The 68630-nt window shown below is 59.4% G+C and overlaps 2 protein-coding genes and 1 long non-coding RNA gene across 3 annotated transcripts; 2 read left to right on the plus strand and 1 right to left on the minus strand.

Moving 5' to 3' along the window:
* Positions 1 to 1634: 1634 nt before the first annotated feature.
* Positions 1635 to 20412, plus strand: ATP8B3 (ATPase phospholipid transporting 8B3). The gene is made up of 26 exons (XM_032466076.1): positions 1635 to 1764; positions 3132 to 3190; positions 3684 to 3775; positions 4194 to 4310; positions 5411 to 5509; positions 5767 to 5828; positions 6340 to 6412; positions 6512 to 6582; positions 7002 to 7084; positions 7665 to 7823; positions 8208 to 8296; positions 8981 to 9171; positions 9297 to 9505; positions 10353 to 10378; positions 10468 to 10624; positions 11043 to 11231; positions 11313 to 11425; positions 12966 to 13130; positions 13231 to 13342; positions 14160 to 14235; positions 14428 to 14548; positions 14796 to 15180; positions 15290 to 15513; positions 17058 to 17526; positions 18086 to 18213; positions 19355 to 20412. Exons 2-26 carry the CDS (start codon positions 3142 to 3144, stop codon positions 19940 to 19942), a joined length of 4047 nt encoding a protein of 1348 aa, XP_032321967.1. The 5' UTR covers positions 1635 to 1764; positions 3132 to 3141; the 3' UTR covers positions 19943 to 20412.
* Positions 20413 to 24968: 4556 nt separating this feature from the next.
* ONECUT3 (one cut homeobox 3) lies at positions 24969 to 42298 on the minus strand. Its single transcript, XM_032466079.1, has 2 exons — positions 41101 to 42298; positions 24969 to 25357 (listed from the first exon to the last, which is right to left on the minus strand). Exons 1-2 carry the CDS (start codon positions 42296 to 42298, stop codon positions 25065 to 25067), a joined length of 1491 nt encoding a protein of 496 aa, XP_032321970.1. The 3' UTR covers positions 24969 to 25064.
* On the plus strand, positions 25150 to 31755 carry LOC116659074. The gene is made up of 4 exons (XR_004314377.1): positions 25150 to 25280; positions 26772 to 26851; positions 29853 to 29973; positions 30070 to 31755. It is a non-coding gene; the product is annotated as an uncharacterized LOC116659074 (long non-coding RNA).
* Positions 42299 to 68630: the final 26332 nt, after the last annotated feature.

The raw sequence follows: 68630 nt of genomic DNA on the forward strand, positions 1-68630 counted from the left end.
CCCTTCTGTAAGTTGGGAGTGGCTTTCTAAATAAAGGGTGCAGGCAGCATCCTGGAAGCCCTGTTTGTGTGTGGTGTCTTTCCCCCTCCCCAGAGCATGAGTCCTCTCCCCTCGGTCACCATGGGGTGGGGGACGGGGTTCCCTGACCCCACTCCTGACAGCCACCTCCGGGGAAGCTACCTCCTGAAGACTGTTAGGGCAGTCTGTCCCAGCCCCTCTCCACCGGGGTCTTCCTCGGTCAGGGCTGAGGAGGGCTGGGTGGACGTTTCTTGGGTGACTGAAGAAAATGAGAGGTTTCCTTGGCACCCCCAGCAGCTGCCGGGTGCGCAGGACTTCCCAGGAAACGTGGGGAGGGGGCTGCTGCTCTGCTGTGGGAGGTCAGCTGCTGTGTCTTTGGTCACTGATTCACTCAGCATCATCAGCTCAGAGGTGATGCCTGGGCCCCTGGCAGGGCAAGAGGACTGGGGCACAGAGTCAGACAGGCACCCTGGTCTGGGGTCAGGGCTGGGCCAGTGGGAGGCACTGACCTCAAGGCTGGGGGGAAAGGACAGTGGAGTTGCCCAGCAAGTATCTTCCCAATTTCCGTGCTTCAGGGGATTCTAAAAAGAATATGAAAACCAGCTTAATCCTTCCCTGTTCCCCGCCAGTTTGCCCCTCCTAGGGGGACCCTCCCATACAGCCACCCACCCTGGCTCAGGTCCCCCATTTCCAGCCTGGATGCTGTCCCAGCCTCATGGCTGACTTCCACCCCTGTCACCTCCTTTAGGAAGACCCCCAGAGCCTCGGTCCTGCACTGGGTGGGCACACACTGGGCCAGAACCCTGGCAGGCTTCTTCCACGCACAATGATGTCGGTGGTTTTAACAGCCTCCCCAGCCTGGCGCCCAACAGTGCACCTGCGCATAGGAGATGCCCACTGAACGGGTATGGGATGAACAAGAACCCAGAAAGCCAGCTCAGACTCACGCCCCGCCTACCTGCGATTACCTGCATGTCCTTCCTCCGCCCCTAGTCACGAACCATTGGCCCTGCCCAGGCTCAGCCAGATCCAACCCACCCCACCTAGTGCATGCTTCACAAGGTTCCGCCCCTAAATGACTGGCTCCTTAATACCTTGGCCCTTTCTTTTCACTCTGCTCTCCAAGTTCCCGCCCACTGACCCAGCAGGTCCATGCCCTGACACACCTCATCCTCTGCAAGGCCCCAACCCTGGGTCTTGGCCGCAGGTAGACAGGCACCAGTCGGCTCCGCCCACAAACCCCACCCTGCCCCACCCCTCCTCTGGCCCTCTCTGCAAGGCCTGGCGTAACCTAGTCCTGCTCCCTGAGGCCCCACCCATCTCTGCAAGGCCCCGCCTCCTGCCCTGCACCCTCCGGCCCGTTTCCTCCAGGCCTCCCTTGCTCGGCCCCGCCTTCCGCCCCCAACCCCGCCCCCATCTGGCCTTGTTCTCCACGGCCTCCCAAGCTCGGCCCCACCTTATACCCTGACCGCCCCCCTAGGCCCCGCCTTCTGCCTGGAGCCCCGCCTTCGGTCTTGGCCCCGCCTCCTGGGGTCCCGCCCCGCCCCATCTCTACCCTGGCCTCGCCCTCGACCCCGGTATTCTGCCCGGCCCCGCCCCTAGGCCCCGCCCTTCCGCCCCGCCCAGCGCCCGCGCCGCCCGTTTCAGGCCCGTTGGCCCCGGGCTAACAGCCCCACCACGTCCGTCGCCCTGGACACCCGCGGACTGCCCCAGGCAGCCCGGCCCCACCTGCCCCGGGCCGCGCAGGTGAGCGGCGGCGATCCCGCAGCTGTACGTCCCCGGGCGCCCGTGCACTCTGAGCTGTACCCGGCCAAGGGGCCGGAGGTCGCGGAGGCGGCGGAGAGGGAGCCCTCTAGAGGTTCGCGCCGGGCAGGGTCCGGACTGGCGCCGGAGTGCCCGGTGTCCTGTGGACCTGAATCTCCCGTCCAGGGAGGCCCCCGGGACTAGGCATCGAACCCTGCGCAGCTTCGCTGCGGGAGTGCTCGGGGTTTCCCTGGGGTTAGTGGGCGTTCTGGTGAGCTGAGAGTGGGAGTGGGGGGAAGCAAGCCCGGAGGCGGGGAGGTGTGTCGGCGTGTCCTGCCCTCAGGTGAACTTTGTGTAGATCCTGGCCATCTCAGCATCCCTCCAACTCCATCTGTACCCCACTCTGGGCTCCCGCCACTACAGGTCGCACTGGCTGAGCCTCATTCACCCTGAGCCTCACTTTACCTCATCTGGTGAATGGGCGCTGGCCTTGCTCAGGCTCCCAGGAGCTTCAGAGCTGGTCCTGAGCCAGGCCCTACCCCCGGGCCCCAGGGACACCAATGACTTAGACGCCAGCAGTCCATGCCTGGGGAGGTTCCAGTTTCAGCCGGCAGCCCAGACAGCTGAAAGCAGAGGAGAGTGGGTGGTCAGAACTGAGATGGGGGACAACCCAGGCAGAGAGGGAGCCCAGAGGAGGAGGCGCCAGAAGCCTGGACGGTCTGAGAAGTATGAGCTGAGAGCAGAAGGGTGAGGAGGTTCTGGCCAGGCGTGCAGGACGGGTGCTCCTGGCAGAGGGAACAGCAGGGCAAAGGCATGGAGAGAGGGGCTGCTGAGCGCTGGGGTGGGGTCATCTGGGGAGCTGCCGAGGGCATTGAAGGACTAGGAGTGACCGTGAACCAGCAGTGGGAAGGTTCCGGGTTCTGTGTAAGTCGGGTGTCACCATCTCCTCCATCTCAGTTAGCTCCCCAAGATCACACTCAGACCTCCCAGAGCCCTTTAGCCATACACACACTTGGAGATGTGGCGTAGAAACCCCAGGGCCCCACTTAGTCGGTCAACAAACACTGATTGAGCACCTGACCAGGCTGGACATTGTGTCCCGAGTGGGGCAGGAAGGGGAGCAGGGAGGCTTAGGAGGACCTGGGTGCAGTCATCCCAGGGGAGGAGATGGAGGCCTGGACTGTGAGTGGCCATGGGGGTGGGGAGCAGTGGCCAGGTGACTGTAATGGGGAAGGACACACAGCCGGCGACTGGACCTTCAGAGCCTGGTGAGGGGACAGCAGATAGATGTGGGAAGTGACATCTCAAAGAGGGCAGAGTAAAGAGCTCTTTCCAGCAAGGGTGTGACCTCAGGCTCCTCTTCCCGACAGCCCCACCAACATGGGCAGTCTCGAGGACCGAGAAGACCTTGAGGAGGAGACGAACTCAGGTGCACCTCCGGGCTGAGCTCAGACACGGGCAGGGGCTGGGGGAGGGGGCCTGCAGTGGACCAAGCCAAGGGATGTTCAAGTGTAGCGGCTGAAGTGGGGAGACAGAAGGCCCAGCGTGGAGTTCTTGGCGGGTTACAAATAGTTCAAAACCCTATGACTGAAAGGTGGGCTCGGAACTGGGGCTACTATGTGGGCTGGACATGGAAACTCGGACACCTCGCAGCCCGTCGGGGGACCGCATTTACCTCTCTGTAGAAGAAGTGGGAGTGAATGGGTCTCCCAGGCCTAGGGACCAGCGCAGGGTGGCTGGTGGGCGAGGGGCTGCTCCTCAGATCCACCTGGGCTCCTCCAGCGCCTACTGTTGGGCCCTCTCATCTGTTTATCGGCTCCCACAGCCCTGGGTCCCCCAGGCCCCATTAGCCCTCCTCTGGGGTGTCGTTAGCCCATGTTTGTCCCCTGGCCCTGAGCGGTGCCCGCCCTCTCCGGCTGCAGCATTCACCTGGGAGGTGCAGGCCAACAACCGGGCCTACAACCGCCAGTTCAAGGAGAAGGTCTTCCTGTGCTGGCAGAGGAGGAAGTACAAGGTGCGCAGGCCCGGCCGTGCCCCCGCACCCCTGCCCTGCCGGCCTGTTGGGGTCTCCCCGCAGGGTTAGTTTGGTGGCCACCCGAGCTCCGCCTCCGCCTGCACCTGCTTCGTGTTTGTCCTCATGGAATCGCTGGTTTGGTACTGGAGTTTCGAGGGTCTACTCTGCCCCACCCTAGTTCAGGTTCAAATACGTTAACAGGAAGCTTTTGAAACTTTCATGGTGCAGTGTGTCCCTCAGGCTCTACCTAAACCTCCCGCATACGGCTCGCTCTGGGAAGTCCTGGGGTCGCGCGCTGGGAGTCTGCACCTAGTAGGGGCTTGGTTGATGCTGGTCGAGGCCGGAGGGCGGGGTCGGACAGGGTGGGCGGTGGGGCCCCCTGGCCTGGGCAGCACCCCCACGCTGGCTCTTGTTCCAGAGGAATGTCATCCACACAGCCAAGTACAACATCTTCTCCTTCCTGCCGTTGAACCTGTACGAGCAGTTCCACCGCGCGTCCAACCTCTACTTCCTTCTTATCATCATCCTCCAGGTGGTGCTGGTGGGGGCAGCCCCAGGGGGTCAGTGCCTGTGCCCACGCCGCTCCTTCCCCCTGCTCAGGCCGCCTCCCCCAGGAAGCTCTCCCTTCCCACCCTCCTGCGTGGCTCTGCAGACAGACCCAGGTGGTTTTGCTGCATGATCGTCTGTGTATTTTCTGGGTCAACGTCCGGCTCCACACACACTGGGAGTGCCCTCGGGGCCAGTTCCCCGCGGCCTGGTGCCTGCTGCCCGGCCCAGGGCCTGGCACACAGGAGGCGCTCAATGTATGTTGAATGATGAGGGCGCAGGGGTGGCTCCTACCGATCTGAGGAGGAGGCCACATGACCCCTTTGGCCCCAGCAGGCGGAGCTGACCGCAGAGGGCGAGGAGGAAAGACCAGGTTCTTGGGACCCGCCGGGTCATTTCCTGGCATCGGGCTGGTCATGGGTGAAGAGGGTGAGGTGGAGGGTGGAGGTGGGCCCTGTGTGGGGTGGGACTGTTCCCAGAACACTCCAGCCCCCACCTAGTGTCTCATTCAGTTCTGAGTAAAGTGAGACACTCCGCTTTTATCCATCGATCCGATAAATATTTATTGAGCACCTACTGAAGGCAGGTCCTGTTCTGGGCACTGGGGGCCTGGTGGTGGCCCTCACGCCTGTCTTCGGGTGGCTCAGGGACTGGTGAGGTTGACTGTCATCAAACCACGTGGTAGGGACCAGTGATGGGGACGGGAACCCCTGCCCAGACCGGTCTGGGGGCCACTTAGAGCTCAGATCCGAGGGTTACAAGGAGGGGAGACAGTGAGAGCTAGGTCCCCAAGGAGGGAACCAGCTTGGGGCTGGGAGGGCTTCCTGGAGGAGAAGACATGGGAGCTGGGCATGGAAGAGAGAGGAGGCAGCCCTGGAGAGAAGTTCCAGGCAGGGGGCAGGTCTGGAGCGCAGTTGCCCTGAGCTTTGCAGGGGGAGGTGGCCGGGCTTGGGCCCTGGCAGTCAGCAGGGGGCACACAGGTGGGACACAGGATGCCAGGCTGTGGGGCCGGATGCGCTGGGCAGGAGGGCGGCGGGCAGTTGCGGGTGCCCTGGTTGAGGGGCCAGCGTGACCCACCCTCCATGCCAGGGCGTCCCCGAGATCTCCACGCTGCCCTGGTTCACTCTCTTCGCCCCGCTTGTCTGTCTCCTCATCATCCGGGCCACCCGAGACCTGGTGGACGACATTGTGAGTGGGGCAGGGAGGGGCGGGGGGGCACAGAGGACAGGTAGGGGCCTCAGGACCGTGAGCTTGCTGGGGAGATGGCGGGTCATGCACAGTCAGCTCGGGCGGCAAGTAGAACCTGCCCTCCCGCGGCTGCTCCCTGAGGGCAGGGTCGCTGGACAGATAGCAGGGTGAGGGCTAGCCAGCAGGCACCTGTGTCTGCACCCTCCCCTGGGCTGCACGGGGGGAGTGTCATCCTCTGACTGCCCCCGTTGGCCCAGGGGCGACACATGAGCGACAGGATCATTAACAACAGGCCGTGCCAGGTGCTGATGGGGAAAAGGTGAGGCTCTGCCGCTGGCTACGGGGTGTTGGGTGCTGGGTGCTGGGTGCCAGGTGCAGGCCGTTCTGGGGCAAGCCAGGGCCCCCAGCACAGCCGAGGTCGGGCACCACAGGGAGGGTGCCCCGAAGATCATCCAGCACCTCCCACGCTCCCTGACATCCTGGCTGCGTCTGACAGTGGGGGTACCCAGGCCAGCACGTATGAGGCACCTGCTGTCTACCAGGCCTGGGATGGGCCCTGTGATGAGGCAGAGTTGAGTTCAGCCGAAGGGGAAGGCAGGAAGGTCTGGACTTGGAATGTGGGAGGAGGGGGCGGGCAGGGAATAATGGGCCTGCAGCCCTGCCCTGTGGGCTGAGGCCCCCGGGTGGGGGCAGCAGGAGCAGAGGCTGGGTGTTGGCACCCCCCCTTGCTCCTCCAGCTCCACCAGGGCAGGCCGGTGGGTGGAGGGTGGGACTTCCAAGGCTGGGAAGGGGCCCCCACACCTGCTGCCCCCTGCTTCCGCCCCGCGCAGCTTCCTGTGGAGGAAATGGAAGAACCTGTGTGTGGGAGACGTGGTCTGTCTGCACAAGGACAGCATCGTGCCGGTGAGCTGGTGGGCTGGAGGGCAGGGCCGCCGCCCACTCAACTCCCTACGCCCATGCAATGCCCTCTCCTCCCACCCCCGCCGCTGCCTCCCCCCGCAGGCTGACTTGGTCCTGCTGGCCAGCACGGAGCCCAGCAGCCTGTGCTACGTGGAGACAGCTGACATTGACGGGTGAGGCCGGTGATCACTGGGCCTTGGGGGTGAGGCCTTCCCCAGTGGCCAGAGAGCTGCTTGCCAAGCCCACTGGGAGGCTGTGGTCCTGGGAGCCTGGATGAGGCGCTCGTGAACCAGCAGGGGCAATAAGATGAAACCACAGGAAGGGGACACCCCTTCCTTGTACATTTCTGGAAGCTCCACAGTGTGCCAGGGGCCACTGCCCTCAGAGCACAGAGGCCTAGGGTCTGGCCTCGGCCCTTTCGCAAATGCCCTGTGTGACCTGGGGCAAGGTACTCTCCCTCTCTGGGCCTCAGCCTCCTGCTTGGCAGCCAGCGCACCCGTAGGTGCTCAGGGAAGATGTCGGGGGGGCCAGGGACACCTTGCTTGGGCGCTGTCTGCCCCAGCTTTCGCCTGGCTCCCCTTCTGGTCACCAGGGAAACCAATCTGAAGTTCAGGCAGGCCCTGCCGATCACCCACCACGAGCTGACCAGCATAAAGAAGATGGCAGCCTTCCAAGGTGAGAGCCGACCCACCCATCTCCCCACTCCGGGTCCCCATGGCGGCCCCCTGTGTGGTGGGTGCAAAGGCTCCCCAGCTTACTGGGTTGGAGGTGGTAGTGGGGTGTGCTGGGGGTTGAGGAGGCTTCCAGTTGTCTCCCATTGTCATCGGTGTTGTTTATTCCTAGGCCCTTGGGGCTGGGATAGCTTTTAATGGGCGGGCTTATTCCAGGCCTATAGCATATCCCTCAGATCAACGTGACAGTGGAGGCAGTGTCCAGCCTTATTACAAAACAACCATGAGGAAGGGGTTCGGTGGGGGGCACCTGATCTGGCAGGAGGACCAAGGAGGGCTTCCCTGAGGAGGTGTAAGTGTGGGAACAGGGAACAGCACACACAAAGGCCCTGAGGCCAGAAAGGGCCAGCTTTGGAGCCTCCAGGAGGAGGCTGTGCGTGGGAGTGGAGGTGCCAATGGGGCTGGTTTGGGGCCATGCAGGGCCCTGACTGGGGGTGATGGGAATATGCCCTGAGTCCCCCACTGGGGAGGGATGTCTGGGCCCAGCCGTGCCCTTGGCTCCCTGACCGCCAGGTTGCCCACAGGCAAAGTGGTGTGTGAAGAACCCAACAGCCGGATGCACCACTTCGTGGGCTGCCTAGAGTGGAAGGGCAAGAAGCACCCCCTGGACAGTGGCAACATCCTCCTGCGGGGCTGCAGGGTCCGCAACACGGACACCTGCTATGGACTGGTCATCTATGCCGGTACAGCCACTTTGGGCCCGCCCCTGTGGTGTCCTGCGTGGCCCCGGGTCGGGGGTGGGTGGTGAGAACCCTGCAGTCATCGGCAAGAATTCACAAGGCCAGGCCGCTGTGTGATGAGGGGCTCCTGGCGTGGTTTCTCTGGACCCTCAGTTCCGAAACTGTGCAAATGGACATGTTGAGCCAGGACCTTTATTTTGACTGGAAAAAACGGGGTGCTTGTATGTAGATGGAAGGATGGGTGGCAGGTGGATGGATGGGTTGGGTGACAGAGGGGTGGAGAATGGGGGGATGGATGGGGTGGATGGATGGGTGGGTGGATGGACTGATGGAGGGAGGGAGGGAGGGATGGATGGATGGACAGACGGATGGATGAAAACCCTGCAGGTTTTGATACAAAGATCATGAAGAACTGCGGCAAGATCCATCTGAAGAGAACCAAGCTAGACTTTCTGATGAACAGACTGGTGGTCCTGGTGAGCTCCCCCAAGCCCCTGCCCTGGGAGGGGGGGCACAGAGGAGGGGAGGAAAAGGGCCCCACCCTGTAGACAGATGCCCTGGCCGTCCTCTTCCCAGCCTCGGTTTTCCTGCTCTGCAGAATATGCAGCCTGATCCTAAGGACAAGTTTGTGGGCCAGATAATGTTTTTTGAAAATGGCAATTTAAAAAAATGTTTTCATAAAACAGAATTTGATTCAGATGTCTTCCGAACCCACAGGAGATAAAGTGCTCACATGTCCTCCTCTACTGACATTTAACAATCCTTAACTTTTTGCCTAATCAACCTTATCTTTCGAAGAGTTTTTGAAATAGCGGGGGGCGGGGTACGCTCAGCGGTAGAGCGCGTGGTTAGCATGCACAAGGTCCTGGGTTCAATCTCCAGTACCTCCATTAAAAAAAATTTTTTAAGAAATTTTAAAAGTTATTAAAATAATAATAATAAAAAAAAAGCAGCCACGAAGCCCAGCAAAACCGCAGCCCCCCCCCACTGCCCCTCCCCCCCGTCCCGCCGCCTGTCTGGATGCGGAGTTGGGGGCACCCCATCGCTGGGCTCGTCCTTCCACGCTGAGCGCAGGAGTCCCGGGTGGCGCGTCCCTGGGGGGTCTTGGTGCCTCCCAGGCGCTCCCTTCACGCTGTGCCCCATTCCCATCCACTGTGCAGATCTTTCTGTCCCTCGTGCTGATCTCTGGGGCCCTGACATTGGGCTTCTGGTTCAAGGTGAGGGAGTTCAAGGCCAAGCATCACTATGTGTCTGCCAAGCACGTGCGTAGTGTGGCCACGGAGACTTTCTTCAACTTCTGGGGCTTCCTCATCCTGCTCAGCGTCATGGTGCCCATGGCCATGTTTATCATGTGAGCCCCCGGGGCCTCCGACCCGCCCCTCCGCAGCCCTCTGCTAGGGAGGGAGGGAGGAGCCGGAGAGCCTGCCCGCTGGCCAGGCTGGGGCGTGACCCCCGGCGTGCCTTGTGCGTCGGCAGGGCTGAGTTCATCTACCTGGGGAACAGCATCTTCATCAACTGGGACGTGCATATGTACTACGAGCCCCAGGACATGCCCGCCAAAGCGCGAAGCACCAGCCTCAACGACCAGCTGGGCCAGGTGGAGTACGTCTTCTCCGACAAGACTGGCACGCTCACCCAGAATGTCATGGCCTTCAGGAAGTGCTGCATCAGTGGCGTTGTCTACGGTGAGGCCCCAGCCCGGCACCCCTTCCCCACCGGGGCCGCCCGGCCCGGCCCCTTCCAGCTCGCCCGCGGCAAGGACCGCCCCGCCCCGCCCCGGGGGCCGCCGCGACTGCCCTGGGGCCTCAGTGGGCCTCACTGACGTCCTCTGGCCTGCCGAGCACGCGGCCCCACCCCCAGAATCCCACCCAGATTTGTGCCACAGAACTGTCCCCAAACAGCATCCTCTCATTTGGGGATCGGCAAACTCCTCCTGTAAAGGACCCACAAGTCAGAATTTCTAGCCGCTCAGGCTGCCCAGTCTTTGTTGAGAACGCAGTGCGCCAACCCCTGGCCTAGTTTATCACTAGTGGATGTGGTCTAGATGAGGAGACGACAGAGGACCCAACTGAGTAGTAACTGGGCGTGGTGGGCAGCCACCAGTGTGAGAGGCAGGCCTGGCCTCGGGGTGATGTGGGGCAGTGGGGTCTGTGTTGAGCGGCATCAGCCCCCAGCCAGGTCCTCTGATGTGTACAGAAGGGCTCTGGAGCCCGGTTTTTATGTGAAGTCACGTAGTGTTTCAAAGCAGGTGGCTGAGTCCAGATTTTAAAAAGCCCACGAGGAGATGCAACCAACATGTTCCGCGGGGCTGAGCCCCACTGCGGGCCACCCTCCCGGGTCCGCAGGGACACGTCTGCCTCTTACTCCTCCTCCGAGCAGAAAGTGAAGCTGGGGCTGGGGGCTGGGGCCCAGGCCCGCCGGCCCCGCTGCCTCCGGTGGCCCCAGGCGGCCTGACCTGGGTTGCGGAGGTGTGGGCTGTAGGGCTCCCAGCGAGTCCTGGGATCTGAGGCCTGAAACAAGGTCTTTCCCTAGGCCCGGAGAAGGAGGCCCCATGCAAGGTGAGCCCTGGCTGCCTTGGAGCACTGGATGGTCGAGGGCGCGGACAGTGACCCACTCAAAGCTGGCCTGTCCCCCCACCGTCCCCCAGGAGGACCCCTACCTCTGGAACAAGTTTGCTGACAGGAAGTTTCTCTTCCGCAACGCCGAGCTCCTGCAGGCCGTGCAGGCCAATGAGGACCAGAGGGTGCGCGAGTTCTGGCGCCTGCTGGCCATTTGCCACACGGTGATGGTGCAGGAGAAGAACAGTGAGCCTGCTTAGAGGGTGCTCGGGCCCTGGGCTCTAGAGACGCTCGCCAGGCCTTAGAGGTTGTCCCGCCCAGCTCCCAGGGCTACTCTCATCCCGTTCAGAGGGTACTCAGGCCCAGGTCCCAAGCCCCAGCCTCTTCCAGACACAGAGGCCATCCAGGTCTGTCATCACACCAGGAGGGGGAAGTCATGCAGACTGAGACCCAAATGCCCACCTTCCTTTATTGGACTTAGAGGTTGTGCGGCCCCAAGAGACTGGCCATAACTATGCAAATACCTGTGGGCACCTACTGTGTCCCTTTCTTCCCTGTGCTAAGGAGATGGAAGCCGGCCCTTCTGCAAGTGGGTGACGGATCCCCGACAAGGGCAGGCTCTCAGACCCTGCCCCCTCCTCCACCCTTGTCCCCTCCCGGCCAGACCAGCTGTTGTACCAGGCAGCTTCCCCGGACGAGGAGGCACTGGTCACTGCGGCCCGAAACTTTGGCTACGTTTTCCTGGCACGCACACAGGACAGTATCACTGTGATGGAGCTGGGAGAGGTGCGGGTGTACCAGGTCCTGGCCATGATGGACTTCAACAGCGTGCGCAAGCGGATGTCAGTGCTGGGTGAGCGCCTGCAGCCCCGGGTTGGGGTGGGGCAGGTGGGCAGGGGAGCGTGTGTGGGTAGCCAGGCCTGTTCCTCTGCAGTCCGCACCCCCGAAGGCTCCATCCACCTCTACACCAAAGGTGCCGACACAGTCATCTATGAACGCCTGGGCAAGAAAGGCATGACAGAGTGGACCACAGAGGCGGCCTTGGCCGTGAGTCTCTGTGGGAAGGGAGGGTGGAGGGGCAGGGTCAAGGGCACAGGAGAAGGGCAGGGGAGGCCAGTGTGCAGAGAAATTGGCTCAAGTACCCAAAGTGGCCATGTACAGTTGGTCAGGTTGTGCACTGTTCTGCCCAACACACACACACACACACACACACACCCCTGCCCAGAGGGGACATCTTTTTCTGAGTCACACAAGAACATCCTGTGGTTGAACTTCTGCCCTGGATGCTACCCCTCCTCCCAACCAGGCCTAGGTTCCAGGACCTGCTCAGCTCTCTCTGCCCTAAAACTTTCATCTCCCAGGGTGAAGCCCAGATGCCTTGGTCCAACTTCCCAGGCTGTGTCTTTCTGTCTCCTGTTGACCTCTCTAGCTTGGTCTCTCCTTGCCCTGGTTAGGTTGCCCGAAACCCCTGTTTCTAGCTTTCAGTTTCCTCCATGCTCAGGTGTTGCCTCAGGACCTTTGCACATGCTATCTCCTCTGCTTGGGATGCCTTCCTCCACTCTGGTGCTCAGGATCCTTTGGTCCTCAAGGTTCAGCCATAGATCCCCACCGCCAGGGAGCTGTTCCTGTCCTGACCCTAACATGGGGCTGTCCTGTCATGCCAGCCGAGCCCTGACCCTGTGGGTCCCCAGTGTCCCCCAGCACCTCAGGGGATGTTTGTGGAAAGACTCTCCTGTGTCCCTCCACTTGGAGCCTCCCAGAATGTCCTGCTCTGTGGGAAGAGAGGAGTAGGGGGCTGGCGTCTGGTTTCGGACCCAGAACAGAGGAGGTGCAGTCAGAATAATGACCTGGAGCCCAGGAGCCTGGCAGGATGGCTTATGTAATGGACAAATAAACTGAGGCACAAGAGTTGCAAAGGCCTGTCGGGAGCTCCTGATGACCAGGGAGCCCCTGCCACGTCCAAGCTCAACCTCTCAAGTCCATTCCAGTCAGGAATGGAAGCGAGACCGGGGGCCACTTGTTGGGGCAGGGCTGGGGGGTGAGTGGATGTAAGGAGCCATGATGGGTACTTTTCTCAGGGCCATCCGGCCCCCAGAGCACCCCTGGGTCCTCCCTGGGGTCTGGAGACATAGTCTCACCAGATCTTTCCTGTCCCCCAACCCCAGAGGCCTCACTCAGACCCTTGAAAAACGAGGCGCAGTGTGGGGTGCAGACGTTTTTGAGCTGAGGGGTCAGAGGGAGGGGTCCAGGGCTGGGGGAGCCCTGACTGGGGAGGGGTCCGGCAGGGCTGCACCCAGGGTCTTGAGGAATCGTTAGCATCTACCACCCAAAGTGTAGGGAGGGTGTTTCTGGCAGGGGGCAGTAGCAGAGGCAAGGTCTGGAGGCAAAACAGAGCAGGGCATCTGGAGGCTGAGGCAGAGCAGGTGTGTGCAGAGTGCCCGTGATCCCTGCCTTCTCTGGGGAGGACGGACTGTGGGTAGGGGGCAGGTTGGGTGAGCGCAGGCAGAGGGAGAGGGGCCGAGGGGTGCCTGGGGAGTCCGGTGGTGCTGAGAGGGTGCCGGCGCCCTCCTGCCTGCCTGGTGCCCAGTCCTTTGCTGAGCAGACCCTGCGGACGCTGTGCCTGGCCTACAAGGAGGTGGACAAGGACGTGTACGAGGCATGGCACCAGCGGCACCAGGAGGCCAGCATCCTGCTGCAGAACCGGGCCCACGCCCTGCACCAGGTGTATGAGGAGATGGAGCAGAACCTCCAGGTGGGTGGTGCACCGGGGGGAGGGGTGCCATCACCCGGCTCCAGCTCCCTGGCCCTGCCAGGGAGCCAGGTCCCTGCTCAGTCTGTCCCTGTTCCCCTAGCTGCTGGGAGCCACGGCCATCGAGGACAGGCTCCAGGACGGTGTCTGCGACACCATCCGTTGTCTCAAGCAGGGGAACATCAAAGTGTGGGTACTCACAGGGGACAAGCAAGGTGGGTCCTGGAGCGGCTGCCCCAGCACCAGGAGAAGGGACGCGGGCAGGAGAGCTCGTCCCTGCCCAGGCGCCATCGCCAGCCCGTTCCCCTTGTCTGGCTTCAGCATTGCCTTCCACCTTGTCCCTGGGAAGAGAGGACTGGGAGCAACAGAAAATGCTGGGGTCCCCTGGGCACCTCCCTCGGTTGGGCTGGGGCTGTTCTAAGCACCACCGAGAGGTGCAGCCCTCATCACCCTTGTGTGATGGTGGCCCATAGTGCTCAGAGAGCTCGGGCACCTACGAAGTTTGCCCAGCCACCGAGGGCCCAAGATAGCCTGGAATCTCAGGAACCCTGACTCCCCCACCCCTCGAGGCTTCCCTAGGACCGGGGGCATGGGCACCAGCAGGGCTGCCTTAGGACTTCTGTGGGCAGGAGGCACGTACACACCAAATGTTTACAGCAGTACTGGTATAAAGACCAATATCCAGGCTGGGTTCTTAGGTTCAGTTTTTTCCTCTTTTTTTTTTTTTTTTTTTTTTTTAAAGAAATTTAGTCATTTTTCTGAGTTCCTTAGAGTGCCCTGGGACCCTAGGCATGATGTGATGGTCCTTTGGCCCTCGCCCTGGACTCATCTCCCTCAGACAGGCCATCAGGGCCCCCTGTGCCCCAAGCTGCAACCAAAGTCACAGAGCTGGCTCTTACTGGCTGACCTTGCCACATGCCCGCCTTGGAACCAGTTGCTGTGGCTAGGGGGAGGGGCACAGTGCTGTGATGGGCAGGGTGGGCGTGGCCCCCAGGCAGGCGCTGTGGAGGGGCTGAGTGTGCTGGTTTGCAGAGACAGCGGTGAACATCGGCTTTGCCTGCCAGCTGCTCTCAGAGAACATGATCATTCTGGAAGAGAAGGAGATAATGTAAGAAGTGGGGGTTAGGAAGATGTACCCGAGTTGGGGGGGTCGGTGGGGGCGGGGCAACCACTGCCCCTGCGTGGCCCTGGGGTCTCTGCCTGGCTGAACTCCCAGAGTGGGAAACCAAGGCCAGCAGGGGAGTGGGTGGAAGGAAGCCTGTGTGGCCGGCGTGGCTGAGCCCCGGCCGGGCCCCTGCAGGCGGATCCTGGAGGCCTACTGGGAGAGCAACAACAACCTGAAGGGCGACAAGAAGGACCATCGGAGGAGCCAGCTCCTGCCACAGGTCAAGATGGCCTTGGTCATTAACGGGGAGTTCCTGGTCAGTGTCAGCTCCTGGCACACGGCAGGGCCCTGGCACCCGGGAAGAGGCCGGGAGGAACTGTGGGCTGGGGCTGGGGCTGGGGCCCCTAGAAGCGCTACCGGACAAGCAGAGGGGAAGGGTCTCACTTGCCACACCAAGAGTTGAGGGGGTGGGGTCAAGTCCAGCCCGGGAGGAGGGTCCGGGGCAGTGTTCACCGAGGGGAGGGGTGCAGCAGAGTGATGTGCCCCCGCCCCCTGCGGGCCAGGATCAGCTGCTGCTGTCCCTGCGCAAGGAGCCCCGGGCCCTGGCCCAGAAGGTGACCTTGGACACAGAGGAGTCCTGGCAGGGGCCGGGCGAGGGGAGGATGGACTTCCTGCAGGCCAGGCGCCTGTCCCTGCTGTGGCGGACGCTTGGGACCCAGCGGAAGACCCCCGGGCTGGCGTCGGAAGACAAAGACTCCAGTAGCCACGAGAGCCCCGAGGCGCGGCGGGAGCAGGCTTTCGTCGAGCTGGCCTCTCAGTGTCAGGCAGTCATCTGCTGCCGGGTGACGCCCAAGCAGAAGGCCTTGATTGTGGCGCTGGTCAAGAAATACCAGAATGTGGTGACCCTGGCCATCGGGGACGGCGCCAACGACGTGAACATGATCAAGAGTGGGTGGTGGGCAGCAGGGATGGGGGGGGTGGGTGAGGCCCGCGGCCCGCAGCAGGTGGGGGCGGTGAGTCGGGGGCCCGGGGCTGACAGGCTGGTGTTCCCCCGCAGCTGCGGACATCGGTGTGGGGCTGGCGGGGCAGGAGGGCATGCAGGCGGTGCAGAACAGCGACTACGTGCTGGCCCAGTTCTGCTTCCTGAAGCGGCTGCTGCTGGTGCACGGACGCTGGTCCTACGTGCGCGTCTGCAAGTTCCTGCGCTACTTCATCTACAAGACGCTGGCCAGCACGATGGCCCAGATCTGGTTCGCCTTCTACAGCGGCTTTACCGCCCAGGTGTGCAGGAGGGCACTCCCTTCTGGGGGTGCTGTTCCCCTCCTGTAGCCTCCAGGACGGCAGCAGGCACACTCACCCCCTGGGGGCCTCACGGGGGGGGGGGGCGGGCGGGGGGCACGCTGAGCTTGCCTGAAGTCACAGGGTAGCTCAGCCTCTTGTTTGGCTGCATTCCTGCAAGTACAGATTCCAGACAAAGGGAGAGGCTGGTTCCTGCCGAGCTCTGTGCTAAGCATTTTCAGGGCTATTTGGCAAATTTGAGCTTTGAGGCAAGGGCAGGACAGGTGCTCCAAATGTATGTACATCCTTCAAGGGGAGAGAATGAGAGGGTTTGAACCCCAGAGAAGAAAAGGCTGTAGGGGCTGGGTCCCTGCCTTCAAGAGTGTTGACGGTGCCGAGGAGAGCACCAGAGGTGCTCTCCGGAGCAGTCGAGGAGCTGCGGCGCGTGGGTCCCCTGCATGGAAGGAAGCTGTCTGAAGACAGGCTGCCGTGAGGGGATGCGCCTCCGCCACTGACACCCGGGCATCTGAGAGGGAGCCTCCTGGCGGCACCCTTCGGAAGCAGTGTGTTTTTGTTTTGCTTTTTGTTTCTGGGTATCTCATGCTTTTAGGTGCTGCTCTACGTGGGAATGTTTTCTAAGTCCCCTTTCGTGAGTGTTTATTGCTGACAGTAGAGACACACAAGTCTTCTGTGAGTTGATCTGGGCCCTGACACTTTGCTGAATTTGTTTGTTGGCTCGAGTAGCTTTCCTGTGAATCCTTTGGGACCTTCTGCATATAGGATCATGTCCTCTGCAAACAGAGAGTTTTACTTCTTCCTTTCCAATTTGGATGCTTTTTGTTTCTTTCTCTTGTCTAATTGCTCCGGCTAAGACTTCCAGCGCGGTTGACCAGCCATGGTGAAAGCAGGCATCCTCGTCTAGTCCCTGGTCTTAGAGCGGATGGCGTCTAGTCTTTTTACATTTGTCAATTGGAATTCTTCTTTAGGAAGAACTGTTCCTTCTCCCCCATTTAATTATTCAACCATTTATTCCTATCAGTATGCACTTACGGGTGTTGATTTTATTCTATGCTGTGTTGCTCAGATTGTCCCTTATCTGTCCCTTTGACATGTGCCTGCTTTTCGCTGAACACACCCCCACCTTCTGGTGCTACAAGCGGTTCTCATAAAAGAATGAGACTGTGCCTTTTCTCTTCCAGCCTTTTTTTTTTTTTTTTATGAGGGGGAGATAATTAGGTTTATTCATTGATTTCTACCTGGAGGAAGTACTGAGGATTGAACCCAGGACCTTGTTCATGCTAACCATGCGCTCTTCCACTTGAGCTGTACCCTCCCCCCTCTTCCAGTCCTTATCGCTGAGTGCATTCCTGGTCTCAGCCCCAACCCTGATTATAACCTGACTGTCTAACCCACCAGGAATCCTCTCCAGGTGCCGAGCTAGCTTGGGTGGCTCTCTGCAGGTGAAGACGCTTGTTTCTGGCCTTTGACCCTGAAGGCTCACTGTGCTCTCCCTCCCCTCTCCCCCTCTCCACACTCCCCTCCCCCAGCCTCTCTATGAAGGCTGGTTCCTGGCGTTCTTCAACCTGCTGTACAGCACCCTCCCGGTTCTCTACATTGGGCTCTTTGAGCAGGTGAGCATCTGTGGGTCTTGTCGCCTCCCTCCCTGCAGACGCTCCTGTCTCTGCCCCACCTCCTCCTCCTGGGGGACCCGGGTGGGGTGGGGGTTGTCCCCACTTGGCCCCAAGAGCCGGCCCCCACGACGCCTGAGCCTCCAGGACGTGAGCGCTGAGCGGAGCTTGGAGCTGCCCGAGCTGTACGTGGCGGGTCAGAAGGACGAGCTCTTCAACTGCTGGGTCTTCCTTCAAGCCGTCGCCCACGGCATGGCCACCTCCCTTGTCAACTTCTTCGTGACCCTGTGGGCCACCTGGGACTCGGCCGGGCCTGTCAGCTTCAGCGACTACCAGTCCTTCTCAGGTGGTCGTGGCCCTATCGGGGCTGGTGTCCATCACCACGGAGGTGCGTGTGGCTGCCCGCCTGCCTGACCCCCGGGGCCTCGTCGGCCACTGAGTTCTCCCCGCCTGGTGACCTGCCCCTTCTTGGACCCTGGAGGCTGGGCCACCCCCTCCCCATGAGCCCCACTCCGGGTTCGTGCCCCCCCGGTCTTAACGCCCCTCCGTGTTCAGGTCATCCTCATCATCAAGTACTGGACAGTCCTGTCCGTGCTGTCCATCTTCTTCAGCCTCTGCTTCTACACGGTCATGACCTGGGCCACCCAGAGCTCCTGGCTCTTCACAATCTCCCCCAAGACCTTCCCATTTCAGTGTGAGCCCCCAGCGGGGAGGGGGTGGGGGGCCTAAGTCGGAGCCCCGTTCTGCCCCTCTCTGAGCCTCGGTCTCCGTGGCCATGCAGGTTGGAGGGGTGGCCATATAGAGGGGGTGTCCGTGTCTTTCGGGAATTTGCGTCACGGTGTCTACGGTGAAGGGAGGGGAGGGAGATGGAGTGTTGAGGGAGGGGCACTGAGCAGGCTCTGAGGAGGCTCCACCCCAGGCTGGCCATGACCCTTCTCTGTCACCAGACGCTGACCTCAACGTGCTATCCCAGCCCCCCGTCCTGCTGGTGATCCTGCTGAATGTGTCAGTGAGCACCCTGCCCGTGCTAGCTTTCCGCGTCATCTACCAAGCCCTCAAGAAGCCGCGGCCCAAGGTGAGGGACAGTGGTCCCCACCTCACATGCGGGACCCCAAGGAGACTCTGGGCCTGGGGTGCAAGGGATGGAGACCCAGACACACCCCCAGTGCCCCCAGGGAACCAAATGACAGGTCCCAGGACCCCAGAGGGGAAGCCACACTTCCTGGGGCTGAGGCAGCAGGAGCACTCAAAGGGCCAGTGCTGATGTGTCTGGACCCTGCCGTGAAGTCACTAGGGCTTGGGGTCCCCGTGACAGAAGCAACTTGGAAACGGTGTCAACAAAAAGGAAATTTAGGAGTAACCCCAGTGTTCATTGGTGGGTGATGGGTGAACAAAATGGTACATACACGGAGTGGAGTATTACTCAGCCTTAAAAAGGAGGGAAATTTTGACACTCACTACCATGTGGATGAACCTTTAGGACATGATACTCAGTGAGAGAACCAGACACAGAAGGACAAATACTGTCTGATTCCACTCACAGGAGGTCCCTGGAGGAGTCAAATCCATAGAGACAGGAAGTAGACAGTGGTGGCTGGGGGAGGGGAGGGGGAGTGAGTGTTTAATGGGGGCAAAATTTCAGTTTGGGAAGATGAGAAGGTTCTGGAGAAGGGTGGTGGGGATGGTGGCACAACAACGTGAATGTGCTTAATGCCACCGAGCTGTGCAGTTTAAAGTGGTTAAGATGGTGCATTTTATGCTATGTGTGTTTTACCACAATGGAAAGTTGGGAGAGAGGACTTAGTGGTTCATGGAACCAAAACCTTGAAGGATGAGGGGCAGCTGGGATGGGCCCCAGAAGTGACTGGAGTGGTGGATTAGCACAGGGCCACCAACCTGCCATCTTCAGGCACACAGGTTGGACATGGGGCTGCCCCAGGCTCTCCTCTCTTGGCTTTGCCAACAGAAGGTGCCCAAGGTGCTTGGTGACTGGTGCAAAGTTAAGTCCCAGGGAAGGATTCTGATTGGCTGGTGCAAAGTCAGGCCCCAGGGAGGACTCTATTGGGTCGACTTGGGAGGAAAAGAGCCTGGCCAGAGACTGGTGGCCAAGGGTTCTGAATGGCCCGCACTGGGTGGGGGGTGGGGGGACAGGTGACCCAAAAGCGATGGACGTAGCTTGGGAGCCTGATGACTCTCGCTCTCCCTTTTGCCCTGAGGAGGAGGAGGAGGAGGCGGCCCCAAGTGAGGAGATCATCACCGTGGAGCCCATGGCCTTCATTCACCGGGAGTCTCGGGCCCGGCGATCCAGCTATGCCTTCTCCCACCGGGAGGGCTACGCGGACCTCATCACGCAGGGCACAATTCTGAGGAGGTCACCAGGAGTCAACAGCGACATGCTGGTTGACCACACGATGCCATCTGATGAACTGTCCACGAGCACCAAGGAGTCACCCTGGTGCCCCAGGAAGATGTCGTTCCTGGGGAGGAAGAAGCACCAGCACTGGGGGCAGGTGCCCTCCGCGGAGGTGCAGCCTGCCTCCGAGGCGAGCTCGTCCACGACTGTGGACAGGCAGCCCTTTTCTCAGGAGAACCAGTCCTCTCCCACTGAAAGCTCGGCCCTCACCCTGAACCGCCAATCTGGGTCTTTCCAGGAGAAGTTGCTGAAGAGGCAGGAGGGGTCACTATCATATGAGCAGTGGCCACATTCTCCTCCTGAGAGTCTGCCACCAACCAAGGAGAGGCCACCTTCCCTTCAGGAGAAGCCACTGTCCCCCAGGGAGAGCCAGGTGACAGCTGAGAACTAGTCACTGCCTTCCAGCCAGCCGTCTTTGAAGAGCCAGTCAATACCCCTGCAGAGAAGACATCCGTCTGGATGTTCCCGAAGCTGTCCTGGAAGGCCCGGGCACACAGCTGGCAGGAGCAGCCCAGGCTCCCCGAGGAGGGGACGGTGCCAGTTCCCAACTCGACCTTCACTGCTCTGGTGGAAACGCTGCCACCAAACGTGGGAGAATCATCCACAAATGAGCAGCCGATGAAAGCGGAGCCCTCGCCGGTGGAGAGGCAGCCGTCACCCAGGGAGGGGCTGCCCGGGCTGGTGGGGAGCCAGGTTCTACCTGATCCGGCAGGACAGCCGCCCTCGCCTGAGGAGGAGCAGTGACTGCCCAGGCCTAGCAAGTGTCACCCAGCGAGCATGAGGCCTCCGCCCGAAGATGGGACTCCACACGCTTTTCTCTGTCTAATAAACCAGGGTCCGTCTGACCCCAGGGCTCCTCGAGGTTCCCTCTTTTCCTGTACTTTTTGTGATGCCTCACCAGATAGTCTTTCCTGGTTTTAAAAATCAAAACACTGACCTCTAGTGGCCTGATGAGGGATTTGCAGGGAAAGCTGGGTTTTTACTTGAGATTTTTCTTCACCCTGGGGTCAATAACATGCTCTCAGAAGGGAGAAAGGTGCTAAGCAGATTCTGCCTGCCATCTCTGGTTTCTGGCTGCTGCCTGCTGGCTGCTCCCGGGGCAGTTTATGAGGTCCACTTCCGGCACTGCCCAGCCTCTTCCTCCACCGGGCTGCCCTGGTTTCTTGTGCTCAAACCACCTTCTACTTTAGACTCCAGAAAGAGATAGGATCCGAGTCCTGGGCTGGGGGACTCCAAGGCCCTGTGGAAGGTGGATTCCTGTGGGGGTGGGGGCTCCGGGAGGCCCTCGTGGGAGAGGCCCACATCCTCTTTCCCTGCCCCCTTTGTTGGGGGGTGAGCACCATGCCTCCCGCTCCTGCACAGGCTCCCACCCCACTCCCAGCCCCAACTCCCCTCCCCCCACCCATCAGCCAATGCACGAGCCCAGATGAGTGACTAGAAAATAATTTATTGGAGAAAAACAAAACAACAAATCCAGCATAGCAATGGTTAACAATGATGATTTTTTTTTTTTTTTTTTTACTTTTAAGCCTGTCGCCTGAGGGTGGGGTGGAGAGGGCCTCTGTTCCCTCTAGCTCTGGGGGCTGCGAAGGAGGACTTTGGATGACCCAAATAGTGTCTCCTCTAAAAGCAGCCCTGGTGTCCAGTTGTGATCACACACTCAGGGCCACGTGGCCTCTTGGCTGAGAGAATCCCCCCAAAGACCTGGGAGCAGGTGTCTGCCTGGGCCTCAGGAGGAGCCCAGGGAGCTGGAACTGCTTTGGGCATAGACCTTGAAGTGGCCCGAGTGCGGGACCATGGAACACGTCCCTCCCCCACCCTCATTTCCGGTGGGATGGACCTGCGCCCCAGGCCCAGCCCTCCAGTGGGGCCTCCTGCCCCTCAGGGTATGAGGGGCCACCTTCGGCTACCCTAGTCCCCCCTATCTGGCCCCCGTCCTGGAAAGTGGGCTCTCCCCTGGTGGGAGTGTGGGGCCTCTGGCAGAACTGGTGTCACAGGCTGGGAGGCTGTCCCCGGGCCCCCTTTCATGGTGTTTTGGGGGCCCCTCTATTCCCTAAGGTCCCAGCGTGGGCTAGGAGGGAGGACTCCACAGGCAGGCACCCCTCACCTCCCGGGCCAGACGGGAAGGTGAAGTGGGGCCCTGCCAGGGCGGAGGAGGCTGGGGTGTCTGGGTGGGGCCTGGGCAGGTGCCTGCCAAGAGAGTGTCTCAGGAGGGCCCTTCAGATCTTGGGAAGCTAGGGACACCACGCCCCCCACCCCCCACCCCGGGCGACAAGACTCGAATTGGCTGATTGTCTCTCTCCTCTGAACAAGACACTTGGGAATTCATGCTAAGGTGAAGCCGACCAGGTCGGGGGGCCCAGGTGGCAGTGACACTCACTAGTGCCCAAAGACCAGGAACAGGAGGCCTGGGTCCCCGCCCACCGGCACAGGGAGGTGGAGCCTGGGGTGTGGGCGGTCAGGCCCCAGGGCTGTCGCCTTCCTCCTCTGCCCACTGACGGCGGCGGGACACAGATCCCTGGGAATGGGAACGGAACAGAGCAGCGACAAGGAGCACCGAACAGCACCCGCTGGGGCATGAAACACAAGATGCGACAGAGAATCCGGGGCTCCGGCCCCACGGCCCCGTCCCCACCCCCCACCCTTCCCACGTAGCACATTATCTTCAAGAAAAAGTACATCAGTCATGCATCAAATCAAATTCCATTGCGTCTTTTTTTTCATTTTTCTTCCTTTTTTTTCTTAAATTACATCTGAACACAGAACACATAGAATAATAAATACTCTTGTAAGACATGACTCCAAAAAACGAGAAACAGAACACGCCAGAGAACAGAAAGGTCTCCCTCTTGCTCTCCCTTCTCTCTTTCCTAAAGGACTCATTGAAATAAGGTCTGTAAACGCCGCTGGTCCTTCCTGGTGCTCAGTGTCTCTCTCTCTCCCTCTCTCCTCTCTCTCTCCCTCTCTCTTTCCCTCTCTCCCTCTCTCTTTCCCTCTCCCCTCTCTCTCTCTCTCTCTCCCTCTCCTTTTGCCTCTGACCACTGGCCACCCAGATCCCGCTGCCCTGACATTCAATATGTCTCCCACGGAACTCATCACAGAAACGACATACCATCGTCTGCAAAATTATAATTTAACGGTATAAAGCTTCAAGTCACGTATTCCAAAAACTAGCTAAGGATTTTTTTTAAATCACATAAACTATACATTAAATATCTTGAGGTATTTCAGAGAAAACTGTCAAAGGCTCGAAGGAGCTGTGCTGGAGGTGTCATTCCCCGTGCGGAGATGGTCTTTGGTATGTGGCAACCAGCCGGGTGTGAGGCGACTGGGCGAGGCGCCTGGGGGCTGGGGGGCAGGTGGGGGGCTGGTGTGCGCGCGCATGCGTGTACCCGTGCCCACGTGCGTGCGTGTGTAATCCGAGGGTGTCTGATAAGGATGCTTCTGTGACTGGTGTCAGTCCGGCCCGACGACCCCACCGCTGTTCACCATAAAGTGAAGGACCCCAAGTCACTTCCTGACTTTCCAGCAGGGGACAGACCTTGGACTCGGGGGCCCGGCAGAGGGCGTCGGGGAAGCTCTGTCCCCTGCAAGCAGGTGTTCTGTCCAGTGGGGCCAGGTGTTAGTGGGAGGTGGAGGGAGGGGCGGCGTCCACCCGGACCCCAGCGCCCGGAGCCCAGTGACGCCGCGGAAAGGCCGGCGGCCGGCGAGCGCGCGCGCGCATGCGCGTGTGTCTGAGGGAGGGGTGGCTGCTGAGCGGGAACGGGGACCCTTAGCACTCTGCCCCAACACCCAAAGGTTCTAGAAGCATCACTCAGATCCAGCTGCTTGAAAATCGGGGAGAATAGCGAGTCGATAAGGACAAGAGAGCATCACACACACGTCTTTGGTTCAAGAAAAAGGCACTCATCGACCTCGCTGCCCTCTCCCTCTCCCTCTCGCTCGCGCTCTCTCTTCTCTCTTTCTCTCGCTCTCGCACTCTCTCTGCTCTCTCTGGTGGGTGGCGGGGGCACCTGGGGGGAAGGGCCCAAAGCAGACCCTCACGCACTCCGAAGCCAGGGAATCCTAGCATCCAGCACAAGTCCTTGGGGGAAATCTTTGGTATCAGGCGTGATTTTTCCAATCACCGACGTGAACATTTGAGTGAGGTAGCCTTTACCTGGGGAGGGGGAGGGGCACTTCACTAGAGATGTCTCTTGCATTCTCAAAGGGGGAGGGGTGGCCACCTCCCAGGGAGGCAGCGGTCCGGGCGGGTTTTGGGGGGGGAGAGGTTCCTTCTAGTCTCCAGCCCCTGAGCCCTGGGCGACGGGCTTTTGGGATCCAGCTGCCGGCCAGTCCTGGAGGTCACCCGGACAAGGCGAGCAGGGAGGAGGGAGGGGGAGGTGCTCTAATTCATTTCTGATCCTTCCTTACCCTTTGTCTTTTTTTTTTTTTTTTTTTTTTTGGCAAAAATGGAGCAAGCAGATTCCACCTCGTTTATCACCTTCTTTCTCTCTTTGGAGAGAAAGCAGCGAGCACAGGTCCACCCCTGCGCCCCTGCAGGCCCAGCGCGGTCCTCCCGGCGCGAAGAGGTCGGCGTGAGTTCGAGGGTCCGGAGCAGACAGCGACGCCGCGACACGCAGGGGCTCAGGTGCGCTCCCGCTCTCCCTGGGCCCGTTTCTCCGTGGAATCTGGGTGTTTTCTTCTGTTTCCTGGGGTCGGTCTCTTCCTGTGTGTCATTCATCAAGGTGCCTAGGCGGTAAAGTGAATGGGCAGAAGGTGCGGGGAGGGAGGCGTCTCGAATTACCCGCTTGTTTGAGCTGCCGTCCCCTCCGGTCTGGGACAGGGTGGGGCAGGGGGCTCGCCTGTGGGTGCTGGGCGGTCTCCGCGGCAGGCCCCTCCCCAGACGTTAAGGCAGGCAATTCTTGGCACAAGGAATCCTGGCCGCCGGGAGGGGCGGCTGGGTTCTTGCCGGCGGATCAGGGTCGTCTCGGTGCGGGTGGGGGCACTGCGAAGATCCAGCTCGACGTGGGCTTTGGCGACTTTGGAGAGGCTGGGTTCTCGAGGAAGGGTCTGCGGAGGACCGCTCCGTGGGGGCGGGGACTGGCGAAGGAGGGGTTATTCCTTAAATTCATTTTTTTAAATACCCGGTTTATGTTTCTAGTATGTGCTTCCTGACCCGCTTTCGGGACGACACGTGAGCCCTGGTTTTCCTCGAGGCCCCCCTGAGCGTCCTGAATGGAAAGGGAGCTGGGGAACTCCTTTTCTGTCACCCCCTTCCCTCCGGGGTGGGTGGAGGGCTTCCTTTGGCCTTAAGGGGATTGGGATGGAGGGAGGAGGGGGCCCTTTTTGTGCACTGGGGCTGGGGGTGTGCTGCGTCCCTTCCCTGGGTGCGGGGGGCTCGGACGGCACCCCCTCCAGGCGCCCCCTGAGGCGGGTCTCCGGGCCGACAGGGTAGGGGTTGGGGGGACGTGGGAGGGCAGCGCCCAGGCCGTCGAGGCGGAGAGGGCGCAGGGCCGGGGGCGGGGCGGGGCTCAGGCCTTGGAGAAGGTGGCGGAGGCGCCGCCAGGGCCCCCGGGGGCCGCACCGGGCTCCTCCGCCCACCGGTTCATGCAGCGGCGCCGCGCGTTCATGAAGAAATTGCTGACGGTGTTGAGCTCCAGGCCGAGCTGCTGGGAGATGGTGACCTGCATTTCCTTCGACGGCCGCTTGTTTTCCTTGAAGATGGCGATCAGCGTGCGCCGCTGCAGGTCGGTGAACACCAGGCGCTGCTTCTTGGGCTGCAGCGCGCGCTCCTTCTGCTGCTCCTGCTCCTTCCGCTTGCAGGCTGCGGGCGGGCGAGAGGGACGCAGCGCCACCGCGCGGCCGGACGGAAGAAGACAGGCGACACAGGAAAGACGGACACATCCCAAAGCAGAGAGGGACAGAGGGAGACGCCAGGAAAAAAAAGAAATACGGGGAAACCCGAGCGGTGGAGGGAGAGACAACAGGGGGACAGGCCGAAAGGGACAGGGAGACACAGAAAGAGACCAGGAGGCAGGAAGAAGGCGGAAGAGACAAGCAGTAATGGAAAGGGAGGAGGGCCGCCCGTAGTGGGTGGGGAGACAGAGACAGAGGACGCAGGTAGGGCGGGGGGTGGGGGAGACAAAGAGGAGACACAGTGTGAGCGCACCTGCACAGGCATGGGTCATCCCCCTCAAGCCCCTTCTGCATGCTAGCCCCCTCCCCAGCCTCATATCCCCCAACCCCTCCCCGCCAAGAATCCGGACCTGGAAGAGTAAAACACCCAGTGCTGGTGACTTTCTACCCTCCCTTCTGCCGCCCACACATGGGGGTGTTGGGGGAAATGACATGGAAACTCTACATGTGAGGTTTTGGCTCAGTGTAGACTTGGGTGAAAGAAACGGTTAATTAATAGGCCCTTAGTGTGCTGTACACCAGAAATTGACACATTGTAACTGACTATACCTCAATAAAAAAATTAATAGGTCCTTGGGGGTGTACCCCAAGCCCCAGTAACATCTCCCTGGAATGATGGGACAGTAAGGTTCTCAGAAGGGGTGTGACAGTCCATGCCTCCTTCCCTGGGCTGTCCTCTGAGGCCTTACCAGCTTAGGGACTCTGTATTAGGCTAACATTGGTGTCCACTGCCTGATTCTGATATTTGAGTCCCTGCTCTGGCCTCCCCCTGACAGCAGCCTGAGACTGAGGCTTGGCTGCCCTCAAGTCCCCAGGGGACCCTCTGCAGCTGGGAGGATTAGGGAGGGGTGCAAGACCTCCCTCTCCTGGGGCCACCTGGCGTGGAGCATAGAGAAGGCTGCAGGAAGCCACCTCGTGGTCAGTGGGTGCTTGTGGGGGGGGGCAGCAGCATCTCAGGGTGGTGGAGCTGGGCTGGGGCCTGTAGTCCTGCTCTTCCTTGCCCCAGCCCCCAAGGGGTCCCCTCCTCTCAGTGCTATGGGGGCTGGTGGGTGGAAAAGATGCCCAGCGACTCTGTCACCCCCAGGAGTGGCTGGTGGCCTGCTGGGACCACATGCTGAGCTGGCCTTTTTGGTTCTGGAACATTCCAAACCAGTTGGCGTGCCAGATCATTGTCCACACGTATCTGCAAGAATAGATGAATGTCCCCTGCACTGTGGCTGGTTTCTCAGGGACAACGGGTTCCCCTGTGTGAACTGAGGTACCACTTCTGTCCCAGGATCCCTCTGAACTGGAACACACGGGCTTCTAATTGTCTGTTTCAGGTTTTATGATTAAGCAAGAGTGATCGCCAGAGGTTACTGGACATTCCAGAAGAGCAGCTAATGAAGGAGAGAGACAGCAGGTGAGAAAAATGGTAGAACTGGAGGACCATCCTCGCAGACGAAACAGGCAAATCAGGCAAAGTTATCAGTCATGTTCTTGGATGTAAAAACACTGTGCTCGTGAAACAGGGATGGGGTTTTGTTCAACAAAAAGGGCAACAGAAGGGTAAGGCAATGCTCTTAGAATTTAAACATAGAATAGCTGGAAGAAAGTCAATGTAAGGATTGCAGCATAAAGTTAAGCAAATATCCCTGGAAATACGACACGCGGATGCCGAGATGGAAAATGAGGGAAAGGCGACACAGTTAGAGGATGAATTGAGCAGGTTTATCATCTGAGCAGGAGGCCACCCAGAACTCGAGGAAGAGAAGCCCAAAGAAATAATGAAAAAAAAAAATCCATGGTTGGAAGACATGAGAGTTTAGTTTAAAAGAGTCCAGGAAATACTCAGCTCAATGAATGAAAAAAGACACTCCCTGAGACTCATCCTTGTGAAATGTCAGGGATCCAGGATGAAGAGAAGATCGTGAAAATTCCCAGAGAGGAAAGCCACATGCCATTTGGAGGACTAAGTATCAGAGTGGCTTGGGGCCTTTCAAAAATCAGGAGCCAGTGGAACTGGGCCTTCAAAATTCTGAAGGAAAACTATATTCAGCAAGAATTTTGTGCCCAGCCAAACATCAAGCATGAAGGTGGAATGAAGATATAGTCAAACTTTCAAGGTCTTCTGAAGTTGACTTCTGTGCACCCTTTCTCAGAAAGCTACTAGAGGATGTGTTCCATCACAATGAGGAAGTAAATAAAAAAAGGAAGCTGTGGGATTCAGGAAACGTGATTCATCCTAGAAGAAAGGGAAAAGAGTTCCCCCAAGGGAAGAGGGGAGAGCCTGAAAGACTGCAGGAAAAGGCTTCAAGGCCACCCACCCAGATCAGAGCAGGAGCACCAAGGGAAGCGGAAGGGAAGATGTCCTAACGTGTTGGTTTTGCATTTCGTTGGGGAATGTGGGAGGAGTTTGTGATTGGCAACCACTAACTCCTGGAAAAACAAACAGCTGTACAAGAAAGGAAATGCAATCCCAGCATTCGGTGAGGTAAACCTAGGGGATGAACAGTGTACCAGGCAGACTTGTATACAGAATGGGGGGGAGTGAGAACATTTGTTCATATTTTATCTGCATAAAGAAATGTTGGAAGGAAGTGCCAGAAACTGCCTTGACCTCCCATCTCCTTGGAAGTTGGCCAGCCTGCAAGGGTCACAGGGAGGAGGCCACATCACCCATTCTTTCAAGGGAAAACTGAGTCTCGGGCAGCAAGGCCAGGGAAGACTCAAAACTCAGCCCAGGCCTTTACATTCTGAGAGAAGCCCTTCTTGCCCACCTGTTGTAATCTTCAATTCATTTATTCCCCCATGCATTCATTCATTCATTCATTCATTTAGCAATTTACTCATGAACTGACTATGCATTTACAGGAGGGACAGAGATACAAATACTCTTTGGAAAGCTTGCAAGAGCTTTGCATGTTGAGGGTCTTTCATGTGCTGCATCTTTTAATCCTTATGATAATTCTTTAAGTCAGGGATTTGCCTTTCTGTTTATTCAGAGAAGGTAAGCCACTTGCCCAAGGTCGCTCAGCAAGTCCTGGCAGGGGCAAGACAGAAGCAAGGGTTGACTGGTCCAGATGGGAAGGAGGAAGGATGTGGGTCTCCCCTTTGCCACCTGCCTCCCCCTCCTCCAATCAAGTGCCTAATGGGGGCCCCAGAGGCTGGGGGAGTGGCTGGGCGAAGCAGAGTCGTGAAAAAACTTCGCATTTTGTCGATCGCAGCAAAAAGAGGCTCTGCTTGCCCCCCTTCCCTGCATTCAATCTAATTACAGCTCCTCACAGTCCGGATCGATCTGGGCTCCAGTTGGAGCTGTTTACAGCGAGCAGCTTTTGTCATTGCTCCCATCCCCCACAGCCCCCCGGTGGTGCCGGCCTGCAGGGCCCTGCCCCAGGCGGAGGTGCGAGTGCAGTGCGCGGGAGGCAGCCCAAAGCCCCCATCAGTGGGCCCGTCCTATCACCACCCTCCCCCCATCAGTATCCCTCCAGGCACCCAGGATCACCCCGGCCAGCCCTAAAAGCCACTGCAGTCCCTGGAGGCAGCTCCAGGAGGAGGAGAGGCCTGGGTATGGGCCCCTTTCACAGAAGTGAAAACTGAGGCTGTCAGAGAAGGACTGACCAGGGAGCAGGGCTGGGTGAGAGAGGCCGGTGCACAAGCCCGGGAGTTAACCTCCAGCCCCAACAACCAGCCTCGCACTGCGGTGCTACTGCAGTGACCACCTCTTCCACGATGATCTCCCCTGGGCAGTGCCACTGTGGTAGCTGCACTCTTCCTCCATCTCCTCCCCCACTGTCACCTCCTCCACCAACAGTGTCGCTTCTTCATCATGCCTTCCACCTCCACCTCTGTCGCCTCATCTCCACCGCCGTCAGTACCCGCCTGCCACCATCACCTCCACCACCTGCACCCCCCCCACAGCCTACCTCCATCACCCTCGCTGCCATCACACCAGCACCACCTCTGTTCTCATCTCCTCCACTTGCACCCCCACCACCGTCACCTCCGTTTTATCACCTCCACCATTGTCACCTTCCCCCACATCATTTCCGTCCTTTTGTTTAAATGGAGGTTCTGGGAATGGTACCCAGGGCCTCGTGCATGCTAAGCACTACCCCACCCCCATCACCTTTCTTTTTTATCGCCACCATCCCACTGCTGTGTTTTCTTCACCTCCACTGTCTCCTCCAATATCCTCATTTACACCGTCAAACCCCAAAATAGGGTCCAACTTGTATCTGCCCGGCAGGTCCCCTCAGCCCCCGGCCCCCTCACCAGGGCCTCCCAGCCTGTGGTGACTCCTGGGGGTCCCAGAGGCCCTGAAGGAGACCAAAGGCCGTACAAAAGAGACGGAGACCGCACTCTCAAACCAGCACCTCCACGGAGCGCCCAGCAAGCGCTAACGGTGGGCCTTCTTTCTGCAGTTCTGGCCCGCGGTTCCCGCTGTGACCGGCAGGGGGCAGCTGTCCCCACTGCAGCCCAGGGCGGGGCCCCTGATAGGCGGTCCCAACCCGCTGGTCCGCGTCCAGGTGGCGGCAAAGGGAGGTGAGTTGGGGAAGACCTTCAAGTTCCCTTTCACTTCAGACCCTCTGGGATTTGCTCCCACAGCACCTCTCTCCCTCCTGCCTCTTGCCTTTCTAGAAAGTTGCTGCCCGTCCGCCCCGCCGCCGCCGCGGATTACTGCGCGGTGCCGGCCCTCTGAGCCACAGCTTCGTCAGCTGGAAAATGGTCTCAATCACGATCCCTGCCTCGCCAGGCTGTGGGAAAAGGTTTAGCCAAAAAAGTCCTGAGTACGATGGTGGGGCTGAGATGAGGCTCCAAGCTTCTATCTAGGGCCCCTGGGAGAAGCTAGGCCCTGGGACCCACTTGCAGTGCAATCTTGAGACTTTTTTCCCCTCTCTGGGCCATCCTCAAGCCTCAGCACCTCTCTTGGACTCTTTCTGGAGAGGGGAAGGATGGAGAAACTGAGGTTAGGAGTAGAGAGTTGGACTGCCTCGGTCAGAGAACTCCTACACATCCCTCAAGGCCCAGCACCAGTGGCCCTTGCCCTGGGGAGCTCTCCCCCTCACCTTCAGCAGAGCCCTGGTTCTCTCCGCTATGGGCCCTCTCACCCAGTGCGGGAGGCTGCTGGCCAGCTGTGTTTGTCCAGCAACTCACACCCCTGGTGAAGCCCCCTGTGTGGGCGGTAGGGCAGTGAGGAGCCTCAGCCCAGACTGGAAGACTCTGCCGGGGGAGACCCAGCCAGCCGCTGCCCTGGAGGGCCAGGCAGGGCAGTGGGACCCGTGGGAGGGCCCTCAGCGGGGAGCACCCTGTCCTCCTCAGCAAGGGAAAAGCTGAGGCCTGCTGATGGGCAGGGATTCAGCACCCCCCCTCAGTGGATGGACAGAATCAGGTCTAAACTGGAAGGAGCCCGCTCACCCCCATCAACTCCTGATAAACACCCCATCTGCTTCCTCCTCCTCCCTTCCCTTTCTCTCCTCCTCTCCCTCCTCCTCCCATCCCCTCCCCCAGAGGCCCATTGTGGTCTGGGTGGGTGATGGTGTGTGTGTGTGAGTTCTGCTGCTGGGCCTGTCCTGGGCCATCCCTGGCCCCAGCTGGCTGACCACACAGGCATCTGCCTTTCCCCTGTCTGTTGGGTGTGTGGACGAGGTGGTGTGTGCAGGGCACTTTGCTGCCATTGGGAAGGGTGTCCACATGCAGCAGACCACACACGTGTGAGTAACGGGACAACCTGTGAAGGTAGCAAGAGCTGTCTATGCGCCTCTGGAAGAAGGTGGGCAGGGATCTGGAGGGGCGTGCAGGGAGAGGCCCAGAGGAAGTGGCAGGTCAGTGGGCAGCAGGAAGACCCAGGGGCCAGCAGACCCAGCATGACATTTGCTTGTAGCTGGCCTCGGAGGTGTAGGGGTCGCAATGACACTCAGAGGATGCGGGATGTGACTTGCTGGATGTGACAGCCAGTGTGGGTGGTGCCCCAGCCTGCGCCCCACTGGGTCTGAGTGCACAGGGAGCAGGCCTGTGGCCACCTGGACCCCCAGGGCAGTTTCTGTCTGCTGGCCCGCCCCAGATGCGGGCGTGAACCCACTGCATCGCCATTCCGGGTCAGGGTCAGCAGGGATGCTGGGCCTGGGTTCCAGAAGCCGAGTGGCCTGGAGCGCACACTGTGGACATCAGTTTCCAGGGTTATCAAGCGGGCGCGGTGCCCCATGATCCTGAGGGGGGGGGTGTCCCACCGTGTCTGGGGCCAGCTGGAGGATCTGCAAGTTCTGAATGCCTGCGGCTGCTCCCTCCTCCCTCTCCTCCCTTCATTCAGTGGCTTATCAAGCACCCACTGTGTGCACTGTGTTTGTGTGTGAGGCTCTGCTGAGGACAGCCAGGAGTGAGACGAATGCAGCCTCCACTTCACGGAGCCACAATCTGATATTCGCACAGTAACAGGGTGGCTGGCTGCTTCTCGGCGCAGCGGGGGACGGAGGTGGGCATGGGTGGGCTATTCCAGGGAAAGATGTCACCCAGCAGGGCTCTGAGGGGCCTCTACGTGGGAACAGACCTGGGCATGGAAGATGGAACTGGACACAGAGCTGATGTCATGATGTTTGGGGACAGTCGGGGAGAGGGGACAGTGAAGCCCAGGGGAGAAGAGGCAGGAGCCAGGGTGGCACCAGGGGGTGAGCCGTCTCCCCCCATGAAAGGCTGGGTTTGACAAGGGACAATAATGGCTGGACAATCGCCCCAGAATTCAGCGATGGGCACCCCTGAGCGGTTGTCCTTATCCCTTTGTGTCACATTCTGTACAGCACCCAAAGCCACCACTGAGCCACTCATCTGCCCCCATGCCTGAACCCCCACCAGTGTCTGTCCACCTGGGCACAGGGTGGGGGTGTGGGAGCCGGAGCTGCTGTCCCCCTCCCCTCCGGCCACCTTCTGCGCTCAGCTTAGCTTCTCCGAGCAGACAATTCAATGCGGAGCCTGGTCTCCAGCTGGGATGATGACCTGTTTCCTTGACGACACGTCCCGCCCTGGCCACCAGCTGCCCGGCCCATGATGTGGGGCACATGGATGTTCCTCCCCCCTCTAGGGGCTTGTCTCCACTGGGCTGAGCTGCCCTGAGCACCCCCCACTGGCCTCTCCAGGCCAGAGACAGTGAGTGACTTGCCCAAGGTCACACAGTGAGTCACTCTGAGGGGAGCCTTGACCCTCTTTATCCACACCCTGTGCCCTCAGGGGTTCCCAAGGGTGAGTGAGCGGAGTTGTCTCCAGGAAGACAGTGCTGAGTCAGGCCCCTGCCCTCAGATGAGGACCCCCTCCTCTGTCCTGGGTGCCTCTCCACTCTGTCCCTCCTCCCCTGCCGCCAGGCACACACCTCCCCTCCTGGCCTTTGAACACCTTGGCGGTTACCCAGCCTCTGGGAGAGGCCCCACCTCGCTCCCTCCCCCTGCTCCCTGTGATGGGATTTTAATGGCCACATTTTCAAATTAGTTCTGAGCTTTTCAAAGACTTATCAGGGAAATGAGTATTTCCATTTGGACTCTGGGCCACCCCTGGAGGGGCACTCCAGCTGGTGGTTGCACCATCTGGGGTAGGGGGGCAAGGGTGTCCAGGGGCAGCTCCCATACCCCGAGACTCCCTCCTCCCCATTTGGGCACCACACACCAGGCAAACAGCATCAGTGGGTTCACAAGTGCCGGTAAACACATGCGCGCGCGCGCACACACACACACACACACACACACACACACACACACACAGAGCTTTTATTAAAAAAAGTTAAGAAGTCACAGCAGCCAGCAGTGGGAAATGGATTTGAAAAAGATGACAGGAAAGGAACCAGCGATAAGAAAAAGAGTAGTGAGGCCAACGCAGAAAAGGTGGGGAGGGACCCAGCAAGTCAGTGACTGGGAAATTAATCATGAGATAAACCCACAGGCAAAAGGGTGGCCCGGGAAGTGTTCACGGCAGCCCTGGCCGAGGCGTGGCGTGGCGGGGGACTGCAAACCACTTGAAATGGCCTAAGCGTCCACTGGGCGGGGAGATGGTTGGAGAAAGAAGGAATGGTTAAAGAGAATACTGCGCAGCTGGCAAAGATGCCCCCAGACTCTTTTCTGATGTGGCTATTCTGAGCGTCCAGGAGTCGAAAGCCCAGCAGAACCAGGGGCTCTCTGTTGTTTTTTTCAAAAAGAGGAAAAAGAAAAAGGACGTGCATTTACAGACTAAGTGTAACCTCTCTCCAGGAGAAAGAGAAAGCGTGGTTTGCAATAAGGAGGGCGGCCTCTTGGTTCCGCTTAACTTTGGAGCCTGGCGAATGTGCCCGCTGTTTGAAAACAAACAAACAAACAAAAGATACAGCGTTTTAAAAGAATGGGGTGGGGGCAGAGGGCGGAGCCGCCGCTGTTGCTCTTACGCATGCGGGAGACTTTTGCCTTATCCGCTTCGTGTTCTCACCGGGCTGGGGATTCTAGTATCCATTTGCGGAAAAGGAGGTACGCAGGGGGAAGCGCATCCTTCCTGGGGCGCCCCTGCCCCCGGCGCTCTGCCGCCCCTGCTCAGGGCCGCAGCGCCCCGACGCTCGGAGCACGCAGAGCGCGCGAAGACCCCCGCCGCCTGGTTTGGGCGGGGAGGGAGGCGAGCCCCGAGGCAGCTCCCACCCGGCAGGATGTGATTTCCCCCAGGATGGGGGCTGAGCTCTCGCGTCGAACGCCCGCTGGTGCCCCTGAGGCTCGGAGGCTGCGGGTGCGCGGTGCATGGGTCTAGGTCTCCTTACACGGGGCTGCGTGCGCCCCCGTCCCGCCATGCGGTGGAGGGCGGATGCGCGCGAGATCCTTTCGGGTTTGGGAGATCCCACATCTGCCAGGGACAGACGTGTCCCGGCTGCACTCCGTGGCTTTCTCGGCCCTAAGGGGGCGGCATTGGCCTGGTGGGGGAAGCTGAGGCACTGACATCTCCAGTGCGCCCACAGAGGCTCTGCGGCGGTTAGGGAAGCACGCACCCCTGCTGTTCCCGCACCAGGTCCCCCATTCACCCGCCCGGGTCACGGCGGGGAAGCGACCCTCTCCTAACCCCCTAGCACCGGGGAGTGGGCTCCAATGGCAACTGACCAGATGCGGAAGAGAGGTGGTCCCACGGCCCAGTTCGTGGCCCACGAACAATTCCCAGGCACCTGCGCAGGTGTTGGAGGAAGAAGATGGGTTCTTCCCTACGTCCCCGCCCCCGGTGCCGCCTCAGATACGCCAGACCTGGCCCGAGGGAGGGTGGGGGGTCCTGAGCCAGAGTCGCAGGTGCTTGTCCTAGTGCGGATATCAGCGTCTACACTTGGGTCCCGGGAGGATGTACGCTTACATCCCCGCTAGTTCACATCTTCACTTGCATTCCCATCTACACTGCGTCTACACTGTGTCCTCGGCACATCTACACTTCCGTCTCCTCTCCTTGGTGGCCCGAGACCTTGGTGACGCCTCTCCTTGCCCGTTTCCATCTGCCGCCAGGCTGTGCTTTGTGCGTGTGGCTCGTTAGGTCTAAGACCCCCTCCCATCTCCACATCTGTGCACAGGACAAGACTCCAGCGGCTGGAGAGCCCTGTGTCCTAGTCCCACCCACAGCCATGCCTGCTTGGCAGGTGGGAAACTGAGGCTGCAGGTGTCCCCGGAGTGCTCAAGGTCACCAGGGTCTCTCAGGCCACCCTTGGCTCCAGCCCAGCCTCTCTCCTCCCCCATGAGTGCAGCCTTCCTTATTGATCAAGGGGCATATTTAATTAAAAACCTGTGCTCCCTGGTTAAGCCGAGCTCCCCACTACATACAAAGACTCTGACTGCAGGGGCCTGGCCTCCATCCTTACAGCCTCTCTGGCTTTCCATCTCCCAGCCTTTGTCCTTGGTGGTTCCACCTGCATCCGAGCAGGACAGAAAGTTAGGAAGTTTCCTTCTCCTCTGAGCTCTGAGGAGCCACGAGGCTGGGTGCCAAGCAGAAAAGTGACAAGCTCTGAGTTACCATAAAAAGCCCCCTCCAGCTTCAAAGAGAGGACACCAGGGGTGGGAGTGGAACCTGGAGACCAGCAATGAGGAGGAGGTGGCCAGAGGTGGGTTGCTCAGACTAGAGTGGTGATGGTTGATAGGGAGGCAGCACTGTAATGGGAGGGCGGTTAGGGAAGGTGGCTGGGTCTTGGTTAGTCCTAGGATTTTAGGCTGTGGAGACTTCAGAATAAAGGAGCTAAAGGCCAGCGCCAGCCCCTTGCCTGCAGATTAGTCTGTGTGCTTCTCTGTGAAGTAGGGGTGACCATCCATTTCTCCCAGGCAGGAAGGGATTATCAGACCTGGGGTTCAGGGAGGGCTGGACCTCCAACACGGAGCCCAGGCTCGCTCTGAGGGCCAGCAGCCAGGAGGGGGTAGTTTGCCAGGAAAAGCAGAAGCAGTGGCTCCGAGCTGGGAAGGAGGAAACTGGGACCCAGCCTCGCACACCCTCCCTGGAGGGTCACTGGTGGTCCCTGGGTCGGTGCGGGGGAGTCTCACGTGGGCCCCATGATCATGTCCTCCTGTGAGTCACAAAGGAAAAGTGCAGGCCTCCTCTCCTGGCCCAAGGGTCACGCAAGCTCTTTGTAAGGTAGACCTTGACATGATCTTCAGAGCCACCCGCCTGTCCCTGGCCTCAGTCCACTGAGCTTCCCCTCCCAGCCGTGTCTCTGCTGGGCCGCCTGCCCGGGATGTCTTCTCATCCTTGCAGGAGGTGGGAGCCTGAGCACCCGCAGCCAGGCTTCCAGCCCCTCCCCCGGCTCCGCCCCGCCCCCACCCCCGCTCTGCCTCCCCGTTTGCTGCCCGCGAGGCTGAGGCTGTCCTCCCTCCTGGAGGAGCCGGCTCCACTTCACACCAGGTGTGCGGTGTTGCTGAGTGCCCTCCTTTCACCCTTGGCTTGATGGTCCGTAAAGTGGGCTCAGTATCCAAACTGGCTTAAAAGATCCTTTTGTGGGATGGCTTCTCTCATTCCTGATGGGTGAACCTAGGAGGAGGGACTTGGGCATCCCAGCCGGCCCCCACCCCACCTGACAGCCTGCCCCCTCTGTTCTCTCCCCCCCCACCCCTGCCTGGGGGGGTGGGGGGGAAGAGCCAGAATCGCTGCCCCTGGGCAGGTGCCGGGGCCACCCCACGAGGGGCCTGCGGCCTGGAAGGAGGAGGCTTTTCTGGGGGACCGGGGGCTTCCTGCGCAGCCCCACATGGCTCTGACACACACAGCCCCATACAGTCTCCCTCCACTCAGTGCTTCCCTGTGGGGGCCTGCAGTGTCCCCTGGGGGTCCCCAGGCCCCTTCTGGCACCCCTGCTCACTCCCTGTGGCTCCCATGAGGCACAGGCTGCCAGGGGGCGACTCAGGCCCTCCCTGAAGATGAGGAGATGTAGGTATGAGGTATGATTAAGCAGCGTGGCCACAGAGGACAGGCTCTGGGAGAGCATCCTGAGAGGCTGGGAGGCAGGGTTGCCAAGAATAACCTCAACAAGCACCTACCAGGTGGCACCTGATTCTGTCCGTTTCTCAGATGAGGAAACTGAGGCTCAAGCCTTCACCCAGAATCAGTCAGTGACAGAGACCAGGGGAGGCTGGGTCTCTAAGTTCCCTGCTGGGATGTCTTTCGTGAGGGTCTGTAAGAGATGTGGACCCTTGTGGTTCCAGGCCAGGTTTTACAGAAGGCGCACTGGTCTTTGCGGGGGGGTGGGGTGGGTCCAGAGCGCTTGCTGGGGGGTGAATAGCTATCCCTCCCAGCAGAACTCATGGACTGGACCTCGTAGGCTAAGTCTCTTCAGCCTCAGAACCCCCGTCCCCACTCAGCATCTGTCTGGGACTCCACCTGTAGACTGGGGAGAGAGACAGGGGCCGAGCCTGTCCTCGGCTCAGGATGGGGGTGGGAGGCAACTGCTGTGGCTTTACCAGCTCAACCGCCATCCCCTCCAGACTCCCAGAAGCCCTGCCACCGCGATGCCCACCCACTGCCAGCCCTGATGTCCGCCATCCCTCCGCCCACCCCCATTAGCTCTGGTGCTGGCTCCCTCTCTGCCTCAGTTTCCCCCATGCTGGTCTCCTTCATCTGGGCTCAGGGCTCACCAGCAGGCAAAGAGGGGAAGAGGGCTCTTCTTTCAATCGCCTTCATCTGATATTTTATTTTCTATATATTTTCTGATCAGTTACAAAAAATACTTTTCCTTCGGAGTTGCAATTTAAACAATATTTGAAGACAGCCGAAGCTATCGACCCAGCGACGGTGATGAATTAGAGACGGTAATTCGAATTCATCGACCGCCCCGCCCCCGCCGAGGAGTCCGCCAGCCCCTCCCCCAGCCCCTCTCCCGTAATTACTGTTTGAGATGGAGTCCGGGAGGGCTTCAAAGAGGCGGCGGCTCAGAAGCTGCGGGACTCTGACGACAGTGGCGTGGAGTAGGGCTAGTGGCAACCCATAGCAATGGGGTTGGAGGGGTTGCAGGATGGGCCTTGCCCAGACTAGCGTGCCCCAGAATCTCAGACTATCAGACCCAGAACCTGGTCCCCCCAGTGTACACACATTTTACAGAGAGGTAAACTGAGTCACAAAGAACAGTCAGGTGCAGAGGCAACGGTGTGGGGGGCCCTGAAATCTACCTGGCCAGATTTCTTGGGTGCTTCAGAGAAACAAAGAAGCCACCCTTCCCACTTCAGTCCCAGATCCGGGAAGGGGAGAGGAGTGGGAGCTGGGCGGTGCAGGGACCCAGACGAGTGGATCCCAGCAGAGGGGCTGCGGCTGGGAGCTCTCACCCCTCCTTTCCAGCCTCTCCTTCCCTGTCTCTTTGTCTCTCTCTTTGTCCTGTTTTGGCCACTCTCCGTCTGTCTTTCCCTACCTGTCTGTCTCTTTCTCTTTCTCTGCCTCTGTGTGTGTCTTTCTCCCTCCTTTCTCTCTCCTGGTCCCCGCGCGGGGGCGGGACACCCCGACGGGACTCCGCGAGCAGCTCGGCCGAGAGACGAGGTCGGAGGCGGGTCAGCCCGCGCGGGCCCGACTGGGTCGCAGAGGTGCGGAGGGGGAGAAGGCAGGCGGCTTTCGCTGGGCCCGGGATGGCGACGAGGGAGGAGGAAGGGCGCTGAGCGCTCCCTGCCGGGTCGCGGCACTGGGAGGCGCTTTGGGCTGCCGTGTGCGGGGCGGCGCGTTAGGCAGGGGCTGCACCCCGCCGCCTCCCCCTAACCGCCGCGATTTGCCGCCACTTAACCGCTTTTCATTTGCGCAGCGACCGGAACTAAAGGCCTCTCAGCCGGTCCGCGCCTAATTACCCCATGGCCCTCGGCTGTCCGCTCTAACATCCCAGGCCCTGCCTGGCAGTGTGGACCGGCTTGGGAGGTGTGGCGGGTGCCCAGGGCCCGGAGGGCCCCGTGTACCAAGGGGGCAGTGGGGTCACACTGTGGGCAGAGGGCTGGAGGAGGGGGCCAGGCCGGGGGTCACAGTTCAGTATCCCCTGGACCAGTGCACCTGCCAGGCCCTGCGCGGCCCCCCTCCACTTGGCACGCCCCTCTGAGACGGAAGCTATCCTGACTCCCGCTCGAAAAGAGAAACCGAGGCTCAGAGAGGTGAGACAGCTGGCTAACACCACAGAAGGCAGGGAGGCCCGACTGTGATGCAAACAAATGAGTCTCAGTTTCCCCTCCCCTCTCTGTAATTATACCGCTGGTGGGGCCCGGCACGCTGCAACCTGGCACTACTCTCCCCACAGCAATGCCCCCCAGCGAACTTCTCCCCGAGGCTGGGCATTCTAAGACACTCTGGCCAGTCTCTCAGGTGGCCCCAAAATGTGCCATTCAAATATTACTACTGGATCCTGTTAGTTACACGACTTGGCAGTGAAAAAAATGGAAACTGGTGTGTGTCCTTTGTGTACACACATGTCAGACACAGTGTCCCTGAAATACATGCGCTGGGGAGGAGGTGGAAGGTGGCCGATGTGGCAAGGGTCGAACCCCACAAGTTGTTCATGCGATGAGGGCCATTTAGCAGCCACAGCATCAGAGCCCTGCTTTTGGCCAGAGCCCTTGAGCGTGCTCTCTGCTACCTGGTGTCACCTGTGTTGCACGGGGCTGGCCATGGCTGTGTGGCGATGTGACTCAGTGTCCCCTGTGAGCACAGCCTTGTCATTGCACTTGCCTTGGGGAGCAGGACACAGCGGATCCTGCCTTACACCAAATGGTCCATGTTCCTGACGCCATTTGTAACCTTTCACAGCAACCTCCCCGCACACTTGGTCACCTGACACGTAGAAGAAGCATTTATTCCCCTCTTCCCCAAAGTGGAGAATCTAGGAGGCCTGTCAGATGCGCAGCCAGTCACCTGGCTCTGCAGAAGGGGAAACTAAGGCCCAAGTGTGGGTGCAGGCTCCCCAGGTGGTTGAGGATGCCTGGGGGGAGGAGAGTAAGTAACACAGACCCTTCTCTAGCCCCCCCCCCACCGGCACCCTCTCTTTTCCTGCCCCCCAGCCTGGCCCCTTGGCTGGGGGCACAGACAAATCCCTCCCTGCCTCACCGCTCAAGGGGCTCCTGGTTTGAGCCCCAGCCCACTCCGTCCCGCCCCACTCGCCCCTGTGTGCAGAGAAGTGATCGATAGGGCGCTCGAGGCGGCTATTGTCCCCGCGGCTGGGGTGGCTGCAGCCCCTCCCCAGAGCACCCAGGGAAACACTACCCCCCAGCCAAGCCAGGCCACCGCGGTGAGAGTGGGGGCTCTCCTGCACCTCCTGCCACCCAGGAGAAGGGGTCTTGGCCAGGACGTTTGCTGGGGGCAGGTGTGGACCCAGCTGTTGTCAGCTGGGAGGGAGGAGGGGGGAGTTGAGCATCAGTGTGAGTGAGAGACCGTGACAGAGGCAGAGAGAGAGAGAGAGAGTGACAGAGAGAAGAAGGAAAGGGAAGACGAAGCAAAACGCAGATACCCGTTTGCCCTGGCAGAGAGAGAAGTAGAAATGAAAGAAGCACGGAAGGGAAAAGAGACCAGCGGGGTGCGCGCACCGGAGCCGGGAGCAAACGCGCGGGGCTGGTGGAGGGCTGGGGTGTGAAGGCCTCCGGGCGGCGCGGGCCGAGGGTCCCCCGGGCCGCCCCTCCCCCGCCCGTTCTCCGGTGACCTTTGCCAGCGGCCGGAGAAGGGGAGGGAGCTATCGATCGCCGAGGCCCAGCTACAAAGAAGCGCGCGCTGGGGCCGGGGGCTGAGCGCGGGCCTGGCCCTCCCGGGCCGCCGCGGGGCTCGGTCCCGGTGCTCTGCCCCGGGGCTGGAGGCGCAGCGAGGGTCTGTTCGGGAGGAGGGGAGTAGCACCCGGAGCTGACAGCGGCGGAGCCTCTGGGGCATACCCCCCACCCCTCTACACATATCACACACACAATGAGCGACCCTGCTGGCAGCCTGGGGATCCTCTGAGCAGTCTAAAAGGATCCAGGGACCGCCTCCCCGTTGCGGGAATGGCTGGGCGGGAGTCTACCGGGGAACGGCGGCAAAATACTTTTCTCCTTTTCGGCGACGGTACAGACGGTCAGGGAGGCAGAGCATGCTCTGGTCTCCCGCAAGATGGCCCCGGGCCGGCGGCGGGGCGCGAGGCCCCCGTTTCGGGAGGAAGCCAGGGCGCCCCGCTGCCGCCCTGCTTGGTGCTGGGGAGCACCTTGCCGGGCCCCTAGGGTCGTACGGCGTGCGCCGCGCTCCTACCTGCGAGGCGCAGCGCCGACATGCGCTGGAACTCCGGCTCCTGCAGCCACTTCCACATCCTGCGGAAGGTCTCGCGGCCCGACTTGAGCTTGCTCCAGGGCTTGGGGTTGCGCAGCAGGTCGGAGAGCGTGCCCTGCGAGCGGCACAGGATGCGCTGCGCGAAGATGGCCTGCGGGATACTGTAGCGTTTCAGCTCCGCCGTGATGCGCTGTGCCACCTCCTTGGTGTTGATCTCCTCCGCCGCTGCGCCGGCCCCGGGGCCGCCGTTCCCCGCTCCTGGGCCGCCGCCGCCGCCCGCGTGCGGCCCGTGCGCCCCGGCCGCCGCCAGCCCGCCCAGCGGCGCCAGCAGCCCCGCGGTGCTCCCGCCGCCGGCGCTGCCGCCGCCACCACCGCTGCCGCCGCCGCCGCCGCCGCCTCCAGGCAGCCCGCGGGCCAGCGCGTCCTCCGCGCGACCGAGCAGCGCGGCGTGCGGATCGAAGGCGGCGGGCGGCAGCAGCTTGTCCCCGGCTAGGTGACCAGGCGCTCCGTAGGCGGCCAACGGCGGTGGCGGCGGCGGCGGTGGGGGCTGCGGGGCGCCGTGCAGCGCGGGCGGCAGCGCGTTGGGCAGCGGCGACAGCGGCGACCCCATGGCGGGCAGCTCCTTGCCGTAGGGCCCGTAGAGGTGGCCCACGGAGGCAAGGGCCGCCCGCTCGTCGCGCATGAGGGTGAAGCTGCCGCTCACGCTGGCGGCCAGGCGCTGCGGCGGGGGCGGAGGGGGCGGCGCGGCCGCCGGGTGCGGGTGCGCGTGGGGGTGGCCGCCGTGTGCCCCGGCTACGGCCGCAGCCGCCGCGTGCTGGTGGAACTTGTCGGCCACCGCCGCGAGCGGCGGCAGGTGCTGCAGGGGCGTGAGCGTCGTGTAGGTGCCGCCCAGGCCGGGCGCCTCGCAGGCCATGCCCATGGCCGGGTGCAGCGGGCCCGCCAGCTCCCCGCGGAAGTCAGCGCTGCCGCCCGCGCCGCTCGAGCTGCCCGCGCCCCCGGCGCCCCCGCCGCCGCCGTCCAGCAGGCTGGCCATGCCGGCCACCAAGCCGGGGCGCCCGGGAGCCACCAGGCCGCGGTGCTGCGCCGCCGCTGAGCGCGCGTGGCCCGGGCTCAGCAGCTCGCCCGCCTGCGCGTGGGCCACGCCGTGCAGGCCCCCCAGGCTCTCCAGGCTCAGCTCCATGCTCGGCCGCCGCGCGCGGGCCCCTCGCCGGCTCCGCCGCCTGCCCGCCGCGCGCGCTCCTCGGCGCCGGCCCGGCGCGCTCAAAGCCGCCGCATAGCCCCCGCCCGCTCCCCGGTGGCTGCGCGCGAGGCTGCCCGGCTGCGAGGCGCACCGCCTGGCCCGGCTGCGAGCGCGGCCACCAGGATGTGGCGGGGGAGCCGCTGCCGGCGCCCGGGCCCGGGTCTGACGTCAGCTCCCCCGCCCACCCGCTCCCCTCGCCGCCGCCTCCCGCCGCCTCACTCTCCGCCCTCCCCGGCCCCCTCGAGCTCCAGGCAGGCTGGAGTGGGACCGACTCCGGGCTTCTAGGGTCCTCTGCCTCTGTGTCCGCCGCGCCCCTGGGGGACGGTACCCGGGTACAAAGGGCGGGGGTGGAGGACGGACTCAACCGAGGTGGGGCTGGGAACCTACTCTCTGCGTCTTTGATTCCCGGTCTCCCCCGAGGGTTGCAAAGGTTACTTTCCTGCCTGGCACGCAGAAATCCGCCCTTAGGGAGTTGGCAGGAGTGTGGCTGGATGGGGGCTTGTGATTCGTGTGCTCCTCCCCAAAGACACCCCCTCCCACACACAGGAGGTGGCCCGCTGCTCTCTTACCTCCCTCTATCCAAGCACAGCCCCCAAAGGCCTCTCAGGGGGGAGTGGTGTCGGGGGGGGGGTCCTCCAGCTGGGTCATGGCCTGTTTCCCCCAACTGTCTGTATCTGCTCCCACGTATGGACACCTGGGCCTCAGTTTCCCCAGCTGTACAACAGAGAGCCTGGCCTGATGGGTGCCAAGGCACCCTCAACTCCAGGCCCTTCTAGTTTCCTTTATCTCCAGCGTGGGAGCAGCTTGGGGATGACTTAAAGAACCCCTCTCCCCCTGCAGAGCAGGCAGCAGGCAGTAGGCAGAAGATGCATCCTCCCTGCTTCCCACAACGCCCCTGCTTCAAACCCCACCCCACCCCTGGGTTTCTCTTGGACGGGGGAAGCGAAGGGGCTCTTTTTCCTCATTACCAGGAGATGAGTGCCAGGGAGCCCTGGGAACTGGGAGAAGTGAGGGGGGCTCCTACACTCAGAGAACCCCCAGATGACCCCTCTAGTGGAGTAAGTTGCAGGTCAGGAAGGGGGGTCCAGAGTGGCCAATCCAGACCCTAAATTGTGCCCCCACTTGAAGGGCAGAGTGTGGGATGGGGAGGGACTCCCCAAACCAGACGTCCCCCTTCCTCCTTTCCGGTGACATTGGCCCCAGGGGGTAACTTTTGCAGAATGGGGAGAGGAAGGGTAGGGCTAGTAAGGCCTCTGCTGGCGTCCCCCCTCAGTGAGGAGGACTGGATCACTAACCAGCCTGAGGGGACGGCCCTACCAGGAAGCCCTCCGATGCAGACCAGCTGGGCCAACCCCTCCCTCACCACCTTCAACAGGATTGCTGCCCCTGCAGCTGTGGCTGCGCAGTGCAGGTTGGGTTCTCTGAGCTGCAGGTCGGCTTGCCCCTGTGCAGAGCCCTTTTGGTACCTCAGTTTCCTCTTGCCTGATGGGGAGGACCTGCCTTCCTGCCTGCCCCCGCTGAGAGCGGGAGGCACATGGGTGCTGGGAGAGGGAAGTGGGCTGTTTCTGAGTACCAGGGAGTTGGGGGTCCTGGATGACCCGACCCCCAGCTTGGGGGGGATCAGACAGTAGAATAGCCTGATCCAACTCCTGAGGAGGGAAGGGGCTAAAAGGCACCCCGAGTGCCTTGTGTTTAGGGCTCTGAATTTAGTAGCTGCCTACTGTTTACTAGGTGCACACTCTCTCCTGACCCAGTCCTGAGGGGGAGAAGCTCTACTGTTCTGCATCGGCCTTAGGCCCACGGGGGGGGGGGCTGTTCTGACTTTCTGTGCCAACACTTCCCCCAGGCCCCAGCCCACAGACTTTTCAATTCCAGGATTTATACATATTTTCAGGTTATATATCAATACACCCATCTTCCAAGTGGGAAAACAGAGGTGTCAAAGAGGGGCCAGTTCAGACAACGGACCCTCCCCATGCAGATTCCAAGTCTGGGAAGTGGGTTCTGGCTGTGCAGGGCTCCAGCCTGACCCACCCTCCCGCCCCTAGTCCCACTCTCCAGCAATCACAGATAATTAAAAATAATTGTAGGATCTAAAAATCAATCAGCTTTCATAAAATGATTGCATCCCAGGCCCAACAAGCAGCGATCAGGCAGGGGCTGGGGGGGGGGTCTCTATGGGAGGGGGAAACAAAGGTGGAAGGAAGGGCCACCAAATGTGAACCAAGGAGTGCCCTGAGGCGGGGGAGGGGGCAGGAGCATGTATATTTCCTCCAGCTTGATTATCATTTTCATTTTTATAACAAGCATGTATGGTTTTACTAATGGGGAAGCGTCCATTTTGAAAGAAAAGAGGCAGATCAGTAGCTTGGAGATGAAGGGGCCTCTCCCCTCTGCTGGACACCCTAAGCACCTCGACTCGGCAGGGTCTGCCTGGCGAGGGAACCAGCTTCACCCAGGTATGGGCACCCTTTGTAGGTGGGTCTCCCTCGGGAACCCGCAGGGACAGGGATCCGGCTCCCACAGAAGGTCTGCTCCCCCTGGGCAACTGAACAAAAATTTGCCAACCTCCAGAGAGTAGCCCTCTGGACCCCCAGAACAGGCTTCCCCCACCAGCGGCCTTTTAGAAATTAGTAAAATAGAACTGAGCTGGCGATGGGGCAGGCTGGTGGCTCCAGCCCTGATCAATCTTGGGTCATTAGGCAAATTTCGGGTGGGGGAGGGGTGGGCTGGATAGGGGCAGGGCAACCCCCATCGCAGCCCCTGCCGGGACCTTGACCACATTGTGGAAGCTTTATGGCCTCAGTAGCCCCTCCAGGAAAATCTGAGTGCTTGGGGGCGCGTCGGCACACGCTGGGCTGCCTCTGCCAATGCCCACCCTCTCTGTGCACAACCGGACCTGGAAGAAGCCAAGAAGAGCAGCCTTGCCTCCCACTCACCTGGGGGCTCCCAGCGTCCAGCAAGTGGCAGGGAGGACCGGCTGGGGCTCAGGCCTCCTCTCCCCTGGGGGGTCCCAGCAGGGGCGGCTCAGCCATCTCCACCATTTCCATAACAGCACCACGCCCCCAGCTCAAGTTAGTACCGTCTACCTCTTCTCTTCTTGGACAGGTAACGTTCCTTGTTGTTCTGACTCCCTCACCGCAGCTAAAAATATGTGGGGGGGTTGTACTCAAAGTTCCTCCCTTTCCTGCCTCCCCTAGGCCCCTCCATGGTTTGTGGCTGATTCTGCGATTAGATTTGTCCCCCGCAGAAATGAAAGTCACCAGCCGCCGCGTATCCTTCCTTTTTATTAGAGCGAGGTTTTAATAACTAGTGGCGATGAATGTCCCCCTCCCGCCCCACCCAAGCCTGAGACCCGCGCCAGCCCCAGGTACAGTCCCCCGAAGCTGCAGACGCCCCCAGTCCTGGCCCTCGCGCACCTGGCTGGGCCCGGGTCCTCCGCCCGACTCTTGCGCCTTCGTTCGGGCGGGGTCGGAGGACTTGACTTCGACTGGGGGGGCTGGGGGGAGGGTGCTAGACTTTTCTGGCCTGACAGGGGTCCCGGCCGAGCTGCGCGCGCGGCGCCGGAAGGTCCCACTCTCGGATGTTAGGTGCGGGGACATCCCAGCACCGAACCTGGGGCGCCACGACGTTGGGGTTTCGCCGCTGGCGGGCAGAACGTCCGAGCTTCCTGCCCGCGGTCGCGGGGCTCCCGGTCGCGCTGGCCGGAGGGGTGGATGCTCCCGCGGGCGTGTCGGTGACAGCTGCGCCCAATCGATCCCCGCGCCCGCTCGGGCGCCGTTGCCTCCGCCGCCGCGCGCGGCTCCATCGAATCCTCATCGCTCCTGGGCCGAGCCGCCCGCCGCGCTCTCTGCAAACACCGCGCTTGTTTGCGCGGGGGCACCGGGGCTGGGCGTCCGCAATCGGCGAGGGTGGGGAGGTCCCTGGGGCCCCGCGTCCTCGTCCCTCTCCCCCAGCAGCTGGGCCTCCGCAGGCTCGGGAGTTCAAGGCAGTTAGAGAAGAGAATTCCACCCCCACCACTACGACTCGGGGTGGATGGTTGCGGCCGGCCGGGCTGGCGCGGGGGGCGCCCGGATAGCAGAGCCTGGGCCTGGATCTCCTCTTGGAGCCTCAGTTTCCTCGTCTAGAAAGTGACACCTAGGAGCTAGGAAATCTCAGGGCGCCCGAGGTCTGCTCGCTCTCCTCCGCCTGCTTTCTCTTCCTCTGCGCGCTGGCAGCCGGCGCCGGCCCAGAGCTGGGCTGGGGGCCGGAGCCTTGCATGCTGACGTAAATATGGAGAGGCCCAGCTGGAGGCGCAGCCAGAAGGGGCTGGGAGCACGAATATGCCCCCCTCAGGCCCGGACCCCTTGTCTCTCTGCTCCATCTAGATCACCCACCTCACCCTCCACTGTGTGCTAGTGAGGAAACTTCGAGCCTGTTCCGCAGTTTGCAGTCGGGGAGACAGGCTAGGCCAGGCAGGTCGCATGGTGCGGCATCCTGGAGGATAAGGGAGGGGGGCCCCCACTGCCCAACTCCGCTGACCGTGCGGGCGGTGCGCTTCAGGCCGTGGACTCCCCCGGCGCAACGAAACCCGCGTACGGCGCCCGCTTCGGAGGGGCCGCGCCTCCCCCGCGGCCAGGCTCGGCCCCGCCAGCTGAGCAAGCCCCCGCCCCGGGCGGCCCCGAGTGCCCCCTGGCCCTTCCCGGGAGGGACGCTCCTTTGATAATTGAAGATGTAAAGATATGTGTATGTCCCGGGGATGGCGCCGGGTGCAGCGGGTGGGTTCGGGGAGGCCTCAGGCCAGGGGATCCGGCGGGCTGCAGAGAGGCTGCCCCGGGAGTGCCTCCAGGAGCCACCTTGGCCCGGGGCGCAGCGTTGGCTCTGCGGAGCCCGAACACGGCTCCGACACCCAGGAGGGTCCTATCCTGGATCTTCAGAGCCGGGGAAGAGACAACAGAGGCGAGGGTGGGGAGAACAGGCCTGGGAGAGCACTCACGTTCCAGGCGGGGAGACTGGGGCCCCAGCCAGGAGTGAGGACTGTGCCCTGCCTTCGGGGAGGGAGGGCCCGGCGGCCTCGCCCCAGCAGGTTACCCTGGGCTGCATCCGGTAGGGGAGCCTCGACCTGGCCTGGCGCCCCATCAATGAGCCATTTATCTGAACACACCCTCGCCCTGTCTGCTGGGCCAGGGAAAGGTGAGAGGAGGCAGATGAGGCTCCTCGCCCTCCCCAAGACTGACCGCCTCCTGCCTCCCGGCTGCCCTCCAGGTGGGTCTCCTTTGCCTGCACCCCTGGAGGATGAGAGGACCCAAGAGACTTCCCTGAGGGACACTGAGAAGTTGAGACTAGAGCTGGGGGTGCAGGCCCCACCAGGCAGAATCTACAAGTCAAAGATGGTGGAAGGGAGCAGGACCCTTCACTTGACGTAACAAACCCCTCTGTGCAGCCCCCACCCCAGAGCTGAGGCCTTGCCCTGCCCTCTGGGTGTAGCTCCTATGTTGGGGGGGGAAAGACAATGACTACCTGATCACTCATCCCCCTGAGATCAGGACTGGGGACAGGGAGCAGACTTCCTGAAGGAGAGGACCTTAAGACTGGGTTTTGTAGGATGTGCAGGAGTTCGGGTCAGATAGATGAGTCAAGGGATGAAAAGATCCCTAATAATTTGGGACAGAAGGGGATAGAGCAGGAGCAGCAGGCTGGCATTAGCTCAGTCCCAGGTGCTTCACAAGCCTTCATCAAGGAAATATTTGTTGAGTGAATCAATGGGACGAAGCTGGAGCTGATGGGAGTTGGCGGGGGTGTCAAACCCCGGGCTAAGAGGGGCTGGCTTTCCCTCCTTGGCAGTGAGGCTTTCAGGAGAGGGTCTCGTGGTCTCTAGAACAACTCCCTCCAGCCACAGTCTGCACAAAGAGGCATCCTCATAGATCTGGTGGGGGGTTGAAGGACTCCCCCCTCCCCACCTCCAGTGCAGTGCCTGTTGACGGAGGGAGAGCTGTTTGTTCCTGAGCCCAGTAGGTGAGTCACCGTGCACCGGGAGGAAACTGTTTTCTCCTCCTTGCAATCCTCTGCCAGCTCCTTCCTCCTTCCCCAGGGGTGGGGCATCTTCGATTCCCTGGGGAAGCCACGCATCCAGAAGAACCAGGTTCTACCTGCCTGCCCCCCAACACTATGCCTGTTCTGCACTTTGGAAGGTGAGACTCTGAGGGAGAAACATCAATCATCCCCCATTTTCAGGTGAGGAAACTGAGGCCCAGGAAGGTTGTGGGATCTGAGCTGTGCGGGCGGCTGCAGGCTGAGTCCCAGTGTGCCTGCAGTTTGTGTGTTGTGGACACATCGGTGCATCCGTCTGATGACAGGGTCACTCTCCGGAGGCAGTGCTGAAGTCCTGGCCGAGTCTGTGGGGCCTGGGGTCCAGCTACATAGTACGTTGCTACGCAGGGTCCTTTTCTCCACCCCAGCCCGTCAGACAATCCAGGGAACCCAGGACCCCTCAGACCCTGGCATTTGGGGAGGACAATGGCAAAGAGACCAGGAGGGACAGTCCAGCCTGCACCTGAAGTGGGGCATCTCCTAGGGGGGCCTGTGACCGGGCAACCAGGCTGTGGGGACTGAAGTTTGGAGGCGCTCCTGTGCCCTCCCCATGGCTCCCACCAGGCCAGGTAATCGTGAAAGGAACCGAGGAAAGGAAGGGTCTGCTGGGCTCCTCCAGAGAGGGCCACTGCTGTCCCCACTCTGAACTCTCTCCAGCTTGATTTTTAGGGAGCCCTGGGGGTGGGGAGAGCAGAGCCTGGGCCAGACACCCTGACACGGAGGGGCTGAGAGGGGCTCAGTTTCTCCTGCCAGGAAGAAAAGGGGACCTCGATCTCTCTCTCTCCCTCCTCCATCCCTCCTCTGACCCACCTTCTCCGTCTTTCCTGCCTCCTCCTGTTCATCCCCTCCCTGCCCTCCCTCCTTCCGCGCTGGTGCTAACAGCTGTCACTACTGGTCAACCCACCTCCCTAACAGCACCCCGGCCCCCAGCAGTCCTTCCGTACTCGCCTCTGCAACAAACTCCCAACTTAGGCTGGGTAGGAACCGCTGGCTTCCTCCTCCTCGCTTAGAAACACACACACACACACACACACACACACACACACACACACACACACACTCACACGCCAGACACACACCACACACTCTCACACTCACACTCACACACACACCACATTTCTATTATTACTGAACATTCTGTGCATCCAGAGCTAGGAAGCCAGGCACCCGATGGCAGCATCTCCCTGGGGAAATTGAGGAGGTGACTGCCTCCAGCCCCCTCCTCACCCACCCTCCACCTAGAGGGGGCCCAGGTGGAGCGAGAAGCCAGGGACATGCTCCCATCGCCAGTCCCATCAGGAGGGTCCCCGCTGGCAGGCTGCCAGGCCTGGTGGGAGGCAGGGGCTGCCCAGGGCTACAGTGCTGGTGGGAACCCAGCGGGTTGGGGAGGGCTGAGGGTCACCTGGCTGACCTCATCTGGTTTTCCTGGTGAGGAAGCCAAGGCAGAAGCCAGGCTTCTGTCTCCCAGAGCAGCCCCTCTCAGCTGCCTGGGGAAAACCGAGGCCCTCTGAAGGTCCCAGAAGCGGAGTGCAGGACAGGATGCAGATGGACACGTGTCGAGCCAGCTAAGCGTGTCTGTGGCTCATCTGGACCCTCTGAGGATCAGCCTGGCTCATGCGCAGGGAGGCTGAGCCTGGAGCTGGCTGCTCAGTGGGGCCTCTGACCCTAGCCTTCTGGGGCGCCAGCCCCCTGTGGGTGCCTCATTGCTCAGGGTCCTTGGTACCATAGGCTTCGGCCACACAAGATTGAGAGTGGGTTCTGGATTGGAACCCAGCAGCCCTTACCCATGTTACAGACCCTGTCAGAGCCTCAGCTTTGCTCATCTGTGGAATGAGTGTAAAACCTGCACAGTGCAAACTTGAGGGCACCCAAGTGATGCTCAGGAAACCTTAAGACAGATGCAACCCCCAAGCTGTCCCCACATCCAGACTGAGACTGGGAGAGAGCAAACGGGGGTGCAGAGGGACCCTGAAGCAGGGCAGAGAGGACAGAGCCTGGCATCGACCCTGGGGAGGCTGGAGCCAGGCTGAGAGGAGGCAGGAGAGGAGGGAGAGGAGTGGGCAGAGGCGAGGGAGGCCCCTTCTTTCCCTGAGGTCCCTCAGGGACCCTCTGAGCTGGACAGCACCAGCACCCCTCCCAGGAGGTCCAGAGGGAACAGTGCTGGGCCCATGGCGCTGATTTAGGCCTTTGGTTAGCCAGCCCTGGTTTTATGCGTTGGTCCCGGAATCCGCTGTCTGCCTCTGTGCACCAAGCCCCTGGTTTTCTGTTCCTTGAACCTTCCCAGGACTGGGTTTTTTCCCAGTTCCTCTCAATGGGCAGAGATGGTGGGGCTGGGGGCCTGGATTTAGCATCCTTAGATGTCATTGGAGCGGGGGCCTCAGCTCACCTCCCACTTGATCCTGGCAGGTGGGCAAGGCCAGGGAAGTCATTTCCAGTTTATGGGCAAGCAGACTGAGGCCCCAGCTCCCTGGCTACCTTGACAACTACAGGCCTGGAGTGTGGACTAAGGCCCCGGCTGACAGACTCTGGGTAAACATTCCATTCGTTGTGCCTCAATTTCCCCATCTGTAAAATGGGGACCACTCTGAATTACTGTGAATTGCCTGGAGCAAAGTGCAGGGCCTGTGTCCTAGCGAGGGTAGCTGGACGCAAACCTGGGTCTGCGTTGGTACCCAGGGCCATGAAAAACTGTGATGAGGGAGCTCTGAGAAGAGGGGTCAGGGAGTCTGAGGGCTGCACCCCGAGGGGCCCCCCTCTGATCCTGCCTTGTCCTGCCCCACCTCCTCTCTGCCCAGCACAGGGGCTGCCTACCTGTTGCCTGGTGTCTCTCCCCCAAGCCTGGGAGCCCCTGGAAGGCAGGAACAGAGATTGGGGCGCCCTGGTGTCCCCATCACCCTGTTCAGGACAGGGGGCTCCCTAAGGACACACACCTGCCAGGGAGGTCTGTTCAACTGCACTGCAGCAACAGGCTGGGGCCCGTGCAGCCCATGAGGACAGCTAAACATACGATGTGAGCAGGCAGTCTGCTCTGGCCCCAGGCCCCTCATCTTCTCTTTGGGGGGTTTCGGGAGGGACACAGAGACTGGCCATTGGGGGGTCCCCTGCAGGCTGGTGTGAGGGCTCCATGCTGCTCATGACAGCGGCTGTTTCCCTGAAGCAGCACTTTCCATCCTGCCCGCCGATCGGTGCGTGAGTGGAGGCGCGCTCGCAAAAGCTTGCTTATACCGGGGCAGCCCCGTGGCACAGCCCGGTGTTCGGGATTGCGGAGGACGTTGCTGCTGTGCAGCCTTCCTGCTGCTTGATTCAACTCATTCCGAGGCTGCCTTGCAGGTCGGTCTCTTTGTAGGTGTGTTCACTGACAGCATGTGATGTGTAGCGCCTCAGATCTCAAGCCCATTTGCCTGGAATTGAGCCCAGCTTCTGATCCGGATTCTCTGTTCCACTCATCAGCTGGTGTTCTTGGGCTGGTTCTCACAACCTCCCTGAGCAGCAATTCCCTCATCCTCACCAGGGGGTTTTAGTGAGGATGAAATGAGAGAATTCACCTAAAGCCCCTAGAATAGCACACACATGCTGACCAGATGGGAGCTGCTGTCCTTATTGGACTTTTAGGGGTCCAGAAAGTTGGGGTGAAGTGGGGTAGCAGAGAGGCAAGGCAGCCAGAGAAAATAAATTAGAAATGAGGTCAAGAGAAGCTAGAACTGGAAGAGAAGTTAGTCCCCTGAAGCCACACTGAGTGGATCTAAACCCTTGCCCCAGATAGGCCATGGTATTAGCTCTGAGCTCCCCAACAGGCAATGAAAAAAGAGAAACATTTACCAGTAGTACCTATCTGTGGATGCACACACTTTTGTGGTCATTGCAAAGCATGGTCATGGTCCTGTGTGCTTGTGAGTGTCTGCCCAAGCAGGGTGTGGAGGCGGCATTCTAATGGCCCTGATGGTCTCATGGTCTCCACTCGCAGGCGGTGTACCTTGTGTAATCCCCCTGAGTGTGGCTTGCATGCAGCCAGTGGAATACGTGATGGATGTCCACCCGTGACTATGCTGTGTTGTGTGAAAACTTGTCCTAGCAGAGAGTCTCCTGCTGCCCTTGAAGAAGTGACAAGGAGGTGTCGCCGGAGGGGGGCATGTGTGGGGAACTAGCTGGCACACTGATTATGGAAAGCCAGAAAAAAAAAAAAAAAACAAACAGGCTTCAATCCTACAACCACAAGGATTGAAGTCAGCCAACAACCACGGGAGTTTGGAGAAGGAACTTGAACTCTAGAAAGGAACTCAGCCTGGCTGACACCTTGACGGTGGCTTGTGGGGCCTGAACAGAGGAATTTCAAGCTGCGCCCTGACTCCTGACCCACAGACATGGACAGGTCATAGACGTGTGCTGTTTGGAGCTGGTAAATTTGTTGTGATGACTTGTTACGTGGCAACAGCTAACTCACACTTCTGCTTTTTGATCTGCCACCAGCTCAGTATGGGGCTCCTGCTCCTTCATCATGCACGTGATCATCACCGGTGCCCACACTTACTGAGCACCTACTGTGTGCCAGGCTGTGCTCTTGGACCTGGGTCATCTTGGTTTGTCCTTTCTCCAGCGACAGGAAATGGGGATACTTGTCATGCTCATTTTCCAGATGGGGAAACTGAGACCTGAAGATTGGAGTGAGCCCTCCCAGGGCACACAGGAGGGTAAGCGAGGCCTTGAGGTTACCTGCGCCTGGAGGCTTGGCTTTTGTCTGTATCTCACCAGGTTACTGGTGCTTCCCCATGCAGCGGTGCTCAGAGCAAGGACCCCCGGCTGAGTCAGTGCTCCCCGCCCCCGCAGGGGCTGGCAGTCTGAGCACCAGTGAACCTTCCATGGGACCATGCTGCACTCTTACATTTGAGAACCCCTGAGAGCAGGTTCTGGTGCACAGATGAGGGCCGAGCTCCTCACCATCCCTCTTCCCAGAGGCCACTCCTCCTGGCCCTTCAGGGCTCAGCTGGCGTCCCAGCCCTAAGGAAGTCCCTAGGCCCTCCCTGTTTCATGGTCTCACATCCTGTGTCTCTCACAGCCGTCTTGTCCCAATTTGTGGTGATATATTTTTTCCTGAAATTTTTGATTAGTACCCTCCTCTCCTACCAGACTGAACTCTGAGAGGGTAGGAGCTGCCTGGCGGGGGCTGTGGCCCCAGCACCCAGCCTGGCGCACAGTAGGTGACTTCCGAGTGAGTGAGTGAATGGGTGGATGGATGGAGGATGAATGAAGAATGAGTGAGCCTCCCTGCCTTCCTGCTTCTCCTTTGGCTGGAGAGAAAGGCAGGCAAATTTCAAGCAACTCGAAGATGTATCTCAGCCTGAAGCCGCTGGAAACACCAGCTCCCCTGGCAGGGCGCATCGACCCACTGTGGGGCGGGCGGGCGCCTGGCTTTGTGGAGGCGGAGGTGGGGGGCTCGAGGCTGGTAGGGGGCTGCGCCAGCCCACCAGGCAGCAATCAAAACACCCTCCCCCCAGCCCCCTCCCAGCTGGCTCTGCAGACACCCAGGCCTCAGCAGCCAAGCGCTGTTGTGCCGATGGGGGTCTGTGGTGGGGTGTGTGTGTGTGTGTGTGTGTGTGTGTGTGTGTGTGTGTGTGTGTGTGTGTGTGTGTGTGTGTGTGTGTGTGTGTGTGTGTGGAGGTGCAGCCTCTGCCGCAGCCAGGATGGAAAAGCGCTCTCAACACACAAAAGCAGGAAAGGCGCATTAAGCCCATTATCAATATTTTGCCTGGAAAAAATACAAAAAGCATTTTCTTCTCTGAAAAATTAATAACCTGGAAGTGGGGGAGGCTGGGCGGGATGTCTGGCCAGCGAGGAAAAGGTGAGACTTTGGCCTTCCCCCAGCGGGCACCTGGGTCCCCCTGAGCAGGCCCCGCCAGCCCCACTTGCTCCTAGTCCTGGCCAAGCCCCCAGGGGGGCTCCAGCTGCAGCCCCGGCCCCCCAAACCGCCCCATCTTCCTATCTGGAGGAGAGCATCCTCCCCAGATGGGTCCCTCCCAATTCCCCCCGCATGGGCCATGTTCTCTCCCCTCCCTGCCTGTGCTTTGGCTTGTCCCTCTGCTCCCTGTAGGAAACTCCTACTCTACCTACAGAGCCCAGTCCCAATCCCCCCCCCTATACAACTTCCCCTCCCCTCCCGGATAGAACCCTTCCTGCCCTTCCCCAGCCCCTCCGCCCCAGCACCTTCACTGCCCCCCAGAGGTACCCACCCTGGGGGCCTCTTTCCTCCCTACCTCCCCGTACCTGTTAGCCCTTCGGCCTGGAGAGAAGATTCTGGAATCTGGTTGGGGAGGAGGGGCAGAACAACATTCTCCTCAGGTCTCAGTTTCCCTTTTCATGAACAAGGGGTTTGCGTCAGATGTGAAACTTTGGAATCATTTATGTATTCTGACCCCACCGACACTTACCTAGCCCCTCCTGTGTGCAGGCTGCAGGGTTCCTGGGCTCCGGTGCCCGGGAACTCATCCTTTACAAATGGTGTTGACATCTGCTGTCCCCCACCCTTCCTACCCCGAGGATGAAGCATTTTTCTCATTTTGCTGGGGACGCTGAGCCCCCAGGAGGTCCCGGAAGGCATCTGTCAGGGGTCCTAGGCTCGGATTGCCCTGGCTAATGAAGACCCCGCCCATCCAGAGGGGAGCTGTTCTTGGTGCTGAAGCTAGAACTGGAGATCTTCCGTCCCGGGAGGGGACTTCCCTGCCAGTACGGCCATCTGAGTTCCCTCCCCTGACACGGGGTCCAGACCCCATGTCCCCCCTCCCCAGGCGGGCTGGATGAGCCTGGTCCAGTCACGTCGGGTCATCCACCCTCCAGTTTGCCGCCACCACATTCTTCAGCCTGGTCCCTCCCTGTTCTGTATCTCCTATGCCCCTACCCCATCCTGCCTGGCCCCTCACGCTGACCCCGTGGGGCTAGGAGTACCAGAGCCCAGCCCCGCCTCCATCTTTGTTGAGTGAATGGGGAATCATGTCATCTGGACACTGCCATGTGACCCCATTCGGTCCCCAGTCCCACTGTGTACCCCAGCCTCCCATCTCCCAAAGCACTAAGGCTGCAGGAATCCAGAGCCTGGACTTGAGTGGTCTGGGAGGGCTTCCTGGGGGAGGTGACCCCACCAGAACCTGGACAGGTGGGAAGTGGAAATGATTCTCCTTCCACCATCACCCCCAACCTTGAGCTGAGCTTGAAAGGCTTGGGGGGAGGCAGCGTCTCATCCACCTTGAGGGGAGAGAATGGAGCTCATTAGGGGAGGGGATCAGACACACAGCTTCGGTAGGGAGGGGGAGGCGCTGACAAGAGGGAGTATTTTATCGAGGCGGCTGCAATCTCTCCTCCAAGGCCAGCGGCCACTCAGATATTGAGCATCCCTGTCGATGCCGCTAGCTGTAAGTGGAGGGGAAAAATCGCTTAATGGGCTGCTTGAGCCTCATCAGGTGGGTGGGTGCCGGGGGGCGCTGGACCCTTAAAGGGGCCTCTGTTGGCCCCCCAGGCTTGGGGGCTCTCAGAGGGGGGTGCTCCAGAGGGCTGCTAATAACCCTTCAAGCAGTGATCCCATTTGCCGTGTTCCTGCTGCAGGAGGCTGTGGAATCCCCATTTATTTTAATCTTATGTACGATCGTTCAAAGGATCTTAACTGCACTTACTGTGTGCCCAGACTAGAGTGGGGTGCAGGGGGTTCTATCTGGGGGTGGCAGACCTTAAAGCATAACCCAGGCTAAGGGGGGGCTGAAAGGGGGCCTGGGGGCCGGACAGGCGGCCTGGTTGCTCCCTGAGAAGGTGACATTTGCCCAGAGAGCTGTAGAGAGAGCAGGAGTTAATTAAGTAAGGAGAGATGGGATCAGCATTCCGGGTGGTGGGAACAGCTTGTGCAAAGGCTTGGTGGTAGGAGGAGGGTAGGCTTATGAGGGGCTGGATCAGGCAGGGCCCCGGCCCGGCCCCATCCTGTCAGCACGGCAGCCCCTGTTCTGAGGTGTCCTTGTATCTGCACGCATGTGAGCCCACACATGAAGGTGTGCCCCTGTTTCTTTTCTCAGATGTGAGCATTCTCTACTCACCATTTAGCACCTAGCTTCTGCTGCCTTTTTTTTTTTTTAATAATAGACTGTGCTTTTTAGAATAGTTTCAGATTCACAGAAAAAGCGAGCAGCGTATAGGAAATTCCCACCTAACAGCCCCCCACACAGCTCCTTATCACTACCACCGGTGCAGTGCACTGGCTACAATTCATGAACCAACATTAATACATTACGAGTAACTGTTACCCGACGAATTGTGTCCCTTGTAAAAGGTGCTGGAGTTTCAACCCCCAGTGTCTGTGAACGGGGCCTTGTTAGGTAACAGGGTCTTTGCCGATGATTAAGTTAAGATGGAAATTAGGGTAGGTCATAATCCATGTGACTGATGTCCCTGTAATAAGAGGACATTTGGACATAGAAACACACACATGGGGAAAAGCCCGTGTGAAGGTAAAGGCAGAGACTGGGGTGATGCTTCTCTAAGCCAAGGAACCCCAAGGTTGCCAGTGACCCCCAGAAGCTGGAGATGTTCCCCCACCTGTTTCAGAAGGAACCAGCCCTGCTCACACCCTGATCTTGGACTTCTGGCCTCCAGAGCTGGGGAGGAATAAGTGTCTGTGGTTTAAGCCACTCAGTTTGAGGTCCTTAGTCATACGGCACATTGAGGGCCGTAACCTACATTCAGGCTCGCTCTCTGTGCTGTGAGTTCTGTGGGCTTTCACGGTATAATACCGTGTTCGTCGCTAGGGTGCCATACAGATTAGTGTCACTGCCCTAAAAATCCCTGTGCTCTGTCTCTTCATCCCCTCTCCCAACCCCCATGGCCACTGATCCTTCTATGTCTCCAGAGCTTTGCCCTTCCCAGAATGTCCTAGAGCTGGGGACACAGAGTGAAGCCTCTTCAGATTGGCTTCTTCACTTAGTCGTGTTCCTTCAAGGTTCCTCCGTGTCTTCTTGTGGCTCAGTGGCCCCTTTCATCCCAGCCCCGAGTAACAGTCCCTCGGCTGAAGGATCCATTCAGCTACCGGGGCAACTCTTGGGTACTTCCAGGTTTGGGCAATTAGGAATAAAGCTGCAGTAAACATCCCCATGCAGGCTTTTGTGTGGACCTAAATTGCTGGCTCTTTGGGGCAGCTAGCCTGTTCACTGGATACATCTTAGCAACGCTCACTGCCACTACCTGGACAGCTCTTGCCTTTGTAACAGCTGGGTCTCTCTCGGAGCAGCGGGCAGTCCTTAACTGATTTCACCAGCATCTGATTGTTGGCTATTTAGGCTGTTTCCAGATTTTCGCTGGGAACATGCTCTTAGGTGCATATCTCCCCACTGTGCATACCCCCACTGGGATATATTTCTAGCAGCGAGAACACAGGCCAGGGGAATTCATTTACCATTTATTGAGCACCTACTGTGTGCTGGGCATATTTTTGGGGGGCTCAGGACCCACTGGGGAAGGGGACAGAAAACAGTTCTTGTCTTCACCAAACTCTCATTTTAAATTTGGCTTTTAAATTTTTGTTAGATGTTGTCATTACCTTCTGGAAAGATCCACTCAAATTGACCCAATCACCAAAAGTATGTAATTGTGAGTGTGTGTGTGTGTGTGTGTGTGTGTGTGTGTGAGATGGACCTGTGAGGGTGTCCTGGTGTCCCCTGTCCTCCTGGGCTGATGGAGATGGAGGTGGGAGAATGCCTGGTCCAGGTCCTTAGGGGGGCAGAAGTAGCCAATAAGCAAACACGTCAATCACTCTATCAGTCGAACTGGGTTAATAAAGCTGCCAGATGGAGGGACGGCTTTGGAAATCCATGTGTCTGGCCATGTCCAACGAGACAGTGTTCCAGGACAGCTGACACCCAGCAGGGTTGGTGCTTGGACAGGGCGGGAGGCACATCTTGGGTGGTGGACAAGATGTCTTGGCCTCAGTTTCCCCATCCATCAGGGGGGCTTCCATGCTGCCAATGGCACCATGTCCCAGCATAACTACGACTGTCCTACTCATGTTCTGTCGTCCTGTCCAGGGTTCTGGGGACTGAGTACCGAGCCTTGCTCCAGACCAGCATTTACAGAATGAATGCATCTCAGCATGTTCTCTCTGTGGGGCACCTGGGGCTCCCGAGATGAGATGAGCAGGGTCAGCAGGGGAGAGGGATGGACCCCTGTCCCTTCAGCAGGAGCATCGGGAGAGAAGGCAGGGAGGCTGGGCAGGGAGTCGGGAGCGGAGCTTGGGACAACGAGGAAGGCAGGAGGGGTGGAGGTGCAGGCGCACAGCCTCACATGCTCTGCATGTGCATAAGCAAGACACCTGCCCAGCACACACACTCACGTGTGACCTGCGACCACTCACACGCCTCGCACATGCACACATGCAAAGCGTGCATGCACACGTATGCACACACACTCCCACACTCGTGACGAGCACACTTGCACACAGCTGCATGCACTCTTCCACACGCTCATGTGCATGCAAAAATACACACGTGCATGCACCCACACCACACGTACCCACTCACACCCTCACACACTCATGCACACAAAGAATACAGTCATGTGCACTGCCTCCCTCCCTCTCCCCTCTCCCGTACATGTACACTCACCTCCATTCACAGTGCACCCAGCCATTCACACACATGCACACTTGTGAACACACACGCACTCAGAGACACCCCTGAAATTTGTTCACACACTTAACCACACAGATTTGCACGCTCACTCACACTCACATTAACACGCAGTCTTCTAGGTCTGCTGTGGAGCCACTCACACGTCACAGACCCAAGCAGCCATTGTCAAAAGAGCTCAGCCTTTGAAAAATTCCAGCTTTTTCATCTTGCACAGGAACTGGCCAACCTCCACCTCCCTCCCCCTCCCCACTCAATAACCAGGTTAAAATAAAAATTGAATTCCACCATCTGCTTTCAAAAAAATACCCCCCCACTACTCCACCGGTCAATGCACCCTTCTTCAGCTGCTAAGAATTAGAAATGCAAAGGCCGTGGAAGGAGACCGGTGCAGCATTATGTGAAAAATAAAATAACACAAATGCAAAACCTGGGGAGGCTGGCAGCTTTGTAAAGTGTGTCTGTGCACTGTGCAGAGGCTGGGGAGGAGGCCCAGGCAGCACAGCCACGGCTGATTTTAGGCAGGTGAGCCTGTGGCCAATGGTTTTGCCCACTTTGTTTCCTTTAAAGTGGTTATAGAACTGAATTGAGAGTTTCCTTCCCTGTAAAAACACGCTGATTTTGGGATGTGTGTGTGTGGGATTAACTGAAATCATTTAAATAAATCTCTCAGCACTGGACTTGGTACAGCATGCCTATTATGTACATTTAAATGTTTCAGCAATCACACATTTGCACACCAAATAATTCAATCTTGTTTTTCACCCTCAAAGAAATATGTTTTTTTGCGACACACCAGGAACCCTACAATTTTATTATAAACAGCATCTTTATTTTTACAATAAACCTTCCTTTGATAAAATTCAATTGTTCATTTTAATAAACCCAGTTGGCTGTTGAATGCTTTGGGATTTTGGCTTTTCACTAAACTGGAAGGTTTAGGGCATATCACACACACACACACACACACACACACACACACACACACACACACACACACCCACACCCACACACCCACCCCTCTTCAAAACAACCAGGGTCTTTTCTGAAGCCTGTAGCCTTGAGTCAGGGCCTTCCCTCCCTGGACCGCTGTGAAAGGGGGATGCCCTTTGAACACGAAGACCCCACAGCACCCTCAAGCCCGTAATTCCCACATTACGTTTTTATTTAAATCATTACCCCTCCTTACAGGGGCAGCGGTGTGTAGGACCTAGTGAGCACTGGGTAAGCGTTTCGGTCTCATGTGGGGAGTCTAGTGGTCATCCTGGTGTGGCAGAGACTCCAAAGCCCCAGAGCCACACTTTCTGTGTAGCAGGCCCATCTCCATCCTATAAATCCCTGTGACTCAGGCAAGCCACTGTGCCGTTCTGAATCGCGGTTTTCCCAGCTAGGGAATGGAGCCAGGGAGGTGGCCAGGTAGAGCTTGCAGGGGAGAGCTGGGGAGGGGTCCTCGACGCTTCCTCACTCCCCACCCGGCTATTCAGTGGCCCCCACCTCAGGAAGCCGTGCGTTCCCGAGATAAGACACGGGTCAATAAACTTTTTTCCAAGACGGGCCGGGTTGCTGCATCCTCCCCAGGCCCCCTTCCCGCCCGCAGCCCCCTCCCCGCGCCGGGAAAGGTCAGATGGGAGGCGGCATCGACCCGCGCCGGGAGCCAGACCCCCGGCCACGCCGCGGCCGCGCTGACCAACTGACCACGCGCCGCCCGGGAGCCCGGCGCGCCGCCGGCCAATGGGAGCGCGCCGAACCGCGGTTGCCGGGCAACGCGGGCCGGGAGGAGGGGCAGGGCCGGCGCGTGGTGGGTCCGAGGAGGCCGCGATCAATCCGGCACCCGCGCGCATGCGCGGCCCGCGGCCGGGAGGGATGCGGCAGCCGGCGCCCAGTGGCCATCGATCGCCGCGGCCCGAGGCGCTTAATAAGCTCGGAAAAGGGCTTGGGGTGGGGGGGCTGCCACCCGCCACCTCCTCCGCCCCTGCTCCTTTCAATAATAATAATTTAAAAACAACAACAACGCCAGCAGCAACTCGCGTTTATGCGGCGCTTCCTGCCTGCTGGGCCGTCCGCTTAAGATCTCCCAGCATCCCAGCCAGGGGGCCAGTGGGTGTCCGGCTTCACTCCGGACGGGCGCGCAGGGGCCAGGTTCCCGAGGCGGCATTCTGTCCCTGCCGCCCACCGGCTGAGTGGCCTCGGGCATGTGGGCTGCAGCCTCAGTGTTCCCACCTGTACCGTGGGGGTGAAGTAGCACCTGCCCTTCAGGGCTCTGTGAGGCTTCGGCTCTTTGTTTCTCAGCTGGCATCAGCCATGTTTTGTTCTCAGATGGGGATCGGAGGCCCAGAGAGGGGAAGTCACAGGCTCAGAGACTGCAGCGGTTACAGAACCAGGGCGGCCCCCACTCCTTTGCCTCGAATTCACCTGCCTCATGATGTTCACTGAGCTCTGGCAGCAAGCTAGGCTGTGCTGGTGGCACATTGGTTCTTCAAAGTCCCATGCACTGGGCAATATATTCCCATTTTACAGATGAAGAAGCAGGAAAAATGAGGCCACCATGTCTGGAATGAGCGAGGCCCTTCTCTCCTTCCTTTTGGCCTCCTCTTCCACCCTCTCCTCTTTCCTTCTCAACCTTTTTTCTCCTCACTCTTCCTTGGCTCCCCCCCCTTCCTTCCATCCCCCCTTTCTCCTCATTCCTCTGAATTGTTTGGTTGTAAAGCTGAGAGGTCCTCCAGGGACTGGCATAAAAAAAAGGAGGTCCTTGAACTTTGGGCCAGACTCTGTTCGGCCTCCGAAGGTGGGGGCTGGGGCAGCCCTGCCTCCCGTCGGAGGAGGTTTGCTGAGGTTCCCCAGCACCTGGCTGCTCCGGAGCCCCCATGTTCCCGCCGCCAGCACAGAGGTCCTCCACCCCTGCACCAGCCTGCTGTGTGGCTTTGAGTTGCTGACCTGCCCTTTCTGAGCCACCATTTGCCTTCCATCTTTAAAAAACAGGGGCAGTAATCCCTGTTGAATGAAGAGTCCTAGGGAAGCGTGAATGGGGGGTGGGGGAATACGAGGCAGCACCCTGCCCAGCACCCAGCACCCTGTAGCGCCCCTGCACTGCCTGCATGTGCTCTTCCTTTCCCCAATGTTGGCAGCTTAAACAAAAGAGGTATATTCTCCCACTGTTCTGGAGGCCAGACCTCTGAGATCAGGGTGTCACAGGGCCGCTCTCCCTCCTGCAGCTCTAGGGGAAGGTCCTTGCTTCCTCTCCCTGCTGCTGGCAGCTGTCGGCCACCCTGACAGCCCTTGGCTTGTAACCACATCACCCTATCTCTGCTTCCCCTTCACACGGCCATCTTCTCCACGTCTGTGTCTCTCCCCTTCTTGTAAGGACACCAGTCATTGTATTGAAGGGTCACCCCAGCACAGGAGGACCTCAGCTAATTACATCTGCAAAGACCATATCTCCACAGAAGTCCACATTCTGAGGTTCCAGGTGGACGTGACTCTTGGACACAATGTGATTCACTGAAGGTGGGTACGCGGGCCTGGATGAGGGTGGCCTTCTCCAGGGTTTCAGGCACTGCTTCCAACACCTGGCTCTGGGCTACGACCCCAGGAAAATGCCGACAGAGGCCTGAGGCTTTACCAGAATGAGCTCCTGTGACCTCTGGCTGTCACGTGGCTTATGTCTTTCATTTCATCACATGGGCATCTTTCCCTGTCATTAAAATGTCTCCTTCTCCATCACCTTTAATATCCACCTGGCATTCCACCGTAGAGGAGACATTGCTCTTTATCAATCCCCCTCTCTTGGGCTGCAAGGCTAGTCCCAGTGCATGTAGTTTTGGCAAAATAGCACAGGGTAAGGGGAACAGGTTGAAATCAGTTGAGGCTCAGAACACAGATAATAAAGATCCCAGCCCTGCATGTCTAAAACCGGATAAAAAAGCGTTTAAAGTCTGTTGCCGCATTTCCTGGGGAGCCAGCAACACCAGACACAGACAGGTCCCCAGAAGGGGGCCTGGGCTGCCCTCACTGTGTATTTTTCTTAATTGAGGTGAAATGCATAGAACATAAAATTAACCATTTTAAAGTGTACCATTCAGTGGTCTTTAGTACATTTATAAAGTTATTGCGATCATTACAGTCAGCTCCAAAACCTTTCATCACCCAAGATAAAACCCTGTCCGCATTAGCAGTCACCCCCCCCCTCCACCCTCCACCTCCCCAGCCCCTGACGACCGCCAATTGACTCTCTCCGTCTCTAGGAATTGGCCTGTTCTGGATGTTTCGTATAAATGGAGTCACACATTGTGTGGCCTTTTGTGTCTGGTTTCTTTCTCTGATCATCACGTGCTCAGGGTTTATCCATGTTGTAGTGTGTGTCAGGGTTTCACTCCTTTTTTTGAAGGAGATCGTTTAAAGTTGTAGTAAAATATACATAACGTAAAATTCACCATCTTAACCATTTCTAAGAGCCCAGCTCAGTGGCATTAAGCACATTCACATTGTTGTGCAACCCTCCCCACCACTGTCTCCAGGACTTTCTCATCTTCCAAACTGAAACTGTCCCCACGAAACACTGACTCCCAGCCCCTCCCCCAGCCACTGCCCCAGCGTCTACTCTCTGTCTCTATGAATGTGACTCCTCCAGGGACCTCCTGTGAGTGGAATCAGACACTGTGTCCTTCTGTGTCTGGTTCTTTCACTGACCATCACGTCCTCAAGGTCTATCCACATTGCAGCAGGTATCAGAGCTTCACTCCTATTATGACTGAATCATACATGACAATTCCATCGTATGGATAAAGACATTTCATGGGTCCATCATCCTTTGATGGACACTTGGGATGTTTCCACCTTTTGGTTTTGTGAATAATGCTGCTGTGAACAGTGCGTGTACCTTGGTGACTTTTAACCTCATCAGTCTTCCTGTGGCAAGTCCTGGGGCAGCAACAGATCCCACATGGGGTCAAGCATCCCCCATCCCACCCCACCTGGACCTGCGCCTCCAGATCCCAATTGAAGGGAAGATACCAGAAGGGGTCCCAGACAGAGTTCCAGGTGTGGCACAGAACCCACCTGAGTTTGAATCCCAGTTCTGCAACATTGGGCAGGACATGTCCCTGATTTGGGCCTCAATTTCCTCATCTGTAAAGTGGGGGCAGTGAGCTCATTTACTTCAAAAGCACAGTGCCTCTGTATGCCGGGTAAGTCTCCAAGGAACGATTCTTGATGTTGCTGTCATAACGATGATTTTGAAGTGATTTTCTAGCATCCTCACAGCTGCTAGACCCTCGAAGCCCACAGCCCTGCTCCTGGTTCTGCCTTCTCCTGACCCTGGGCATTCCCAGCACGTGAACACTGGCATTATTTCTGATTTATCCTGGGTCCCCGAAGAAACACACTTTCCTTAATTACTAATCATCGAGGTGTGAGACACACGGAGGAGCGAGATCAGCTCCCTGGCCTCTGGGGGGAAGGGCACAGGGCAGGGAGAGGGCAGCCCGTGCCAGCGGGGTCCCATGGGGGTCTTGGGGTGGGGCTGGAACTCGGGGCTGGGCGGGGGGGATGTCCTCACGGAAGAGACCAGAACGGGGGGAGTCTGGTGAAAGGAGTGGGGGAAAGGAAGCCACTTCATTTTCCTCTCCTTTTTCTCTTTTCTCTCTCCCTCTTGGGAACCATGGTGTGGGGTCACATGGGGTGGACTGAGGACAGGTCTAAAGGTAAGAGGGAGCTGGGCGGGTGACGCCCAGCTGGGCGTCAGTTTCCCTAGCTGTGGGAGAAAGTCTCTGGCATTGTGTCCCCAAAGCCCCCCTCCCAGTCTTCCAGCAAGCCCCCCAGTCATGGCTGGGGGACACAGAAACAGACACAGCCCAAAGGAAGCCCCAGGGCTGGGGGTGTCTGGGAGGCTCTGTCTGGAAGATCCCCGGAGGGCCTTGGAGGGGGAGGAGAAGTTGAGCAGGTGTGTGGGGTGGGGACAGAACTCCAGGCAGGAGGATGAAGTCCGGGTGGGGTGAGAGCACAAGTGACCGTAGCTGGGACAGCTCCAACACAGCTGGAGCGACAGCAGGGCACATCGGCTGGCTGGTGTGTGGCTAGACATGCAGTGGGACAGGTCATGGGGGTGGCACCAGGCCAATGTGCCTGGACCGGCACTGGGGAGGGACTGGAGAGCTTAGAGCAGGGGACGGGCCAGCTCAGGGCTGGACTTAAAAGGGCCCTGAGGAGCCAGTGCTGGGTCAGGGCAGGAAGTAGTGAGCGCTGGGCCCTGGGGCAGAGGAGGCCAGGCAGAGCTTTTGGGGGGGGGGGAGGTGCTGCTCCACTCCCATCCCTCCAAATCCTCCAGAGGCTCCCTTTGACCTCCGGGATTAAAAGCCAGAGCTGCGGCAGGCAGGGCCGGGCACGGGACCTCGCAGCGGGAACCCCCGAGGGAGTCCGTGTGACAACGACCGTCTTACAGACAGGACAGCCGGGGCCCAGAGAGGTTAGGAGCGCGCTAGGGTCACACAGCCTCGCAGTGGACGAGCTGGGTTTCCTGTCTTAATCCCACGGCACCTGAAACAGCTGGGGAAGGAGTTCTGACTCTGCGCGCACCCCGGGGACGACCGCCTCCCCAGGCCCGGGCGGCGCGCCGCCCGCCCTGCTCCCAGTGCGCTGCGCCGGCCGCGCCGATCAGCAGCGCGCGATCGATGGCGTATTGAGCACTTTTCAAGCTTCGGTGATTTTCCTGGATTCCATGTAAACCACAGCCTGGCTCCCCTCCATCGACCTCTGGCGGAGGCGCCCTCCCCGCCGTCCACGCCGCCAGCTCCCGTCCCCGGCTCTGCACCCCAGCACCCGGCACGGGGCGGCCCCCTGTCCTCCAGCGGGACTGAGGGGTGCGGGGCGCAGACAGCGGCAGGTCCAGTGCGCACGGTACCTGGGGTCCCTGGAAGGTGGGGCAGGGGAGTGGCCGGCTCGGAGTCCGGGGTCCCTCAGGAAGGGGGCCAGGCTGGGGGAGGGCAGAGACTGGGTCTTCCAGCTCCGCACCCCTCCTTGCCTGGAATCCTGCTGTTCCCGCCTAGGCCTGGGCCTGGGTCTGGTGCCAGCCCCAAGTCCAGTGGCCAGGGCCACTTCTCCTGCCACTTTCCTGGGGTCTCCCCTCCCCCTTGCCCCATCCTCTTTGGAGAACCACTGGTGGTGCCTGTTTCCTCCCACAGCATCTGCACAGGTGCAGGAAATACTTGGAAAGGGAGTTCCAGAAAGCGCAGGGCCTGCAGGGGTACCCTGCACACACCTGTCCCACTGAAGCTCCTTTGTTTATCCTCCTACACACCCACGCCTCCATCGGCTCACAAACCTGCCCATCCAAGTATTCATCCAACCACTTACTCCTCGATCCACTCAACCCCCTTGTCTGGCTGTCTTTTCACCAAGACATTGGTCCAATATCCATCCACCCATCCATCCATCCAGTCAACAAGCCATACATTCACCAATGTACCCATTCATCCAATGATCCTTCTACCCATCTGGCCATCCATCCTCCCACACACCCATTGATTCACCCATCCACCCTCCCACCCATTCATCCATCCGTTTATCTGTCCTTCTATCCATCCATCCACCCATACACCCATTTATCTATCCATTCCCCCCACACTACACCCCTATCCACTCACTCCCCTGCCCATCCATCCATCTATCAATCCACCAAACCTTTCACCCATCTTGCATGCATTCACCAGCTCATCCATCCATGCATGCATCCATTTATTAATTTTTTTCCTCCCAGTTTTGAATTGAAGTATAGTTGATTATAACATTGTATTAGTTTCTGGTGTACGGCATAATGATTCAGTTACATATATACACACACACACACACACACACACACATATGTATATACATTATTTCTCATATTCTTTTTCATTACATGTTACAAGCCATCGAGTACAGTTCCCTGTGCTGCACAGTAGGGCCTTGTTGTTTATCTATTCTGTACATAGTAGTCTGTATCAGCCAATTTCAAAGTCCCAATTTACCCCTCACTCCTCTCCTCCCCCCATAACCGTAAGTCTGTTTCCTATGTCTATGAGTCTCTCTGTTTTCTAAATAAGTTCATTTGTGTCATGCATCCATGTATTTATCCTTTCATCCATCCACCCGTGCAGTCAACAAGCCATACATTCACCAACACACCGACTGATCCATCCATCCATCCGTCTGCCTATTGATTCAGCCACCTATCCTACCCACCCATCCATCCACTACACACACATTCATCTTTCAGATCTCCCACCGGTTACACACCTGTTCATTTACTCACCTCCCTAGCCACCCACCCATCCACCAATCATTCACCTACCTACCCACCTGTCCATTCATGCATCTACTTATCTATCCTCTTAACCATCCACTAATCCTCCCTCCCGTCCGTCCACCCTTCCACACAAACACATATTCATGTGCTCATCCAGCCATTCATCCATTCACACATCCATTCATTCACCAACCCTTCCACTCACCCACCCACCCACCCACCCAGCCCCCTGTCCATCCACCTTCCCACCCACCCACCCACCTATTTATCAATTCACCCATCCATTCATCCATCACATGCACGTTCTGTGGTCACTTCTAAGCCATCCCGATGCTGCTCTGTGGGGATAGAGGTGAGTCTGGTCCCATGACTTCCCAGACTGAGGACATTTTGATCTCGGATAACAACGAGGTTCAGCCCAGAGAAGGGCTGACACTGTCGTCAGCCCGGCTGCCCTCTGTCCCCGGCCCGCACCTGCTCTAAGACTCAGCCAATCTTTAATGAAACACAGCAGGGAACAAGCAGGTGCGGTCCCCCAGGAAGCGTGTGTTCTAGTTGGGGAGACAGGAAACATGAACAGCAAAGAAGCCAAGGAATAGAAGCATTTGCTACGAGACTGATTCCCAAGCTCTCTGTTCCTGACTGGGCCTGTGGTGGGGGCAGCCGCCAGCCTCCCTCCTCTTCCCGCAGGCCTGGAGGAGGCAGAGCCGGGGCGCCACGGGCCCGGGCCTAGGGTGGCATCGGAGGGGGAGGCAGCCGCTGGAAGCAGGGATGGGGGACCCCGCCATGTCACAGCAAAGGAAGGAGACGGCGGCTCTGAAATCCCCTTTCATAATTAATAAATGAAGAATATGGTTGTTAATCGATGGAGCTGTGAAGAGAGTATTGATTCCAACCTCTCGCTATTTTTTGTGTGTGCCGCTTAGATTTTTACACCTCATTTAGAGCAAGGCTTCCCCGGGGAACTCTTAAAACCAAAAGATATTTGCAAGACTCCAATGGGGTGGGGTGGGGGGGTGGCATTGGGTCTGGGCTTTGAAAGTGAGGTGGGGGGACGAGGGAGGCAGGTAGCCACGGGTGGGGGGAGAGGGGGGCAAAGAAATAATACTTATCATCAAAATTGCCGAATCACTGTGCCTTTCCTCGAAGCACCCATTTGAATATTTGATTAAGGATCAATTATGGCGGGTGTTGGGAACGGTCATTGCACAAATTTGCAGGAGACCATGGGGGATGTTCATGGGTAGAAAAATAATTCCTGGTTTTTGTTTTTTTT

This window comes from Camelus ferus, chromosome 22 (assembly GCF_009834535.1).
Source record: "Camelus ferus isolate YT-003-E chromosome 22, BCGSAC_Cfer_1.0, whole genome shotgun sequence".
Lineage (NCBI taxonomy): Eukaryota > Metazoa > Chordata > Mammalia > Artiodactyla > Camelidae > Camelus > Camelus ferus.

Coding starts and splice junctions, on each gene's coding strand:
- ATP8B3 (XM_032466076.1), top strand. CDS start 3,142: ATGGGCAGTCTCGAGGACCGAGAAGACCTTGAGGAGGAGACGAACTCA. Junction 3,191..3,683: donor TGAGGAGGAGACGAACTCAG/GTGCACCTCCGG, acceptor CTCCGGCTGCAG/CATTCACCTGGGAGGTGCAG. Junction 5,829..6,339: donor CAGGTGCTGATGGGGAAAAG/GTGAGGCTCTGC, acceptor CGCCCCGCGCAG/CTTCCTGTGGAGGAAATGGA.
- ONECUT3 (XM_032466079.1), bottom strand. CDS start 42,298: ATGGAGCTGAGCCTGGAGAGCCTGGGGGGCCTGCACGGCGTGGCCCAC. Junction 25,358..41,100: donor GTCGGCGCTGCGCCTCGCAG/GTAGGAGCGCGG, acceptor GCCCGCCCGCAG/CCTGCAAGCGGAAGGAGCAG.